Raw genomic sequence first — 72,089 nt, 5'->3', positions numbered from 1 at the left:
ACAGCGTAAAATCTTGCGGATAACGAAAACTTGACAACAAATGGAAAAAAGCATTGGCAAAGACAACAGTTCTGGCCTTTGGCAAGCAGGGGCAATGGTTTTATAGTTAAAAAAAATGTTTTTTATTGCAAACATATACTAGAAAAGTAGAAACAATTATGCTAAACATAGTGGTCATGTGGTTGCGTTAAAGATGTACCATGAAAAAATTAACTGTTGCATAAGAAAAATATTCAAGCATTGGCATTGACAATAGGTCTTGCATTTGCGAGAGTTGCAGCTATTGGCTTTGTATTGACAGTGTCTTTTACATATGTGTTTTGGTTTGGAGTGGAGTGGATGCATGTGGTGTGGAGGGTAATTATGTGGGTTGGATTGGAAGTTGTGGAATTGTGTGGTGTGGAGTGGATTTGTGTACTAGAATTATCTGGCATGGTTAATAGATAGGGGTGAGAGCTGCACAGAATAAATAGCCCATATCGGTATGTGTAGACACAAATATATACTGATGTCAAGGTATGCTGACATCAATATACACTAACATTAATGTATGCCGATGTCATCCTAGGCTGACGTCAAAATATGCCCCTATCAAGATACGCCGTTGTCAAGATATGCCGACTTCAGCATACAGCGACATCAGACTATACTGATGTGAACGCCTGAAAAGGTTGTATTACTAGTGCATGCATAGGACCTGTCTTGAATCCCCTTTAGGTACATATTTCTATTTACATATTATACACCTTTATGGCAAATAGATGGACGGACAGTCATGGGTTTTGGAAAGACAGTGGGTGGGTAAATGGACAGACGGATGTAGATGGTTGCTGGACGGACAGTGCCTGGGTGGGCCAATGGAGAGAGTTGGGGGGATCGTCTTCTAGTGGCGAGTCCCTAGACAAAATGTGCACTCTGTTAAGGATGCCATCCATGCACTACATCAACCATGCTATGCATTCACTGAGTGAGGAAGAAGGCTAAAACAAGGGGCACATGAGGGATGGAAGAAACGAAGTTGGCAGCCTTCATCCCTGTGAACAGATTATAGGAGCTGTAACACTAAAATACCACAGAATGCCTCCAACATGTAAGCATGGTGGTGACTTTCTTGAGATTACTGAATGGATCACTTTTAGTGTCCAGCCAGATCATAGACTTCTACTGACTGTCATTATATCAGCATAAAGTTCAGCTCAATAATCTACTCAGGCATGCAGACCTCAAAGCACGAGTAAAGCATTAACTATTAATATTTTATTTGAAAAGTTTTATAAAGCACAAACAATACCCAGAACGGATATCAGAGCACTGTACAAAGAGAAAAAATAATGTTGACGTGAAGAAACAGGAAAAGTACAATACAAAAAGGCAACATAAGAAGAACGACACAATACAATTCAAATTCAAAGTGAAAAATTATTGCCAAGTACATATTTTAAAACATAAAGAGACAATTAATGTCAGGCATACATTTCAATACACAGAGTAAGAATGATTGTAAAACACTAGAGGGAAGTGAATATCAAATGACATAGAAGCTATTGCTGCTGAAGTTCTTCCAAAAGTAGCCAATTGACCTCTTTCTTGAAGGAAGCAGTTGAGGAGTTGGCTCTGATTTCCGTCGGTAGGGCATTCCAGATTCTTTGGCCTGAGAAGGTGCGATTGTAAGTTCTTTTTTTGGTGAATTTTGGTGGTTTCAGGAGTAAAGTAAGTTTCCACTGGAACCAGAGAGCTCGAGTTTCTTTGCCTGGTAAACTGGGCTGTCAGACAAGCTATCTTGAAGCAGATCCTTGCTTCAATGGGCTGCCAGTTAAGTTGAATTAGGTCAGGTGTAATATGATCATGCATTCTGGAGCCTGTGATTAGTCTGGCAGAGGCATTCAGAGTAGCTCGGAGCTAACCTGGATTTTGGAAGCACTTCTAGGGTCACCAAGCGATATTCTACTCGCAAGATCACAAGCGATTGGACTGCTGACTGTCCTCAGGAGGTAAGAAAGGTTTGAGTTTCCTAAGAGTGTTGAGCTGATGATTGGCACTCCTAGTGGTGGCACTGATATATCCTTGCATGAACTATGTTTCTATGACTGTAGTTGTATCACAAAGGAAATGTCTCATTAAAAAGCCCATAGGTCTTATCAAAAGGTGCAGCCCTTACATGGATATGGACACATTCTCAAACCACCTTGTGGTAGTGCCCAACCTGTGGGAATAGGAGAGTGTGCAAGCAATTTGGTACTCTTACTAAGATGACCATAACCTTGTAAATGCAATATGTGAAGGCTTTAATTAGTCACTTGTGGGTGGACATTTCCTAGAAGTTTAGTTTGCTATGGAATATACCAAGGCTACTTGGGCAGTAGAGACAGCTGAAGTGGGTGGAAAAAGGGTGACAACTGCTTCCCATACTATGCTGCATGATCTGCAGATTTTAACCCTAGCACAAAGGAGAACAAGTTATTCAAAATGTTGCAACATGTTGCCACAGAGGACATCACTTTGCAAACATTGACTAATTATCTTTTAGTTGTTTATTGCTGAACTTGTTTGTTTAGCAACTGGTACTGCTGAGGTGAAATACTTGACCAAAGAGTATTACAGTGACTAACAAGCATTTGCATAGCCAATAGGTCTCGCCTTTGGGACCTTATACGTGTTTGGCCATGCACCAGTTGGTGTTGTTGCACTAAGGATATTGTGCTGCATTACTATATACTTATAAGGTCCCAGAAGCGAGACCTATTGGCTATGCCAATGCTTGTTAGGACTTGTGCCCTGAATGAAAAGAACTGTGTGTTTTTAAAACGTTCCACTGGGATATGTTTGAGGAGGGTTATTCCAGAGTCTTTTGGCTTTTATGGAGACTTGCAGAAGTGTGGGAGAGTGAAAAGGGGATGGTTAGGTGTACCAAAACATCAGCGCATGGCAAATTCCGGTCTGCTGTCTTGCATTTACCTGTGTGTGATGTTTGACGGTGAAGCTTTCTGCACAGGTATGTTTCATCTTAATTTGTGAGTCCTTTATACATTCCAGCTTACTCACAAAATGGCAGTGTCCCACACAAAGAGGTATATTGAAAACAATCCTATGTCCCAGCAGGATGAAATAATAAGAAGCGGAGCCATGACTCACTGATGTACATACACTTCTAAATGGTACAAAAACTCAATCTCATTCTCACGTTTGTGCGGTTCACTCGCATTTGTGAGGTACCCATTAGGGGTGGGCGTAACCTGCGTAATATATTGTAGTGTAATCATCTGGCATTTCCTCTGGATTAAATCCGCTTTAAACTAGCAAAATTGTGTGCTCATCACAGAAAACAATAGTGCCATGGAGATTCTTCCTGGATGAACTGGACTCAGCTGTGTGCGCCTCAGAGAAGTTTCATTGACAAAGTCACAAAACAATAAATAAAGTGCGCCTCACAGAAAACATTACCTAGAGCAATTGTCAGTATGGAGTTAATTAAATAAAATGGAAAGAGATCCGCAGTTTCTTGTTCGGCCAGCAGGGGTCTCTCTTCCACAATAGACAAATGTTGGACCTATCATACATGAGGGGAAGGAAAAACTTACTTTGTTTGGCACTTTCATGAACAAGCACGTGAGTGGTACATGCGAGCTGCGTGGTGCGCGTGCCCGGGAGAGAGCACCAGGCCACATCTGTTTTGCATTATTGCACAGGCGTCAGGGCACGATAATTCAAAACAGATGTCGCCCGTGCGGGTTATCGCAAGCAATAGGTCACACACGCACGATCATGTGGTGAGCTTTTGAAAGCCCCTTAATATGAGCCTCGCCAGAGCAGTGCATGCGTGCTGCTACAGGCTCGACCTAGAAATGACAAAATAATGAAGTAGTACAATAACAAAATGTGCTGCATTATGCCACATGATTTGCCTTTTCTTGCTCCATAATTTAGCACCTCTGCCGCATAATTCCAGTGCACCTGTTTTTGTGTGATATTCCAGCATTGCCTCCTTCCTCAGGAAGGCGCCTCATTCATTTCCCAGATCAAGTATGACAGACGGTGCTCTACTTGGTATGCATTCATGGATCTGCCTTCTGCACAACAATAGGATTTCAACAAAACACAGCACAATCTTTGTACAGAAAAAGAGTGAGGAAATAACTTCCATTTGTTATTTAGTATGCAAGCTGTAGATCAGGGAACAGAAATAATGGTGATATATATTTTCGTAGTCATCACCTCATTTCCACGCTATACTCACGATACGCCTGGGTATCATTTCGCACATGCACAACAATGTGCTACATTAATTTTCTTTTTCACTTCACCTTTTTTGTCGTACACTTCCCATGTGGACTCACCTGAGACACTTTATTTATAATTTTGGACTGCTGCCTAAGTCCGTTTTCCCTTTCTTTGCCTTTTTCTGCATTCTAAGTCTGTTTCAATACTCACCAATCACCTTAGTTACATACTGTAATATGTGTTACAGCCTTGATGAGTCACGGGCACTGCCCTGTTGATGAAACGCGTGTCGGCTGGCGTATGTAAAAACAGAAAAAGAAATAAAGACCAATATAAAGCATTACAGACTGTCTTCACTTCACCAACGGCGTCCATTGTTCTTTTTGTCTAGAACTACTGTACTACCAATACTGTCTTTATCAAACGTGTGTGTGTAAACAAAAGTATACACATTAGTTACTAGCGTATTCAAATGCAAGTTTCGTATCTACAGAAAACATGGTACAACTGCTTTCAAGTACATAATAGGTTTTAATACTTTGAAGTTTTTCATAAAAAAATCACTTGATAAAATTGCAATGTTGCATTGGTATACATGATTTCACACTTTAAAAAAAAAAAATTTAATTTTTTTTTTTTGGGATGGTTTCCTGTCGACGCGTTTCGACATGTGAGCTGTGTCTTCTTCAGGACCGTACCATCAGTAGGCTGTAAAATGACATTTATAAACATATTTGTACTGTTTGTTCTTATTTACATTGAAGCAGTGTCATTGCTTATTTGGATAACGCTAGTAGATTTTACATTCATGGTGTACCGCTTATTGTCTATTATTTATGCTCAAAAACTAGACAGTAGTCATATATGCTTCTATAACATATGTTTTTGTCTCATATCACAGATATCTCATGAGTCATTGCAAAAACATTATATTGTATTATACAGTATTATTTTTCGTTTCTTACTTTTCATAAATATCAATTCTTATGCAAAATTTTCGCTTGAGTAGGAGATATTCATTTTGGTCTAACAAGGGAGACTCAGAGAAAAAAAAAAAATCTTTACTTTTCAAACAAAGGTGACCTTAGCATATCCGATGCTGTATGGTAGTCTGGGTTCGTGCTGGGAGAACAGGGAGATAGGTTCCTAAGGCCATAGCTACATCTCGGTCCTATGTTAGTTTATTGGGCTATATGTGGGTTTATTTTGCTTTGAAAAGGTTTACTACTACATCAAAAGAACTAGCCACTGATATAAAAAAAGAAATAGAAGATCTAGAGGAAAAAATAAAAAAATCTAGTACAATTGAAGATGCAGATAACCAGCTAGAAGCCCTAAAAAAAGACATTGCCTCGTTCGCTGACTATCTTTCAAAAAGAAAAAGGGACAAATTCACCAAAGATAAAAGGTTCTTTACGTTAGAACGTACCTACCCCTACCTGGGTGAAAACTACTATAACACCGACCATTCACAACGAGGAGCCCACTATAAACCACCAAGAATAAATACCTTCTCAGATTCATCAGACCCTGACTCAGATATAGATTCCAACTATCAGGAAGAAGGCCCATTTAACCCACAAAGTGGACGTAATAGAAACACACGGCAGCCTTTTTTAGGCAATCGTGGGGCCAGACGGGGACGACAACGAGTACGGTTCCAACCGCAATCCCGAGGCCACTATCAGACACACCCACATCCCCCGGAACATCAGAATTACCTAGAAACACGCAACAAACAATATCAAAAACAATGGATTTAATACCTATCTTTAATCTCTCAAACTATAATCTGAAAACATCAGACACATCCTTATTAACAACAGGACTAACATTTGTCCCTCACGTTAATGTGGATATTTTTGAACTTCATCAAGATCTACATGCCTTTTTCAGGAAGATAAGACTGAAAAAGTTCTTCCAGGATCAACCAGACACAAACCAAAACACTGAAAATAACAATATTGTGGCCCTTCCTTCCACTTTCACTCCAACCATAGACCAACTAGGACCGGAAATGGCCATTTTTGAGAAGGTGGTCATAACAAAACTCGAACAAGCTCTAAAATACATACCCAAACCTAAGTATAATATCTCTAAGGATGAACATAACTCCCTAAATAATCTAAAAAACAACAAATCTGTCACAATTAAGAGTAGTGACAAGGGTGGAGGCATCGTCCTCATAGACTCTAGCAAGTATGAAACCAACATGTTGAATATGTTGAATGATCCCTTATTTTATAAAAAAAGTCACAAGCAACCCCACAACCAGAGTCATCAGTAAAATTCGACAAATTACCACAACAGCTCTAGAGGAAAAAATACTAAATAAAAAGGAATATGAATTCCTAAACAAATCACAAAATAAGATAGCATGCATCTATGGGGTGCCAAAGATGCACAAAAACCAACAAGACCCACCCTATCGGCCAAATGTTTCCACCATTGGCACGCCTACCGAGGCCCTATCTAAGTACCTAGATAACATCTTAAGACCATATATAGCACTGTCTCCTTCGTACATTAAAGACACTGGAGCCATCATTACGAAAGTGGAGCATCTACCCTTCAACAGCAACAATGACCTTATGGTTACGCTTGATGTTGAAGCACTATACAGCAACATCCCCCAGACTGGAGCAGTAGAGGCCACCATGTGGTTTATAGATTTACATAACATACCGTGCAATAAACCATTCATCCTTGAATGTCTGACTCTGGTGCTAAAGGAGAATGTTTTCCAGTTTGGGGACCATATGTACCAGCAAACCAAGGGCGTGAGCATGGGGGCAGCCGTGGCTCCGTCCATAGCGAATATATATAGGGCCCTTTTTGAGGCCCATCATATATATAACGAAATGGCCCCTTTCTTTGAGTCTGTCTCCCACTGGTACCGATTTATAGATGACATCTTTTTTATCTGGACCAGTGGGGAACAGACTCTACATGAATTTTTGGAGTGGATCAACATGGCAGATAGGAACCTACGTTTCACTGCGCATGTTCATGCAACACAGGTAGAATTCCTGGATGTATATATTAGGAGTCAATCAGACAAACTAGAGGTGGACCTATACACTAAGCCCACAGCGAGGAACACCCTCCTCCACTTCTCGAGCTACCATCCTAGAAGTCAAAAAGATGGAATTCCCTTCTCTCAGTTCCTGCGCGTCAGGAGGAATTGTACTAACATCAAAGACTATGACCATCAATCGATAACAATGAAGCAAAAATTCCTTGACAGAGGCTACCCTTGCCGCCTTGTGCGAGAAGCATACAAGAGGGCTCGGTTTTACGATCGAGACAGTCTCCTCAACTAGAATAAACCCACTCAGGAACCCAAATTGGTATGTATTACCAAGCATTCGACACTAAATGCCGTGATCAGACAAACGATTAACGCGAATTGGCACCTACTAAATACAGATGCATCAAAACCTTAACTTGCCAAACCAATGTATGCGCACCGATGAAATAAAAACTTAAAGGATCTAGTTGTTAGATCACGGTTTGTTAGTACTATGGCAAGAAATCCATTTATACAGAAATCAATCACAGGCTCGGATGCCTACAAAGGCACTTCCCGATGTGGCACATGCCAATCATGTGAAGGCATAATCCCAGGAGACACCCTAATACACAATAACTTCAGGATAACAGCAAGGGAACTCTGGACATGCAACTCAAGCAATGTCGTTTATCTTATCCTATGTCCCTGTAACAAGGGCTACGTCGGTGAAACTGCGCGCAAGATAAAAACCCGTCTAACAGAACACAAGTCAGCCATCAAGACCCAAAAATTAACATCTCCTCTAGTGACTCACTTCCTGGAACATCGCCATGCTCCAACTGACATTAGGTGGCGCATCCTGGAAAAAATCCACACACCTAATACCAACGGTGGGGAAAAAATAAGGAAAAGGAGAGAAGTTTACTGGATCTTTTCTCTTAAAACATTCACCCACGGTTTAAATAACAACTTGCCATGGATCAATGCCATTTTGTAATACAAATATAGACCGGCAATAAACTGGTATAAATAATTCATTCCAGCAAAGAGCGTAATTTCATAAGTCCTCTACATAACTTTACTCTAATAAATTAGCAATGTAGGCCAATCCACACATGTAACTTCCTCATCCTGAGTGACATTTAATATATAAAATGCACATTAGCACAATATATTGCTTAACCGAGCACATGTAGGTTTAGGGGAAATAAATGTCAACCTCCAATCAGCAACTCATGCAGTATTAATACTGGTTCCCTTTAAGAGAAACGCACATCAAACGGAGCCAATAAGCAGACCTCTGATATAAAAGCCCGGCCATCGACATGCTCACCCCCTTTACAAAACTAACGAAGACGTCGCACGCAGCCCACGCAGGAGGAAGCCCTGTTTGCCGGTAAGAAGGCAGACAGATATCAAACTAGCCTTACTAGAAAGGGAAAATAAACTTAGAATATCGGGTATATAATTCCCCTTCTTTCCCCCACTTCCTTTAATACAGATACATGAACACTGTTGGGTGCCATTTGGAATATCCACAAGCTGTACTAAATCCACACAGCGAACCAGGTTGCTACATTCCTTAAATAAGATCTATTGAAACCTTTAATCCACACGGGATAATAGAGAAAAAAACACACATTTCTAACAGCCCTTCCCCTAATTACAGGCAGCCTTCGCACGCAGTTCACCGTAAGGATCCAATGAAACTACACCTCCCAGAACACCCTTAGCCTGCAATTTTTCTGTTGGCGTTGTTTTTAACAAGCAACACTGCTTAGAAAGCGTCATACATCGACTGCTATCTAACATCGATACGAAGGTAACACATACCACTGCAGTCACAAACTGTGCTCTTATCACTTATATTACCAACAGTCAATTCATATTTACAATATGGCACCCGTTGTTTTGATCTTTAGGTATTGGCTATCTCTATATGTTTCCCGGCTAGAACAGAACACAACCGCTGCCATTTTGATATATCAGAGGAACTACAAGCCTAAGTACCAACACCATATAGAAAGCGCTATATTGTGAGGGTTTCTCACCACCTAAATCAAGGTAACCAAAACCGTGGCTTAGAACTGTAACCTTGCCATTTAGACTAATAATGGCTAGTCTATACCTGTACCATGACACATGACGTTTATATCTTTAGGCAACGGCTATCCCTCCATCCTGCGCACTGCGCGTTCCCCTTTTTCAAACAACATCATCTCCGTTGAAACCACTGTTTATCAGGTGAGACATAGGAAAATAAAATGAAGATAGTGATAATACTGCAGCATGGTTATGTTACATAAATGGACGCTTGCCATCTAGCATAAAACATAACATAAGGTGGCGATCGATGTCTGTTCCCTCGTTGGTAGTAGTAAACCTTTTCAAAGCAAAATAAACCCACATATAGCCCAATAAACTAACATAGGACCGAGATGTAGCTATGGCCTTAGGAACCTATCTCCCTGTTCTCCCAGCACGAACCCAGACTACCATACAGCATCGGATATGCTAAGGTCACCTTTGTTTGAAAAGTAAAGAATTTTTTTTTTTCTCTGAGTCTCCCTTGTTAGACCAAAATGAATATCTCCTACTCAAGCGAAAATTTTGCATAAGAATTGATATTTATGAAAAGTAAGAAACGAAAAATAATACTGTATAATACAATATAATGTTTTTGCAATGACTCATGAGATATCTGTGATATGAGACAAAAACATATGTTATAGAAGCATATATGACTACTGTCTAGATTTTGAGCATAAATAATAGACAATAAGCGGTACACCATGAATGTAAAATCTACTAGCGTTATCCAAATAAGCAATGACACTGCTTCAATGTAAATAATAACAAACAGTAAAAATATGTTTATAAATGTCATTTTACAGCCTACTGATGGTACGGTCCTGAAGAAGACACAGCTCACGTGTCGAAACGCGTCGACAGGAAACCATCCCAAAAAAAAAAAAAATTTAAAGTGTGAAATCATGTATACCAATGCAACATTGCAATTTTATCAAGTGATTTTTTTATGAAAAACTTCAAAGTATTAAAACCTATTATGTACTTGAAAGCAGTTGTACCATGTTTTCTGTAGATACGAAACTTGCATTTGAATACGCTAGTAACTAATGTGTATGCCTGGGTACTTTTGTTTACACACATTCCTCACCCTGACCCAGGATCGCTATTAGCACCAGGGGGTCCTTGTTCTTTCACACATTTATCAAACGTGTGCACAGTACCTGCTGTATATTTTGTATAGTGTTCAGGCATCCTGTGCCCGACCACTTTTGAGAGGCTTTAGGGTTTTCCTCTATATTGGTAGCACCGTCCAAACGTTTTTTGCAATCTGTCCATCACTACTCACTACATATCTCACTGTGTGAGCGCACAATACTGTACAACTGAAACCCTTAGCCGAACCCTCAGAAATAATGGTGTGCACTATAGTTAAAGAAAGCCGATTAAAGCCAATGATACTCCAGCATGAAATCTTCCTTCATGCGCTACTCAGTGGCATGTTTCTGAGCCACTGTAGCACTCCAAACCCACAAGGGTCCAACGTAAAGCTGGATCTCACCACCAAACACAAAGTTTGCCCACCCTACAAAAATTGCTACAACATCAATCTTGAATAACAGCCAGAGGGAAATTTTGTCTGGCACTACAGCAAACACTGGATGTAAGCTTGAAGCACTGCAATAATAGGCAAGATGTGGCATCTGGGCGGGGGGGGAAGTCTCGGGGAAGTAAGCTGGGTTCAACCCTACACTACTCTACCTAAGGTCATATCCTGGCTGCAAGATGCAACATATTGCCAGGAACAACTGGCCACCTATTGAGAATTGATGGCCCCAATAGCCTGATCCAAAGACATCTGGAAGCCATTTCTAAAGTATTTGAGACTGTGAGACTTTTCCCCCACCTCAAGCACACGTGGACTAACACCTACAACTGACTATCACACCCCGGACAACATGGGGAAAGGCCTTGTATAAGGAATACGACACAGCGCTGCACTGCCTATTCCTCACCCACATTAATACAGTCCTGCGAGGCCTGCTCTAAGTGACAGCCACTGCAGCAAAGCATATGCAGGTCAAGTCAACCGTCAGAGCAAGATTTAGTGACTGTTGTGTTGTAATTAGAGGAGGAAGCCCTTACACCCCAAGCTTCTTACCAGCAGATGGCACAGAATACTTTCTTCCAAGGTGGTAGTAGGGGGGTCGTTCAATAAATACAAAGCATTAAAAACAACAGCGCTCCACGGGAAGCTGTGGAACAAACTTACTGCGGAGGTACAAGCACCCAAGCTTTGGCGCAGAGTTGGCAGCCAATGCCTCAAGGTCAGGTGAAATGCTGTCCTATCTTCCTTAATGGAGATGATAGTATTCTCATATATGAAGTGACCCTGAGCTCAAAAATCTACAAAGCAGCAATAGAAATTTCCAACTTGTTGCATTGTATTACGTGCAAACAATGTTTCGACTTTGAGTGATCCTCTCTAAAACTCCCCATCTCATTTAGGATCAAACTATTCTCTTCTAACTTTCATTGTAAGAGATTTAAAAATATCTTAACATACTTCTTGGCCTAGTTGACAGCTTGACTAACTAATCTATGGTGTTAAAATGGGACAAATCTTTTTGTGTAGGGTTTAAGCACAGACACTTCGTAGATCCTGGAACAAACAGTTTTAGTAACTCAACAGAAGAACAGGCATTAGATGAAAGCCCACCAGTCTGTACTTGACGTAATAATTACTGCTAGGAAAGTGTCTGAGCCAACTACTCCACTTAACTTTAACTGGCAAACCAATGGATAATAAGAATTTGAGAGAAGTGACCAACCAATCATAAACATTTCCTGACGTTTTGAGAGGTCATGTCTTCTGGCATTACAGGCCAGCATTTATAATACGAAGTGTGTTTCCTTTCAATAATTAAATGTTCCTATCTAATTTGGAAGACTTTATAAGTCCAGCTAATGCATTTTCTGGCCCAGAAATCTACATGATGAGGATAGATTTGGAATAGAATCTGTTCTACCTGTTCTTAAACCTAGTTGTGCAATGACGGAAGCGTTCACTTACTAAGGGTACAACTTAGTCTTGAACTGATCGTAGGTTATGCACGAATCTAATATACAGGCACCAACGATCACTAATGTTGTATTTTATATTTTTGAAATCAGCAACCAACACAAAGTCCCATACTGGAAATAAAATATGGTTGATTTGGCTAAGTAAGTTGATGCATAAATCAAAATATTTGTGCAACCGGAGAATCTGTCTGATTCGGCTCATTCAAACACTGCAAGCCTTAAGCGGCATGCAGCTTAAACAATTCAGAAGACTTCCTGAAAATATTACATGTCCAGAAATGATATGATGGAGCTGTACAAGAGGACTAAAGTTCCTCTTGGGGTCTGTCTACCACCTAAGCATGGGCGAATTTTGCGAATTCGCGATCCGCGAATTTGCGGATTTGCGAATTCGCGTTCCGCAAAATTCGCGAATTTGTGCGAATTTGCGGATTTTTTAATTTATGCGTGTTCGCGGGGCTTTTTGCGTGTTCGCGGGGCGCTTGGCGTGTTCGCGGGGCGCTTTGCGTGTTCGCGGGTTTTTTTTTGCGAGACCGCGATGCGCCCTCTGGTTCATCATGGCCACCCTCTCGTTTTTTGTGCCCTTCAGCCCTCTGCCCCACTCGTTTTTGTGCCCTTCTGCCCTCTGCCCCACTTGTTTTTGTGCCATTCTGCCCTCTGCCCCACTCTGTGACCTTCTGCCCTCCGCCCCACTCCTGTTTTATTTGAGAATGGCGCCGGCAAGCTGCCAGCGCCATTCTAAAATAGTAACTAAGTTAGCTTCATCAGGAAGCACTCATAGATAAAATAAAGCAGGTGCTCGAGCACCTGCATTTTATCTATTAGTGCTTCCTGTTGAAGCTAACTTAGTAACTATTTTAGAATGATGCTAGCAGCTTGCCGGCGCCGTTCTAAAATAGTTACAAGCTTGAAGCTTGAACTTTTGCCCCCCGGATCCGTTCCGCTCGCGGATTCGCGGATTTTCAGCAAATTCGCGGGAATTCGCGGATCGCGAATTTGCCGAAAATCCGCAAAATCCGCGAGCGGAACGGATTTTGCACCCATGCTTACTACCAACAGTGAGTTTAATCTTAAAATCAACAGCTATAAATATAATTGCATTTGGATAATATATGGCTAATGCAGATGTCCTTTTGTAGTTTTATACAATATTTGGCCATTCAGCCAAATTCTCAGTAGAGATGTACACATTTGTTAAAATTAATACAGTTTTGATTACTGCAATTGCATGTATATCTCAATTTTACTAGTTAGGATCCAGCTACACACAGTATCTATTTACTATACATTATGTGCCACGTTTGTTGAGTAAAAAGTTAGAGGACTTCCAAAGGGATGGCCAACATTATTTTGTGATGATTCTAAAAAAACACATGCAAAACCTAAGATTGAGGGCGGCTCCCAGAACCAAGTCTACTAAAAACAGAGAAATCAGATTAAGTCAATCCGTGCTAAACAGAAGACCTGCCTTTATCATCTTATTGTCGTCCAGACCAGGAGCCAACTGATCCGTGATGAGCCATCATATTAGGAGGCATTGCCGGGAAAAGACGCATCAAGGGAGTAATTTACAGATTTGTTCAGGTGAGCAAAATGGGGTGGGTGCAATGGCAAAATATTGAAATGTGGTTGGAAAGAAGTTTCCAAAAGGAGCTTTAAGCTCGAGTTCTACTTTAGTAGTGGGTGTCAATACGATTTCTTACTTACAATCTCATCTCAAGGTAGTAAGTTTATTCCTAATAAGGCTAATTAACTACTTTATCTCAATGAAATGAGGTTGGAAGGAAGGTTCCCAAAGGGGCTTTAAACTTGAGTGCTAATATCGTACTCACAATCTCATCTCAAGGTAGTAGGATTATTCCTAGTATGGCTAATTTCCCTTTCTTTCAAAATAAAACTTTTTGATAAGTTGATGAAAAGATATAATTTCATGAATTCTCTCCTCTTTTTGTTGTTCGTAGAACCTATCAATTTGAATCAGCCAAAGACATATCTTTTAATAAAGGAATTTGAATACACTGCTTTAGCACCCCATTCCCCTTTAAACCCACAACCCGCTACGGAATTAAATTACGCAAATATTAAATTACATAGCATTCATTACTTAAAAAAATTAAACAAACATTAGAAAAATAATACATCATTTTAACACATATACTACCATACATAACACTAAAAGAAATTCAATATTATGGGAATCTATATTATAAAATTCGATATTGTGGGAATCTATATTATAAAATTCAAAATTGTGGAATTCGATATTTCCTACCCTAATTTCGATATTCTGTCCTATCTATATTTTGAGAATTCGATATTCTGTCCATTCAATATTTTTGATTCAATATTCTGTCCATTCGATATTTTGGAATAGATATTTAGGGTGTTCACTGCCTGAAACACAGGACACTTTTAAGTAGAGTTGTGAATCATCAGCCTACTGGTGAATCTCGATGCTGTTATCTGTGAGTAGAACATTCTACTGGCTCCATGTGGAATTCCAAGAATTCTGCGTCTGACCTCTCACCTGTACCCTTCACATTACCAACTTTGTTCTCCTGGGGTATTCCACTCTACCTACTTTATGTCCCCCTGGGATCTTCCACCTGCACACTGCTCTGTTGCTCACCGCTAGGCTGTCTACACACATTAGAGTGTGTAGGTATTCAAGAAAGCATTCACTGTGTCACTGTGTACCATCGGACTATATATACCCATGTAATATGTGCAAAATCGATTGGTATCTTTTGCCCTACTACACTGCCCATTAAGTTGCAAAACATCATAATTTTATGATAATACATAACAAAACTGCCTATAGATTCCCTCAGGTTTTCCATCCCAAATCCATTTATTATTTTTATGATCCAGTCCCCATCTAATTCATTCCCAATCTGGTGTACCAGGCTAATTCAATAATCATTCCATCCCATTCAGTTTCCTCTCCACCCTCACACCACCAACACACTGAAAGTAAGGCATTTTACTCTCAGTCATTTCGGGCATGTCATTTCTCTAAATTAGCTAGTAAGGTCATCACTGTAAGAAAAGGCTTCTTGTGCATGGTCAACCCCATTATTTTGGAATTATGCTGTTTGTTTTTAGACTCTGTACATTGGAACCCTGCACAACCAGGCCCAAGTGCATATGCTTTGACCCTTACAACCTTGCAAATTGGTTAAAAATCCCTGATTGGCACATTTAACTTTCCGATACATCCATATTATATGGTACCCTGTCTATCCAGGGCCTGTAAGTTAAATGTCACTAGTGGACTGCAGCACCTATTGTGCGCCCACTAACTTGACAATACTTTTATTTATTTATTTTCAAAGTTTTATATAGCGCTGGCTTGACCCGTAGGTATCAGAGCGCTTTACATACACACTGTAAAAACATAAGGAACTTGCATTACATAGTAGGGAGGCAGTAAGGAAGCAAACCAGAGATAAAAAATTCAGCATGAAAAATAAGTAAACAGTTCAGCGGAGGGGGAGAGAACAAAAAAAAGGTGGTTAACACAGTCCGGTCACCAACTATCCTTGAATGTCAAGAGAGAGAGGAGTCAACTCGGATATTGATGTCTAGGTTAGTTGACGTTGGTCAGGAAAGTATTTGTTAAGGAGATGGAGTTGTAGGTCCCTTTTGAAACAGGAGAAGGAGGGGTTGCATATGAGGACTCTGAGGAGAGCGTTCCACATCCTGAGAGCGTTGCCAGAAAACGATCGGTATTGGGTGGTTTTCTTTTTCAGTTTCGGAGGAATAAGGAGTGAGTTGGAGCTCCTCAGTATTCTGGATTGACCTGCTCTTACCAGTTTGTTGTTCAGGTAGTTGGGGGCCGTAGAGTGGAGGGTTTTGTGTGTGATGCAGGCCAGCTTGTAAATACACCTCCCTTCCATGGGAAGCCAGTTGAGGGAGTTGAGAACTGGAGTGATGTGTTCAATTTTTTTTACTCCAGATATGAGTCGAGCTGCCTTGTTCAGCACTGCCCTTAGTGGGAATAGGAGAGCTTTTGGAGTCTCTGTTAGCATGGCGTTCGCGTAGTTGATTTTAGAGAGAAGTAGGGATTGAACTACTGTCTTGAGGTCACCCTGGGGAAGAAAAGGTTTAAATTTCTTGAGGTGTTTTAGAGAGAAAAGAACATTTTTTGCAGAGTTTTTGATGTGGGCCTCCATTGATAAGTTCTTGTCAAGGCTGATGCCTTGAGACTTAACTGAGTCGGATAGGACGAGGGGGCAGTTTAGGGCAACCAGATTCTTGAGCTACTCTTGGATTGGTCAATGGTTGCTTTTTGGGGTGAATAGGATTAATTCCGTTTTATCTGGGTTGAGCTTTAAATGGTTAGCGTTGAACCAAGTTTGGATCTCGGTTAGAGTGACATTAAGGTGTCGGATGTCGCTGGGAGACTTGATTTTGAAATAGATTTGTGTGTCATCAGCGTAAAGGTGGTATCTCACTCCAGCTTTTTTCAAGCTGATTGTGAGGGGCTCCGTGAAAAGATATTGAAGAGGGACGGGAAGAGGATCGAGCCTTGCGGGACCCTAAGTGTGAGTTTTGTTGGCTTCGAGAGACAGCGGTGTTGAAGGAAGGATGTGGTAAATAAAATATTACCCTGGCAGAATTTCTAGGCATTAACCAAATATCATGCATCAAATGAGAGACAGGATCCGTGGTGTCCAAGTTAAAATGGGCTTTATTCCAATAACTCGAGTCAAAGGGAGAATATGTTCCATCACCACTGAGGTTCAGGAAGAGTAATCTAACATTTAATAACAATGAACAGCATATATACATTTTTACTCCTTGTACATAGGGAGGAGCGCTCCAGTCAGAGCAAGAAAGAAAGAGATAAGAGCATGTGGGCGTACACTTGATGAGTCATAGGTAGATGATAGGTAGATGTCATAGGTGGGTGGGTAGTTAGGGGAGGAGTTTGCATGACCAGCTGGAACTCTGCCCTAATTGTGCAACTTTGAGCATGGCGTGCAACTGACGTGTAACTGGGAAGAGAGCTGACTTTCGGCCTAGCAGAGACATCTCTTGTGTCAGGGCGAAAAGCACATCTTGTACAATCTGATATGATAGGGGATGTATTGTCTGAAGCAAAAGGTTGTTCACCACTAAGAATCAGAAAAGCATATATTTCTCCGTTCATTGCATGGGGGCTGAGACAGAGAGCTAGGCCTTATCTGTCGCGAACGGGTTCTGTTTACATTTCCTCACCGGGCAGGGATGCCACTCTGTACAGCAAAACAGATAACTGTTATTCATAACACTGTCTTGGCAGAAGTTCAGAAAGTGGTTCAACCACAATAAAATAAAGGGCTCAGTACGATATTTATTTAAAATGCACAATGCAGAATGCAAAATACATGGGCCTTTATTTTAGCTTAACGTTTGGGAGACTTTGATGACTTGACTTGCAGGACATGTTTGCAGAGGCCTAGTGATTCAGGCCACTACGAGAAATATGCATGGGTGCCATGCACATGAATGTAACATAGGGTGTATGTAGTGGACATTTTTTTTGGTCAGGCAAAATATCATTTTCCTCATTCCCTCCTTGTCAACTACATAACCCTTCAGGATACATCTATATTCATGAGACCGTATAGCTGATCATACAGAATCATTTCGCCAGGCCACACTGCAGACAGTGATAGTATCATGGCAAACTGCTCGTGGATCAAGTCGCCAGGGCAGATGCAGTCACATTCACTACTGCTTCAAGGGTTCTTGTTAATTTGCGTAGCAGTTTACTATTTTGGACGGGGCCAACAAAGAAAAAGAAACCTTTGTTGAAATCTGTATATTGCTCCCACGCTGTTTCTGTCTGCTATATAACATGTTCCACCCTAGTCTAAGGGCAGATGTACATAAGCTGTCTGACCGCAAATGAAATAGGTATGGCGTGACGTTTTGAAAGAAGAAAGAAGAAGAAGAAGAATGTCCTTCTGAGAGTGAAGTTCCTTGTAAATAGCTCCTTGTAAATATGGTTTATGAAGAGCATGTCATTATTATAACTTGCTGAGTTACTTGTAAATATGGCTTGTGAATAGCGCCATGTGGTCATGGTTTGTGCAGAGTATGTTGTCATTACGTTAGGCAGGAGAGAGCTGGATCTCTTACAAGTGCTTGGAGGTAACGTTTTGAAGATGTTTTGTTTTAACATGCTGCTTAACAAGGTGTTGAGGGATTTTGGCGTTGTTTGGCGTTTTCGGGGGGGCGTGTTTTTGAGCGGAAATTCGTACCCGTTCCAGTGGAGGGATTCGGCTGCGTTTTGGTGAGGATGTAGGGCATCGCTTGGACTACTGTGATGCCAAATTTGAAAAGGATCTGAGCTGTGGAAGTGGAGGAAAAAGCATGTCTTGTGCGGAGGTGCGATTTGCCATGTTATCCAATGGGCATGTTTTCCTAAGAATCTTTTTTTGTTTTTTTTAGAATCTATTTCGGCAGAACTCCCTTTGTTTTCTGATAAGGGGGTAGTTGGCCACATACCAAGCACTCAGTTGCATTGCTGGTCACGTATGCATACTGGATGAATGTATATGTGAGGAAATGAAAAAGAAAACATGTAGCAATAAACTAACACCGATTATAACAATGCACAGAATCAAATAATAATCAAGGTAACAATCCATCTGCTGCGTAATGTCTTGCAGTATCTGCAGTGTCTTGCAATCTCTCATCTTGCTATTCTCATATGTGATCTTATACATGTCAGAAACTGGTCTAACCGATTCACCACCGGGTGGGCTTAAACAATTAAACTACGTCTGACTTACTAGATCTAAGCTTGGACCTATACTCTTGCTGAGGGGTCTTTTCAAGCAAAGGCGGCACAAAGTCTGTTGTGTCATTAAAGTCAATGTTCTTTTCGAATGTTCCACATTGTCCAAAATAGCGCTTAACGTGATGGGCATGGATCCAGCCCTTGCGTCCCTCCACTTTCAGTGCGGTCCTCGTGGTAAGAAGAACCATCTTCTGGGTCTTCCAGCGCGGCTCGAGGGGGCTGGAACGATCAAAATTCCGGATGCACACAAAGTCCCCTGGGACTGTGGCGTGTTCCTTGACCTGGGTGTTGTCAGGGAAGGCGGCAGCAACCTGTGAACGACAAGAGAGTAGTGCAGACATCAAGGAAGCCAGGTAATCTGTCAGCATGTTACTGTCAACATCAGTTATCTTTCTGGGCATAGGCGTACCCCACATATTTGGCGGTCTACCGAAAACCACTTCATACGGAGATAGGCCTGTTCTGGAATGTGCTACCATACGCATGTAAAAGAGGGCAACCGGCAGGGCTACCATCCAATCCACGCCTTTCTCTGCACAGACCTTTGCTAATTTTGTCTTGAGGGTTTGATTATGTCTCTCTACAAGGCCTGCTGCTTCCGGGTGTCTGACACAATGGAACTTCCATGTGTAACCTAACAGAAGGGCACTTGTTTCATTAATTCAGAGGAGAATGGCTGGCCATTATCTGAATAGACCACCCGAGGTAATCCATACCTGGGGAAATACTCGCGCACTAACTGTCTGGCTGTTGTTACAGCAGTATAATCTGGAACTGGATAAGCTTCTGTCCATCTAGATAGTGCACACACTACCACCAAGACATACTTGTAACCTCTACATCTGTCCATTTGGATATAATCCATCTGGAGAACCTCAAAAGGGTGGTCAGGAGGATGAAATCCGCCTTGTTCCACCGGGATGCCTTTACCTGGATTGAACTGACAACAGATCATACATGTTCGTACTTTCTGCTTCGCTGCGGCACGCATGTGCTTGTTAAACCAGATGTTCTGTAAGCTGTCTAACATTGCTTTTTCTCCCAAGTGTGCTGGACTGTGTGCTGTGTTGATGATTACTTGTACCATAGAATCTGGTAGAAACCATGTGCCTTTTCCCTTAGTCATCCAACCTTGGTCAGTCTGGACCCCTCCTTGTTCAGTCCATTTCTTTATCTCATCTGCAGTGGCATGTGTCTGTATTTCGAGCACGTCTTGAGTGGGATCCCTGACTGTCATACATGTTGTCAGTAATGGTACCTCTGTCCTTGTCGTGTCTGTTGGTGTCTGGGCTGTAAGTCTAGCTGTTCGATCTGCCAGGTCATTACCCTGGGAAATGGTGTCTGTAACTTTGGTGTGAGCTTTGCACTTCAGGATAGAAATGGCTGTAGGTAAATGTATGGCTTCTAACAGGGCTTGAATAAGCTGGCCATGCTGAATCTTGGTCCCATGGGAGGTCAGGAAACCTCTCTCCCTCCATAGTACCCCGAAATCATGAACAACGCCAAAGGCATATTGCGAATCAGTATAAATGTTTACTTTCAAGTGCTTAGCTCTTATGCAGGCTTGTGTCAGAGCGATGAGCTCTGCTGCTTGTGCTGACAATGTGTCTATTTTCTGTGTCTCTATGACTTCTTTATCAGTGGTCACAGCATAGGCCGCTACTAACTCTCCTGCACTCGTTCTCATGCATGATCCATCTACATAGAGCGTTAAGTCTGGGTCTGAAAGTGCCATATCTGTCAGGTCTTGTCTTGGTTTCGTCACTATATTCATTAGTTCCACACAGTAATGTGATGGTGCATTTACTGTACTTGAGGGCAAAAGTGTTGCAGGATTCAGAATATTACAACGTCTGATCTCTATGTGTGATTGAAATAATGTCAGTTCATATCCTGTCAGTCTTGCTACAGTCAAGTGTTGTGTTTGTGTTCTGTTTAAGAGTACCTCCACTGCATGTGGGACCTGTACTGTCAGAGGGTGACCCAGCACTATGGAGTCACTTTGTCTTATGGCTAGGGCTGTTGCTGCAACTGATTTCAGGCATGCAGGCAGAGCCTGGGCCACTGGGTCTAGTGTGCTAGAAAAATAAGCACAAGGCTTGTGTTTTCCTGCTTGATCTTGTGTGAGAACAGATAACGCTGTTCCTTCTCTTTCAGTTACAAAAAGCATGAAAGGTTTGCTGTAACATGGAGTCGCTAACACTGGCGCTTGACATAAAGCTCTTTTTAATTCCTCAAATGCCAAGGTGTGTTCTTGTGTCCAAGGGAGGACAGTCCCCCCTGCCTCCTGTGTAGTTAACTGTATGAGTGGTTTGGCTAGAAAGGCATACTGGGGAATCCATTGCCTACAGTATGAAGTGAGGCCAATAAAGGCACGTACTTCCTTTTGTGTCTTGGGCTGTGAAAGGTTAGCAATGAGCTGTATGCGTGCTTGTGTTAGCTGTCTCCCCTCTTTGGAAAGCAAGTGTCCTAGGTACACTACTTGCTTTTCACAGAATTGCAACTTCGAAGGGGACACCTTGTGCCCCTTGTCAGCCAGAAAATGTAAGACTGTCAGTGATGCATTTTCATATTTTTTTCTGAACGTGCCGTAATCAGGATATCGTCCACATACTGTAGTAACGCAGTGTTGGAAGGCATGTGAATGCTGTCTAGCTGTCTTTTTAGTGCCTGACTGTAAATACTAGGGCTTTCTGTAAATCCTTGAGGAGCTCGTGTAAAGACAAAGCTATGACCTCTTAATGAAAATCCAAACAGGTACTGGCTGTCTGGGTGAATGGGAACACTAAAGAAAGCGTTCTTCAAGTCGATAACAGTAAAGTAAGTAGCCTCTGAATCAATAGCAGTCAACAATGAAGAAATGTCTGGCACCACTGGATATTGCGGTACTACACACTTGTTCAGTTCTCGCAGGTCAATAATCAATCGGTACACTGGCAGTACACTAGGATCAGATCTTTTAAGGATAGGAATGACAGGCGAGTTACATACATTTGAGACTGTCTCTACCACTACCCCCCGTGCAATAAATTCGTCAACTATTTTCAGTAATGCTGTTTCGGCGTCAGGTGGTAACTTGTATTGTCTAATACGTGGAAGTACTACTCCTGCTTTGAGTGTGACATGGTGAGGCGTAATGTCCATGTAACCTACGTCAGTCGGTCCTTGTGCCCACAGGATCTGTGGTACGTTCTTGAGTCTGTGGTCAAAATCAGTCAGTACATAATGTCCCTTAAAATCACGTAAGAACAGGCGTACTCCCTCTGGAGAACAGCAGATAACTGCTCCTAGATCTTTTAATGTCTTCATACCAAGTAAGTTTTCTGGACATGACTTAGTAAGTAGCAAGTCAGTGGTACGTGACAGTGGACCAACCCCTAGGGAGACTGGTTTTGATACTTCATTAACAATAGGCTTTCCTGAAAATCCCAGGGAAACATTCTGTGAGCCTGAGAGAGGTGCCCCTGGAACCTCGTCATGACTGATGGTAGTTCTGCTCGCCCCTGTGTCAATCAGAAACTTTCGATCCTGACCTAGAACACGACTATGTACATACGGACCCTCTTGATCTACAGGAACCTCAATAAGGGGCAAGCCTACTTCCCTCTCGAGGCTGTTTCATGAGAACTGTTGATATTCTGGATAGTCAGACTGTGTGTGCTGATACATTTGTGGTGTGGCATGAACAGGCGGTGGTGGAGGATAATTCGCTACTGTCTGTTGCGTGTTCTGTTGCGTGTTATTCTGTCTAGGAGTGTACTGTCGCTCTTTTGTCTTGCCTGTAGCAATGTTGTGTTTCAGAACAGTGCAGTCCTTTACAAAGTGACCCGTTTTTGCAGAAGTAAAGCAGCACCTCCATTGACCACGAGGAATTGCCAGGGACCGAGGGAATAGTATAACGCAGCCTGGACCCGCCCGCCTGTCTCCAGCCGCCGACCGCCTGTGAGCCAACGAAGAGCGGGGCCGCTGGAGGAGACCGGCGAGGGGCAGAAAACTACATCACCCAGCAGCCCTCACTGGGGTCCAGCGTCACCACAGAGCGCCAAGCGGCGCTTTAAAACCACATCAACCCGGTCGAGTGGGCGACCCGTTTTTGCAGAAGTAAAGCAGCACCTCCATTGACCACGAGGAATTGCCAGGGACCGAGGGAATAGTATAACGCAGCCTGGACCCGCCCGCCTGTCTCCAGCCGCCGACCGCCTGTGAGCCAACGAAGAGCGGGGCCGCCTGGAGGAGACCGGCGAGGGGCAGAAAACTACATCCCCCAGCAGCCCTCACTGGGGTCCAGCGTCACCACAGAGCGCCAAGCGGCGCTTTAAAACCACATCAACCCGGTCGAGTGGGCGACCCGTTTTTGCAGAAGTAAAGCAGCACCTCCATTGACCACGAGGAATTGCCAGGGACCGAGGGAATAGTATAACGCAGCCTGGACCCGCCCGCCTGTCTCCAGCCGCCGACCGCCTGTGAGCCAACGAAGAGCGGGGCCGCTGGAGGAGACCGGCGAGGGGCAGAAAACTACATCACCCAGCAGCCCTCACTGGGGTCCAGCGTCACCACAGAGCGCCAAGCGGCGCTTTAAAACCACATCAACCCGGTCGAGTGGGCGACCCGTTTTTGCAGAAGTAAAGCAGCACCTCCATTGACCACGAGGAATTGCCAGGGACCGAGGGAATAGTATAACGCAGCCTGGACCCGCCCGCCTGTCTCCAGCCGCCGACCGCCTGTGAGTCAACGAAGAGCGGGGCCGCCTGGAGGAGACCGGCGAGGGGCAGAAAACTACATCCCCCAGCAGCCCTCACTGGGGTCCAGCGTCACCACAGAGCGCCAAGCGGCGCTTTAAAACCACATCAACCCGGTCGAGTGGGCGACCCGTTTTTGCAGAAGTAAAGCAGCACCTCCATTGACCACGAGGAATTGCCAGGGACCGAGGGAATAGTATAACGCAGCCTGGACCCGCCCGCCTGTCTCCAGCCGCCGACCGCCTGTGAGCCAACTAAGAGCGGGGCCGCCTGGAGGAGACCGGCGAGGGGCAGAAAACTACATCACCCAGCAGCCCTCACTGGGGTCCAGCGTCACCACAGAGCGCCAAGCGGCGCTTTAAAACCACATCAACCCGGTCGAGTGGGCGACCCGTTTTTGCAGAAGTAAAGCAGCACCTCCATTGACCACGAGGAATTGCCAGGGACCGAGGGAATAGTATAACGCAGCCTGGACCCGCCCGCCTGTCTCCAGCCGCCGACCGCCTGTGAGCCAACGAAGAGCGGGGCCGCCTGGAGGAGACCGGCAAGGGGCAGAAAACTACATCACCCAGCAGCCCTCACTGGGGTCCAGCGTCACCACAGAGCGCCAAGCGGCGCTTTAAAACCACATCAACCCCGTCTCGCGGGACGCCCGGAGCGAAGCCCGGGCAAAGGGCGGGCCCTCTGTGGCCCTCCGGGGACCGAGGAGGCCGGGACGGGGCCATCCCCCTGAGATCCTGCCTAGCTGTTATCTACCAAGGTAAACGCCCAATGCTATTTTCACCCTCTGCACTTGCAAGCTATTAGTTCTTCCATCAGCAATATTGCCTATAGCTTAAAATAACTTTGCGAGGATGAATAAATGCCGAAATACTCCCGTGACTACAAGATCTGCTACCAGATTGAAAGACGTCACCAATAGCCCTCTTCCCACAATAACCGCCATAGACTTAATGCTACAAAAAACGATCAATGTCGTGGCGGATGCTATTCAGGACTCCGAAAGACGCCTCTCACTTACCCCAGATCTATGTTTCCCGGACCTCTCTTTACACACCACTGGCAACATTAACATTCTGGATAACACTATAAACTCTGAGGAGTCCATCCTAACGTTGTCATTCACAGGGCTTCCTAGCCCTCAAACAAGAGACAACACACAAACAGCCTTGCCTATATCATCTACAGGCAACAGTAGGAACAACAGCCTTGCGCTAACTGGTGAAAACGGCAGTAGCACCCATCTGTCACCTATAGCCCACCTACAATCAGTAGCCCCCTCTCCGGGTGGTTTAACATCTACAACGACGAAACCTGTTACCAAAGTCAGTCGCTTGATAAAGAGCAAAATTAGGCCTATTGGCACACGAGGTAAACTTAAGTCATCCATAGCCAAAAAACAAAAATCTCACCTCAAGGCTAAACATCTTAGCTTAGCTAAAGACATCTGGTCTACCTTTAGACTGGCCAAACCTGCTCCAGAAACAGCGACCTTATGTCCTTTCATAAGCAGTCAAGACTCAGATCTGATCTTGAATAAAGAGACGACAGTACCCACAAATACGCTTACACACACCACAGCTAGGGCTGATCACACAACGATAAACACAAAATCACTTCTGAGTGACCTTGAAAGCCTAATTAAGTCCCTTCTGTTACCCATCAGTGAGAGAGTCCTTAATATCGAGAGCGCCTTAGGGAAGTTTGAAAGGGCTCAAAATGACGCAACATCTACCTTGCTTAAAACACTGAAGGTATCACAACCAATTTCTACCTTCACACCAGCCAGTAATTCCCTCGCTTTGACTATTAATAAAAACCCTAGGGCAAAAAAAGCCATAGCTACCCCTACCTCTGCTAGTAAGCGAAACCTGTTAACATGCCAGGAAAAGACTCCTCTAACTATCCCTGCGATAATTCAAGATAGAGGTACTAACATATCCCATCCAGCGGCTGCCATACCAAGTAGCTCTCAAACTTCACCTGACGCTGAGATGGAAGATTGTGAATGGGCCGCCGAAAGCTCCCCGATCAAAATAGTAACTACCCAGGTAGAACAAACGAGACCAACTAAAAATCTCAAACAGGGCATACCTTTAAAACAATTAGGTGTTACCCTGACAAAACCGGTGGTAGCTAAGAGACCACTTCATGTTAACCTCCCGCCTGAATCTGGCCCGTACACCATTGTAATGATTGGTGTACCTAAATTGGTGGGGGACAGGGTAGAATCCCATGGGGACCTAAAAAACAAGGTGAGCCATTGGCTCACAACTCATAGACCGATCCCTAAACATATTAATGGTCATATTGCACAGGTAAGAAGAGTAGATTGGGTGGGAAACAGATTTAAATCGACCGAGGGTGACTGTATCGTGGTAACCCTTGGGGACAGTCGTGCTGCTAGTTTCATAAGTAGCTGGAAAAGTGGTGTGACAAACAGCTTGATTCGTACCATGGCCTTAAGTTACTTTTACCCAAATAACCTTGGTCATTGTCCCACACAAGTACAGCCAACCTACGGACAGGAGGGGTTGCTTGAGCCAATAGTTGATAACCAACCTGGGGCCTATACACTGCCTATTGGTCCACATACCCGAATAAACCTCACTGACTATAGGCATGAACAGCCATGGCAGAGTAGGCCTAGCAACCATCCCAGTAGATATCAGGAGAGAAGTGAGCTTTTTACTCGCCCTCAGCAGCAGCTCTATTCATACCCCCATTACTTAGACACACAATATGGGGTACCCATTTCTAATAGATTTGATGCCCTTTACAACACCGATTATTTAGACGAGATCGATTGACAAATCGTATCTCCATCCTCCTACTCTATCTCTACTGAGCCCCCAACTAAGGTAGCTCCCCTTTACAGAGTACCAAGCATCTGTCTAGAATGTATAAATGTTTCCTTCCCAGAGGCCAGTGAAGCGCCTATGGCAGCCCCCTCAGTACAATCCCACGAAAATACATTGAATGTGAATGGGTGTAGTCACTCATGTCCCTCAAACCAAACTCAACGCATAGTGCCCAGTGGAGTAAAGAACTCTCTAACCACTAGCAATGTAACGCAAGCACACTTAATAACGGATCATGGGGTCCAAGTAATCTCTCTTTCTGCAGATAAGGCCCAGATAGCAGGCTTGGGCCTCATTGAACAACGTCCCATACATCTTTTATCCTGGAACATAGCCGGTCTAGCCGTTAAGGTTAATGATCCAGCGTGGTTAGCCTATGTAAAAAATTACACAATCTTATGCTTTCAAGAAACCTGGTTAGTAGATGAAAATATACACATTGAGGGCTTTCAAAGCTTCTTCTTACCAGCAGCCCCATCAAATAGTGGAAGATCCAAAGGGGGCCTGGCAACTTACATAAGCCTTGCACTTAGCTGCCAGGTCTCAAACAGAGCATTGGACAATAAACATATTCAAATTTTAGTGCTCAGGAATGGTAAAAAGGCACTAACCCTTATTAATTTCTACAACGCTGTGTCTTCAAATAAGGAGTGTAACATTCTAAATTTACAAAACCTTTTACAAGCAAAAGCGGATAGTCTACCTCGAAATATCATCATCGCCGGAGACTTTAATGCTTACCCCTGTGGCAACCCTGAAACGACACCTATTGGCCTCTTAGGCTGCAACAATAGGTCTGGCTTTCATTTCGATCATTCGCCTCGAGGCACTTGTATCAATAACTTAATTGATGGTAGGAATCTAACCGTCGCAATGACCACGCTGGAGGACTCACACATATTTAATGTCCCCACGTACAAAGGCCACGGTAAAGGCTCCTACATAGACCACATGTTCCTTTCAAGAGATCTAGTTGATTTAGCCACTGACTTTGAAATTCAAACAAGCATCTTCAGTGACCATAATCCTTTGTCGATCAGGATTGGAGGAGACCTTTTCGAACATAGGAAGCCTCGACCTGATCATGGTGTCCTAAAACCCATCAACGGAAATCGTCGTCTGAAGTGGTCAAAGGTTAACAGTGACTCCTTGTACGGTTCAATCATCACTAGCTGTGGTAGTGACCTAGACCTTTGTGTTTCTCCATCCACTTTGCCCGAAGCGACTTTGATTGCCTTTGCCGCTGTTGTTGACAAAATTGGCCAATTGTTATCTGTACCAATAAAGGGTCATCATGAACACCAACCAGGGTGGTTTGATCAAGCTTGTTCAAAGGCCGGACGAGACTTAAAAAAAGCACTTAAGGCTATCCCAAGAGACCCTGTCCTTATAAAGTCTCTACGAACTAATTACAAGACAGTCCTGGCAGCCCGGAAAAAAGAAGTAAAAGCTGGTGTTTGGGAGAAGCTATGCGACCCTGCAATTATGGGCAATAGCTCCAAGTTCTGGAGTATTGTAAACAAACCTATGTTTGATGTCCCCATTAACTCTATGGTTGGGACTAACATACCTGAGGAAGAGTGGATGTCACACTACAGTACAATTTTTAAAAGTGATAAATCACAAGCAGACTCTGTTTTTAAATCCTCTGATGAAAATGTGTTGTGCTTCACAGTGGGGGAGGTAGAGAAGGGGATACAAGGATTAACCTGCAACAAAGCACCTGGCCCTGATGGTATACCACCCGACCTATTTAAATCAAACATCCTTTTATGGGCACCAGTTATTACCGCAGTTGTAAATGCCGGAATTTTGGCTGGTTGCCCAAAAGCTTGGGGGTCTTCGACCATCGTCCCTGTTTTCAAGAAGGGTGATCGTGGTATGTCACATGCTATAGACCCATATCCCTGATCAATTCAGTTACAAAGGTGGTGGGGGGTATCATCCTAAATAGATTAACAGCCTGGGCCAACGATAATAATATACTGTCACCAATACAATATGGGTTTAGACCAGGCCACTCTACGATAACCCAATGTCTGAATCTATATTTAATAAACAGCAAATACACCTTAGCAAGAAAAGGGACGATCCATATGGCCTTTATGGATTTATCGTCCGCGTTTGACTGTGTAGACAGAGGCAGGCTTTGGGAGGTCCTGCTAAAAATGGGGGTGGAACAAAACCTGGTCAACCTTCTTGTTGACCTCCACTCGGACACAAGAGCAAATGTCCGGTACACCCATGACATGAAGGTAACAAGAGATTTTAGTATAACTCGAGGTGTCAGACAAGGGTGCATCCTCGCCCCTTTTCTTTTTAATCTTTACATTAATGAGTTGGAGGAGCACTTATTAAAAACTGGTACAGACTTTCCTTATATTGGCAAGAAGGGCATACCTGTACTATTATACGCGGACGACGCCGTTTTAATATCCAGAACGGCGCTCGGACTTCAAATCTTGTTAGATTCTTTTAATAACTTCATGAATTCCCGTGGCCTGAGTATTAATAACTCGAAATCCTTTACAATGATGACAGGTGTAACTCCAAAAAAAATATACCCTCACTTTGTAAATGGAGACAAAATACCCACCACCAAGACCTTCTCGTACCTTGGGGTCCTTTTCGATCATAAACTAACCTGGGCACCAGCAATACAAAAGAAAAAGGGTGAGGTAGTGCGGGCTAATGCAGCAATACTGGACTTCTCAAGAAAAATGGGCAATAGTCCGGTGGCTGCTGTCTTGAAGTTATATCAAGCCAAAAGCATCGCAATCGCACGTTATGGAAGTGAAATATGGGGATCAGAATCACTAGGCGCCCTTGAAGTTACTGAGAATAACTTCCTAAAACAGGTCCTAAGGCTACCCAGGGGCACAGCCAACTTCCCAGTACATGAGGAACTTGGCATCCCATACCTAAGTGATAAGCTGGCCGTGAATCCTTTGTTATGCTGGCTGAATAGCTGGCTAAACACAGCCATACCTCTTACCAGAAACATTCTTCAAGAGGCACTACAGTGGGATGGTAGACTCAAGATCCCATGGTTAAAATATGTAAGAATGTGGCTTTTTGAACTAGGCCGACCAGATTTATTTCTATCCCCCGAAACAATAACCAAAACTGATGTAACCTTTGTTAGGAACACTTTTATGCTGTCCAGGTGCATGACACGGGAGGAAAATGAATACAAGAAAAGCAGTGTGAGACAGTATGTTTTAACCAAAACCTGTTTATACATGGAACCTTACCTGACTTGGCCCATGTCCGGTTTATTAACAAGGTTCCGATTTAACATGTTCCATCTTTTATTAGCTGTACCAAGTGGAGCACATAGAGGACAAGTGTTGCCAGCTTGCGGCTGCGATGATAAGTCTCCGCAAGATCTGGCACACTTTTTATTTTTTTGTCAGTTTTATATACTCCCCCGTAATCTGTTTTTAAAACCTTTACTTAAACACCTGAATTTTGTACAACTCAGACCTGCACTTTGTCACCTCCAAATGCTAAATAGTGAATGTACTATGTTTGTATGTAGTTTTTTAAAACTTGCAGTTAAACATAGAAAAAGCATGGAAGGGTAACTAATTTTGCTGCTGATCGTACTTCCATCACCACTGTATTTTTACCCTTTTTAACTATAACATCGTGTTTATGCTTGTGAATGTCTTGTTGTAAACACCACTTTTCCTATTTTTATTATTACTGTATGGATTAACTTTTATGAAATGCTCTTTTATGATTGTTATATGTAAACAATCGAATAAAGATATTCTATTCTATTCTAAGTGACCTGGTTGTTTGCAATAATTACAGTTCCCTTTGACAGGTGTCGTGCTATGTTTGTTTGAAGTCGCCGGTACCGTCTGGGCAACCAGCACCTTCATTTTTGTCTCTTTCATGCGTCTCTTTTCATGATCCTGCTCTTCTCTAATCCTATTCTGATGATACTGTAGCATCTGTAACATTTGTGAAGGGCTGTTTGCTTGCCAAGTAGTCTCAACCTTCAGTACTCTATTCTTGATCTGGGGTAAGGAATTCTCTACTAATTTGCTCACAAAAAGATGTGGAAATGACTCGCTACCAGGCTTAAGGCCACTATTAATAGTAAAACATTTCTCAAATCTAGAATAGAAATCACTAGTGTCCTCGTCTTGCTTTTGTTTACATGCTGAAATAGCATCCCAATCTTCCTTTTTAGTAATCAATAATCTTTGCAAAACTTGTATCAGGAATTCAGGTTGTTCTCTAGCTCTATCTCCAAGACCAACTCCTGAGAGCCTGCCCTTCTCTTCTGTTTCCAATGCATCCCAACTTAACTTTTTCTCACCCACTTCCCAGTCTTTTTCCTTAAGTTTTTCATAAATCCCTGCAGGTAACAGTACTTTTAATAGCTTCAGAATGTCAGCGTATGTATAATCTCCTATGCGGAGGATGTCTTTTAATTCACGGTGAAATCCCCCTGGGTCTTTATCATGACAAGGCAACATCTTTTTCATTTCAAGAATCTCTAATTTCGTTAAGGGGGTGTAAACATACACTCGTTGTAACTCATTGGCCGCATTCTTAACGGGATGAACCTCTCGTAGGGGGTTCAGTCTGTCTATGTGTACGTTATGTCTGTCATGGTGTAAGACTGGAGGCATGTATGTAGTCAGAGAATCTATGTACTTATGTCGTTGATCCAGGATTACATTAATTAATTCAGTACCTAAACCTGTCCATCTATCTAGTAAAATGTCGTCAAGTATTTAATGCAAGTGACCAGGATCAGAATGCTGACTTTTATACAACGTTATCAAGTGTTGAACCATGTAAATACCAGCCAAACGCTGTTCGTTCGGTGGAAGGCTTAAGAAAGTCTGAGCCACTATATCACTGCTATATATATTGGCATTGGACACCCACTGGGTGGCTGACCGGGCCAACTCTATTTCGTGTTGTGTGGGAGGTCTCTCACTCCCTATCCATTGTTTCAGTGCTTTTTCAGTAGCCTGGAATAATGCTTCAAGGGAATACCTTTCTTTTATAGCTGGCCCCTGTTTACGGTAATCAAGGCACTTGGGTCTGTCAAACTGTCGCGCTTTTCCTACATAATTAATCTTGTCTTTTGGTTCATCTACTTCTTCTGTTGATAACTCACCATTTTCCTCAGACTCTTTTCTGTGCCTTTCTATTATTTCCTTTCGTATTTTCTTGTACATGGCATCTATCTGTCCCTGTTTCTCATGTCTACCGGCATCTATGTGATCACTCCATTCTATCAATCCTGCTTTTACATCTCCGTCCCCTTCGTCCTGTTCCCTGATCAGGCAGTTAATAATAAAACGTAAGACATGGTTCTTAACCCCTACTTTTCTCTGTGCCATGGCTTGTGCTATACTATCTGGTCCCTCCCCCGTTTTAATAAAACGATACATGCTATCTAGGTGATCTTTCATGTCTGGTAATGTCTCTAGATATGCAACAGCTTGTCTTAGTCTACGTGAAATCACGACCATTGAACCCTTTCCTGGTTCTGTATCATATACACAAAATGGAATGGCTGCATCTACAGTAGGCACCCCTCCCACTGCCCCGGGACCTACGTCATCTTTTGCTAGCTGCTGCTGAAGTTGCTGGAGCTGATCTGCTGCTGGGGGTGGAGGAAAACCTGCATTAACGTAGTCTGGAAGGGACTCGTCTAGATACGAGGAAATGAATGCTTCAGATGCTGTCGGCTTTATTCTATGTACTCTATATGGTACAGGTGGTGGCGTTCGAGACCTACTGGATCTTTCTGAGGTGGTCACTTTAGCTAGTTCTTCTGACAGAACGGGATAAATACCATTAACAACGGCGTTTCTTTCCCTATCAGTCTGTTCTGTTTTGACACGTTCCCCCTCCTCCCGCAGTTCCTTTTCTCTGGCTTTCTCCCCAGCTTGTCTAGTTCTATCTGCTTTATTCAATTCTTTCTCTGTTCTCCTATGTGACTCTTTGCGCCACAATTCGATGGCATCTTTCTGAGAGGGTCTTGACTTCTTTTTCCATAGTGCTTCCTCCACCCTCATAATACATTCAGGATCCCATGTACCCGAGATTGGCCATCTATACTTTTCCTCCAGGTCCTTGGTGTAGTCTACCCATAAATCTAAAAACAAAATGGCGTCTAGCCCATGCTTATTATACATATAATGACCAGGTGTGTCTCTAGGCGGGATGTTAACTGGTTCTTCTAGTATACCTTTTCTGGTCCCTATCTGACGTAACTTTGAAAACAGTGGCATGTTTGAAACCAATATTCACAAAAATAGACTGAAACAATCAACAATCATTCACACGCAAACAAATATTAAACACTAAAACAGTTACAACCTAAACTGATACAGAGAGCTAAACGTGTACTTGAAAAACTTTATGCACTGAAATACAGTACAACCATACCGGTCTCAAAAAATGAGACACGTCTTGACCGCGCCCACGTTTACCATGGGCACGTCTTTACCGGTCTCACGTGAATGAGACACGTCTTTACCGCACCCACGTTTACCATGGGCACGTCTTTAATCTTGATGCATTCCCCATAGTGGTACTCACCGGGAAGCAGAATCTTGAAACTTGAAGGCCTCGGACTTCTACGCATGCGCCTTGGAACAGGTGGACCTCTGGAGACCTCGGACCTTGCTCTCTCACGGGCTGGGCTCTGGGTTGAGACAATCCGCTTTCCTCACCGCCTCACATGGATGCCTGGTCGCAGTCCGTCCTCCTCCTGGGCCTGAGGGAGCAGCGGGGAATCCCAATGGCGTGTACACTTTAAAGTCCGTCACGGCTGTGGAAGGGGGCAAAGACTAGACCTACAAACTCCGGCGAGTGGGGAAAGGGACATGTTCCTATTCGGGCGCCAATTAATGTGGTAAATAAAATATTACCCTGGCAGAATTTCTAGGCATTAACCAAATATCATGCATCAAATGAGAGACAGGATCCGTGGTGTCCAAGTTAAAATGGGCTTTATTCCAATAACTCGAGTCAAAGGGAGAATATGTTCCATCACCACTGAGGTTCAGGAAGAGTAATCTAACATTTAATAACAATGAACAGCATATATACATTTTTACTCCTTGTACATAGGGAGGAGCGCTCCAGTCAGAGCAAGAAAGAAAGAGATAAGAGCATGTGGGCGTACACTTGATGAGTCATAGGTAGATGATAGGTAGATGTCATAGGTGGGTGGGTACTTAGGGGAGGAGTTTGCATGACCAGCTGGAACTCTGCCCTAATTGTGCAACTTTGAGCATGGCGTGCAACTGACGTGTAACTGGGAAGAGAGCTGACTTTCGGCCTAGCAGAGACATCTCTTGTGTCAGGGCGAAAAGCACATCTTGTACAATCTGATATGATAGGGGATGTATTGTCTGAAGCAAAAGGTTGTTCACCACTAAGAATCAGAAAAGCATATATTTCTCCGTTCATTGCATGGGGGCTGAGACAGAGAGCTAGGCCTTATCTGTCGCGAACGGGTTCTGTTTACATTTCCTCACCGGGCAGGGATGCCACTCTGTACAGCAAAACAGATAACTGTTATTCATAACACTGTCTTGGCAGAAGTTCAGAAAGTGGTTCAACCACAATAAAATAAAGGGCTCAGTACGATATTTATTTAAAATGCACAATGCAGAATGCAAAATACATGGGCCTTTATTTTAGCTTAACGTTTGGGAGACTTTGATGACTTGACTTGCAGGACATGTTTGCAGAGGCCTAGTGATTCAGGCCACTACGAGAAATATGCATGGGTGCCATGCACATGAATGTAACATAGGGTGTATGTAGTGGACATTTTTTTTGGTCAGGCAAAATATCATTTTCCTCAAGGAGGTGAACCATTTTAGTACTGTGCCATTAATGCCGGAGTGCTTCGACAAGGTCTCCAGAAGAGCTGGATGATTTACTGTGTCAAATGCCGCAGACAGATCAATAAGGATGAGAAGGCAGGCATCACCTTCATCTAAAGCCTTGTGAATATCGTCAGAGACGTTGAGCATAGCTGTTTCCGTGCTACAGCCTTTCCTGAATCCTGATTTAAAGGTTTTGAGGAGGTTGAACTCATCAATGTGTTTGTTGAGTTGGTGGAGAATGCATTTCTCCAATGTTTTTGCAAGGAATGGGAGGTTGGAGATCGGTCTGAGGTTGTTAAGATCATTAGGGTCGGCCCCTGGTTTCTTGACAATGGGTGTGATTTGTTCTAGTTGAAGGGAGTCTGGGACACAGCCTGAGGTGAGAGACGCGTTGGTGATTTTTGCCCAGAAAGGGGAAATGGTTTAGTTGAGTTCTTTTATAATTGTGGATGGTAGGGGGTCCATAGTGTGAGAGGAAGATTTTAGGTTAGTGATTATACTGAAGACCTCGTTTTCTGATATTAGCTCAAAGTCAGACCAACGCACATTGTTTTTTAGCTGGAAGCAGACCTGATTGTCCTTGGTAAGAACTATTTCTGATTGGTCAAGGGTGGTTAAAGGGGGCTGGTTAAGAGGGAAGGAGGGTTAGCGGTTTGGATGAAGGATTGATCAATTTTTGAGAATTTATTAGTGAAGAAGGTGGCAATTTCTTCACTTCGCTCTTTGGTGGCTTTGATTTCTTGAGAGGGAGTGCAGTTTGTTTGGCTTTTGACAATGTTGAAGACTTCTCTCAGTCTGTTTTTCGCCAGATCAAGTTGGCTGCAGAAGAAAGACACCTTTCACTGAAAATGTGTTTTTTGTATGCCTGCCGAGCAGATCTAAGTTGCGCTAGGTGCAAGGTCGAGGGGTTTAGTCTCCAAGGCCTTTCCTTTGTCTGAGTTGACACCTTTCATCATTCAGATCCACGTTAAACCAGGGTTTAAATTTGGTTCGCCTCAATTGTCTCAGTTTGAGTGGAGCTACTTGGTCTAAAACCTTTGTCATTTTTGAGTTAAAGTGTGTAGTGAGGTCATCGGCCGTCCATGAAGGGTTGGAGTTGAAGATGGGCACGAATCCTAGATTCAAGTTCGGATAAAGGGACTTCTTTGATGTTTCTGGTTCAGTTTTTAGGTTTGTCATCATGAATAGGTTGGTGGCGGACAAGTGCGTCAATTTTGAACAGAATGAGGTGGTGGTCGGACTAGTCAATGGTAGAAATCGCTCTCATAGAGACCCCTTCATTGTTGGTAATGATCGCATCCAGTGTTGCACCTTTGATGTGAGTTGGTTTATTGCAGAGTTGTTTGAGGTTATATATTTCAAGTAGGTTGGATAGGTTCTGGACAGTGGAGTCTTCTGGGTCGTTCCAGTGGATATTGAGGTCACCCAGGACCACGTCTTTAGTGTCTGTCATGGAGAACCGTGTTATTAGGTCTGTTAATTCTTCGGAGAAAAGGGTACGCTCTCCAGGAGCATGGTAGATGGTGTGGAATTTGATGGGTGAGGTGCCCTTGGCAGTGAGTTCGACACCCTGGTATTCAAACAAAAGGTATTCTGCAGGTTTAAGTTTGGTAATCTGTATTCCAGCTTTTTGAATGATGGCTAGTCCCGCCCCAGTTTTGATCGACCTGTCTTGTCTGATGATGTTGTACCCTGGAGGGGTGAGAATGTCAAGAATGGGGGTGGAGTGGACATTGAGCCAGGATTCTGTGAGGAAAGCGATGTCAATTTCTTCAGTGAGTAGAGCTTCAGCAATGTCTGTGACGTGTTGTTCAGCTGATCTGCAGTTTAGGAGCATGCAAGAGAGAGAGCGGGGAGCCTCGGTGATAGGGGAAGTTAGGTGGATAGAGGAGTATTGGGCAGGAGGTCTAGGCGAGTGGACAGTTTTAGGGATTCTGTTTGTGCCAATAATAACAGGGATGGGGAAAGGGGCTGACTTCTGGCTCAAAACGAGGTAAGAGTTGTTGATCTCATCAGGTTTCGGTACTGAAAAGGGTTGGAGATCCTGGTTGGGTCGAATGTGCCTGACTCGCTGATGGACTGGAGGGTCAAGGGGTGCTCTGTGGGGCCATGGAAGAGGTATTGAGTGGGGTAGGAGCAAATCTACCCGGGGAGAGGGAGCACGTGGCTTGGTCCTGTTGAGAAGGCCTTGTTGTAAGTATAGGAAATCGGCAGCAAGGAAGTTAAATTTCCGCTCCATTCTGTTCAGTTGCTGTGCTATTGAGCTGAAAAAGTTGAAGGTTTTTGCAGGGGCCGAGAATGACTTGGGCCTATGGAGGGAGAGTGAACAGGGGTCAGGGATTGGATGGACTCCTTGGGATTAGGAGAGGGGAGAGGTTGGACGCGGGGAGCCGGATTTGTAATGTTCCCATGCAAGGAGTTCAGAGGAGGAGAAGTGGGACTAATGTCCAAGTGAGGAGGGAGAGAAATTCTAGGTAGGAAGTCAGAGTTCCGGGGAATGTCAGTGAGATTAGCGGTGGAGGTAGGTTGTATATGTGGGTGTGCGATGGCGGAAGGGGAGTGGACAGTGATAATAGGGGGAGATTGACCGCTGGATTGGAGATGATGTTGGACCAGCGGGAAGTAAGGGTCGGAGGAACAGGGTCTGTGTAGGAGGAAGGGGTAGATTGTGAAGGAGGGTTCATATTATCTGGGGTAGAGAGGAGAGTGCCTGTGGGGATTTCAGTCACAGGAGGGCTAAGGTTAGAGTCCAAGCTGTCAAGATCTGCCTTGTGGTGTTTGTTAATTGTGAGTATGTTATTCCTGGTGTGATCAGTTGATGTGATAATGGTGGGTGTTCGGTGACAGAGAATAATGATAGGGGTAGTGTGATTGTAGTGAGTGATGGTGGATGCCAATGAGTTGAGGAAAGGTTCTTCAGGGCAGGGATATTGGCTCAGTTCCACGTTATTAGTGAGGGTGGTGGGGGATAGGGGTGATAGGGTTTGATGGCTCCGTTGAGTTAACGAGGAGAGAAGTGTGGGGAAGTGGCGGTCAAAAGTGGTGAGGTGCGGGTCGGTGGCCTGTATGAGAATGGTTCAAGTTCTGTAGATGGAAATGGTGAGTTCCCCTTTGAAGGTCGGGGATATGGTAGTGGAGATTTTTTCATTATAAGGAATGATTACTGACTTGGCGACTTAAAGGTGAAGAGAGAAGGTGTTTTTCCATTTAGTCGGGCAATTAGTGTAAAAAATTAAGGTATTGTTCTTGTTGCTGTTGGTCGCTGAGTGATAGTTATCTACAATGAGTGTTTCCACGTGTTGTTTTAGAGTACTGTGCTTGAAGTTGTTTTTTGCATTACTGGTCATTTTGTCTGGGTAGTTAATGGACCAGGAGTTAGGTCCATAACACACGAGATTAGAGTTCCGGGTGGGGTTAGGCAGGCGCATGGTTGAATAGTAGAAATGCTGAGTCGTAATCAGGAATCAAGCAGTAGGCTGGGGTGGTACTTATCATTTGCAGCATATACAATAAACTCTAAAGTGCCATATTAACTGCAGCATAAAATATTTATATCAGTGTAAGCTCTAGACTCAAAAGAGATCAGGGTCCCACCAAGCATGCTTTTACAGTAAACATCATCAAAGATGGTGCCTGTGCAGTAACTTAACAGCGGAGCTCTGCCGCACCGGGAGGTGAAACAGCAGTTCCTGGAGCAGCAGCAACTCCAACTTTGCAACACCTGGCGCTGAAGGTGGGTGGATCCACCCGGTGACATTTGCTGATCTTTACAGCGCCTGCTGTGGCCGGCAGCGTCCTGGTAGACGGAGGGTGACCGGTCAGTAACTTCACAAAATGGCACTGAAGTGAACAGGAGCTCCAGACATTTGGCACAGCTATGAGAAGTGGTGCGGAGCTGCCTTGAGACATACCTCAAGTTCGGTGGTGTGTCCTGCGGCCGCGCCGAGTGCGCTCGATTAAACGCAACTGGCTGCCTGTCTAGGAAATGGCGCTGAGGTGAAGTCAGCAGGACATTAAAGGACGGCAAGACGAACTCCAAGCGTGGCCTCCCCGGGCTCCTGGCATAACAGAAGGGAGATAGCGGTGGCGAGCTGCCTTGGAAAAGACTGTCGGTACAGAAGGGGGTGGTGATGGACGGAGCATCTGAACCAATCAAACACTCACACCCAGTCAAAAGATCTGGGTTTAATCCATCACCGTTCTTTAGCCCACTCTGCCACCCCAGTTCAGACATGGCCATATGCAAATCAGTCTGACCCTGTGCCTCATGGGAACAGTCCAGCCCGAACTGCCAAGCCATGCCTTCCCTGGACCGGAAACAAGCTTCCGAGGACCGGTTTCTGGCATTACAGCCGTCTTCAGCCCGGCTTGCTTGAATCCAGTGGCAAAGTGAGCAAGGGACTCACGTCAGAGCATATTGGAAAAGACTGTCAGCGGCAGCAAAATAAAACAACCCCAGCTCCTCCGCCTTGCTTCTCATGCATTGGCCCATATTGCGGTGGGTGCATGCTGCATGCAGACAACATCCCTGACGCAAGCACACTTACTGGAAAGAGGTTCGGCCCAGGAGGGCTTCATCTGCGATCAACTAGGAGGCAGGGGAGGGCAGTAATAATAATTTGGGCTGCCTGGTCACCCGGGCCACGCTGGGTTATTGTAATTCAGTTGTGCTCTCACAATTTAGCAGTGCTCTCGCTAAACTCTGGGATTGACGCCCGACCCCAAAATGGCGCCCGCAGTCAGGCAGCCACGGGAGGCTTAGCGGTACACTCTGAGGGGTACCCCATGCACAATACATCTCAGCTCACTTTAATTTACTCCCTGCAAAGACTTGTTGGTTGAAGGCACAGTAAGTCGCTGCTCACCTTCGTGCAGCACATCCATGAATTCGATCCTGTCCTCCAGGGAAAGATGAAGTCCCGCTACATCTACCTCACGCGTTTCTCCAACAGCCTGCATCTGGGCCATCTGTGGCCTCACACGAGCAGGACTTCATTGTGGTGGAGACCAACTAACGCATCTATACCTACACAGGGATCTACATACCCCGGTCATGATGTGCCACATCCTGCCAGCTATGGCTCTGCATGAGGGTGCAGGCAGCTGCGCACCTGGAATATGCACCCTGGCCAAGGGTGCCTGGCTGCTCACACCTCCTACTGTGGTTACTGAAAACCTAAGCCGGTAGCAACATATAGAAAACCTACCCTGAAATAAAAAAGCGACAAAGACTCCCATCTACCCAGTGGATATTGCAGCGTGATAACAACCATTGCAACTGCCTGCGCATAGCAGTCAATGCAGAGCCCCTGCAGGGCGCACTGGTAGGAGACCTCTGATGTTGGTAGTTGGGGACTCCCACTGACGCCGAGGGCCCCCCTGACATTGAGAGTGTGTGCCTCGGAAGATACCCTGACTCTGGGGGATTCAGCTCGAGCCGACCAGATCCCAGCTGCCTGACCCTAAGATGGCGGCCATAATACCCAGGGTTCATTGTGCCCAGCTACCTTTGGACTTGCCTGACTCTAAAATGGTGCCCAGACTTCAATTTATGACTATGAGAGCCCATCTAAGCGTGGGGACCGTTTACTCTACCGTCTTGGTCCCCCATGAGGTTTTTTCTCTCCCACTGCTGATCTGCCAGATCTGACCCCCTCCCTCTTTCCTCTCCTGGGGACTTATTTCTTCTGCCCTAGAATTTTGCAACTCTAACTATTATAACCATGTGCCCTTTACCAAAGCACCACTTCTTCCCTTGTTGGGGAGGGATCCAATATTTATACCCTGGAGTCTCAGAGCCCCCTCTGTGAGAGTCCACAGCGGCAAGGGAGCCATACTCAGCGAAGGTGTGGGAATGGCATCCTTTGTGTTTGCTTGTGCGTGTCTGTGCATGTGATGGTGTTTGCGTGTCCATGTACTTGGGTGTTTTTGTACTAGAGCATGGGATTTTATGTGAACTTGTGTTTTTGGATGTTTCTGTCTATATGCTTGTGGGTGTGCGTATATGAGAGTGTGTGCCCACATTTGTATGTGCTTGTGCATGTCTGTGCGTGTGATGGTGTGTGCACACTGGATTTGTTATTCTCTGGCACCCACTGTCCTGGAAATTGACTCTAACTGCCAGATGCCTGACCTTAAGATGGCCACCAGTGTGCAGTACAGTCCCCTGTCTGACCCCAAAATGGCTTCCATGGTGGTCCCCTCCACGTTGTTTTACTTCCCGGGACAACAATTGGACATTGACCAGACCTTGAACCTATCCCCTAATCTGCTTACACTTCAGGACTTGGAACCTGTGGAACTTACCCCAGACTGTAGAGACCAAGTGATTTGGCTGATTCCTGGTGGAGCTACCATATAGCTAAAGAGGAGATGAGTTGTGGACTCCCCCCCCCTGCCATCACCTACCCAGCTGGACCTTGGGCAGATTTTCCCCTCGTCTCTATGTCCTATCTTCCTCCTACCACTTTACCCTATGCCCTTACCCTTCCTTGCGCCATTCACCTTGTCCCCTATGTTCTTTAAATGCTTTTCTTGATACTTATGTAAATTGCAACATTATTGTTCCTCATGTAAAGTGCTCTGTTTCCTTTGGGTCTAGCCAGCGCTATATAATAATTAATTTAAATAATTAATTTAAATGTGTTCCCATTTAGTACTCTTTCTCTCTTTGTCTACTTCCCTAGCTCCTATCCCCTCTACCCTGAATCTCTCACCTTGCCTGCTAGTCTGCCTAGCCCCCTGTCCTTTGTGCCCTATGACTAAGCACTCCTTCTCCCCTTGTTGGGGAAAGATCCAATATTTATACTCTGGAGTCTCAGCAAACCTGCTGAGAGAGTCCACTGCGCAAAGGGAGCCACTCACAGCTGAGGTTTGGGATGGCACCCCTTGCCAAAGCACTCCCTCTCCCCTTTTTGGGGAAGGATCCGTTATGTAGGCCTTGGAGTCTCAGAGACCCCTCTGAGAGAGTCTACTGTGTAAAGGGAACCTCCCGCAACAGATATAGAGAAGTGATACCACTTCCCCTGGGATCACAGCTTATTGGACTTTGGACTTTGCTTTGGCTCGTCTACCGGTTTGTGTCCCCGTCACCCTTCGCCTCCTCTTTCCATGCTGTGTCTGTCACCCTACTCTTCTCTTTCCCACCTCATTACCCCTCCCCTGAATCTCTCCCCTTGCCTGCTTTTCCCCTTATGTATTTGTGCTTATTGTTTTATCTCAACCTTACAAGTAATTATGTTGCCATACTCTAATAACTGTGTAACCTTTGTAATGGTGTAACCTGTAACTATGATCTGATGCTCATGTAAAGCACCCTGATACCTCCGGGTCTAGCCAGCGCTATATAAAACCTTTAAAATAAAATGTAGCCCAATCCAGGAGGACACTCCAAATGCATGGGGTGTATCAGCACTTTTCAATGTCTGTCATATTGGGAGGAGACTGTGTCCACAAGCCAACTCCAGTAAAATTCCCATAAGCAGGGGGTGTAGGCAGTCAGCCCTTATCAGATTCTATGGTCTGAGCAGGAAGGCCGTTTCATACAAAAATCGTCAGAGGGTAGTCAGTTCAGGCAGGCCGTTTCATACAAGGCCATATAGGAAATATTCACCACCCACAATGTGGAAAAGGGGCAAACAAAGCAGGCCATGAGTGTAATATATAGGAAGAACACACTCCAAGACTGCCATATAGGAAATATTCACCACCCACAATACGGAAATGGGGAAAAAAAAGCAGGCCATGAGTGTAATATATAGGAAGAACACACTCAAAGATGGCCACCAATGCTGGGAAGGAACCAGTCACTCTCTCTCTTTCCATGCCCAGCAATACACAGCAAGCCCATTTCTTTTTCCATGACTGGCATTACCTAGTGCTTATGGAGGGTGACGCCCTTCATCAGCTCCCATGGGAGAAGGTCAAAATGAATGCCAAACCTCCACCAAAAAATGATTAGAGGCTGACAGAATGGGTGCCCGTTATTTAAACCACTACATTGAAGGGCCATCTAGCGACCCAGGACAGCCCCCCTGGGAGAATTCAGGCCAAATCTGGCTCGCATGTTAGAACAGCACTGCCCTTTTGAAAATATCTACAGTACAAATGTCCGTTATTCACCAAACTTATTACTGACCAGATGATGGGGCCGAGGGGGGGTCATATGGGGCCGCTGGAGGACAGTCCCAAAGTACGCATCCCGCACAGCCTTCACCAGAACTCAATGGGATATCTCTTCTCTCTCCCGAGCCAAGCTTGGAACCGCGAGACTCTCTGGGATCACAACAAGCACAGGACAGTTTCACCACCTCTCCAGGCAGTCTGCTGCCCAACACTCCTGTGCCCCCAAAACAAATAGGAGCACAGACAGGTCCGAACGCCCAATCCAAGCCAACACAGGAAGTCAGCAAGGCTCAAGAGCCGGAATCCATCAAGCCGCCACTATAAAAGTTCAAGTGCCCTCAGGGCAGATGCGCAGTGAAGCACTCAATGCTGATAGGGGAGGGGCACGGCACTACAAAAACAATGGCGGCCCCAAAGCCTAACAGGTCCCAAGACCCCCAGGTTGCAGATAGCCCTGAAGTCAGGTATACGATGGGGGGTTTTAATAACGATACTCCTCAACCTCCACAGGGTCCCAGAAATCCAGACTCCTGCCCCCGCAGCTCACCTTCAATCATGCGCGTACCGGCGCCCACCCGGTACCACGCCACCTCCACCTCCCAGCTCCGTCGGCAAACAATAAGCGGGGGACACCTCCAGAGCCCCGGTCCGTCTTCCTCCTCCACTCGCCACTAGCGCCGAAAGCAGAGCGCTGCCCTGCGCCCGCAGGCCCCGACAGCAGCAGCAGAGGTTTAGAGCAGAGGCTCCGGACGCCCTCCTGGTCAGCACGTCCTCGCTATCCCGGTCTGGAGTCTCAAAGTAATTGCGAGGGGCAGAGCTGGTGAATCGCAGCAATCTTCAGATCGGGTGAATCCTTGGATCAACAGGTTCCCAGGTCGTGGAGTTATACGAGCCAGTCGAATATTTTACCAGCCGGAGTTTCACACCATTCCAACTTGTCATCGTATCCGAGAGGTAAGCCACACTAATATCACAGTCCGGTGATAAATGGTTGGATTGATACAAAGAACGTCTTCAGGTCCGCCCCTGCAGCCTGAGTTTGCAGTTTTAAAACTTCAAATTATAACTGCCAAAGAAAATCTTTTGCCAGGTCTAAACATGTATTTTTAATACTTATTGGTCACCCACAAGTTAAGTCCTAAATGCCTATAGGGTAGGATCCATGGTTTTCAAAACATAGGACATTTGTGCTTGAGTTTTACATGTCCCGGCAGTGAAAAATCTCCAAATTAGGTTTTCGCTGTGGCTGTGCTGGTTTCCCCATAGAAAAGTACTGGGCCACATTATGACACCTTATAATGCGTAACTTCAGTTTTAATGATAATGACGCTCAAAAACATTGTGGGACCTTTGCCCTGAGGTTGTGTTTGCTTGCCCCTGTCTTCTGCCCTGCTGCTGTGCCCTACGAGTCCTCCCGCTGCCGCTTTTGCCTTTCTTGCGGTCGCCGAGCGGAGGACTCGCTATTCCATCACCCTCAGCGGCGGCGCAGCCAGGAACTCATCATCTATGCGCCTGGAGGCGCTACAAATCCAGCGAGACCCCCGCCTCGCGTGAGCGAGCGCGGAGCGAGCCGGGCGAAGCCCGGGCAAAGGGCGGGCCCTCTTAGGCCCTCAGAGGCCAGAGGAGACTGGACTGGGCCACACCCCTTGGCCGCGGAACTATTTGGAAGTAAGTTGTGATATTCTTCTGTTGCCTGCCATTTCCGCCAATGTCTATTATGGTGCACAGTTCTCCATCTGTCATTGCCCCTGATAAAGCAGGGGGTTTGGTAAATGGCACACTCGACAACTATTTCTCCAAAGCCACCCTTGAGGGAGTAAAAGACTCTTCATTAGCAGAACGCCGGGCGGACCGCCGCCGTTCTATTGAACGTATCAAGAATAGAGCACTCTTTGAGCCTATTCCTGATGTTACAGCATATAATGATTTGAGCGCCGACATTATGGACGCTACACTAACGGGGGATAGCGTGCCCTTACTGTTAAGGGAGTGCCTAGCACCTTCTATTGGTTCAACGCAATCCAATTCAGCTAACATCGCTCATGATCCCTCTGGCACCCCTAATGCATTGAAGATCATAATTTCACCGACACCCAGGCAAGGGAAGGTAGTAAGAGGGAAAATAATGAGGCCCTTGCCATACAAAATACATGGTCCCCCACCTACTAAGAAGAGACGCCACAGACTGGACCCAACCAAGCCAAAGTTGAGTCACTCAGAGTTTGGGAAGAAGTCAAATAATATCTGCACCGAAGCTACAGGAATCGTAGATAACAGGGAAGCTGCAGAAACAGCGTTAAACCTTCCAGCACCCCTACTACCAACTCCCCATTTGGCCACTGAGTGTAACATTGAACATGCTTCAAATGTAGAAGGGTCCTCATCTACCCCCACTAGTAACCTACTAGACAATATAGAACTCATCGTTAGGAGTTATACGCTAGCCATAGTCGAAAGATTAAAAAGAGTAGAGCTAAGACTGGGGAAAATCGAGGCAGACCTGGCCACACAAAGCATCTCCTCTAGGACCATAGGAATCAAAGGTCCAACAACAGCAACAATCCCCAGCCAAGCATCCACATCGGCGCATATTTTTTCATCTCACGTCGCTGTGGTAACATCTTCTAATACCACCCCGTGTAATACTTTGAAAACAGCCGTACCACCCGCAACCAAAAACAAGCCTTTAAGTTCTTTATCTGTACCTAAACATCACCCTAATCCCAAAACAAACCAGACTAAAACACCAACTTCAACACTAGCTATAACTTTGAATCGTACATCGGATACTGTTGTTGATAATAATCCAGTAAGGGAATTAGGTAACACATTTAATGGACTGTCAAGATTGGAAGCGGACGAAGCCAGTCATATAAGAGGAGCCCAAGGCAGGAGACCACCTACAGAACTCCCGCCAGAAGCTGTACCTTATGTGGTGGTACTTACTGGGGTACCAGAACTATCCAGACACAAGCGGGAAGGTTTCTTCCAGCTCAAGAATAAAATCACGCACTGGCTATCTTCATACAGACCAAAAGCCGGTAACATTAATGGTGAGATAGTCCATGTACGGCGCTTGCCCTGGTTAGGCGGAAGACCAAAGGACATTGGGGGTGACGTGGTTGTGGTGAATTTTAGAGACAAAAATGCAGTTCAATTCATACTGTCTTGGCCCCATGGCAATGAGAATAATTGTATTATTCCGCGACCTCTTACCTATTTTTATCCAAGATCCATAGTATTCCCCCACCAACTGGCAACTAGCAAAGCCCTTTTTGATAACTATTTTTCTAACATGGAGCATGCTAGAAACCCTGTTCACATGTACCAACCAGTCCCAACCTCTGTTTCATCTGGGTGGAACACTATACCCCCGAGTCACATCACAGGTGAACACAGAAGTATGTCTCACTTACTACCATTCACGCCACTGGAGATATCGAATAGGTTTGATGTATTCAGTGGTCTGGATGAATGTGATTGAAGTTTAATGAACAGGGAGGGAGATGGTGGAGGTGTAAACAATTGTAGTACCAATGGATCCAAGGAGGAAGTAGAATGTATATTTTTGAAGGTAGAAAACTGTGTTACTGGTATTGGGGCTGGGGTCAACAGCAGCCCGCTTTCACCTATATTAGGGGGTAATCGTGGGTCAAACGATACATTAGTTAAACTAGTTTCATGGAATGTAGCGGGGGTGCTTGCAAAAATATGTGATCCCGACTGGAATAATTACGTGAACACTTTTGACATTTGTATGTTACAGGAGACATGGGCTACGATCCATAGAGTGGGATACAAAACATATCAAATAGAGGCTGTGCCCTCAACAAGAGGACGAGCCTCAGGAGGCCTACTGATATGGATCAGTGTGTCCATTAATATCGGTATAAAAATTCTCAATGGCAATTCTTTAGACATACTTGGTCTGGAAATTACTACTGAGGACAAAAGGGTGATTAACCTTATAAATGTGTATAACAGTCCTCATCCATCTTATAAGGTGTCGCCATGTATTGAAAAATTGGAGATCTTCATGGACACCCTAGAGCCAGATGCAAGTGTTATCCTATGTGGGGACATGAATTGTAATTTTGAACCGATTACGGGCATGGTTAACTTGTATGAAGATGAGGATATGGCCAACAACATACCCCTCCTGACTGATAATGGAACTGTAGCCGGGACTACACTAGCCCTGCAGATCACTAGGCTGTTAACTAGCCATGGTCTGAGGGCATGCAATGGGCGTATGCCATCTGATAGCCCAAAAGCACCCACCTTCAAGAGGCGAGATTACAAAAGTAATCTAGATTATGTTATTATTTCCTTTGATCTGTGGCCATACACAACTGATTTAAAAGTCAAGGAGAGATATGACAGTGATCATTGTCCCCTTGAAACTAGTTTTCTTACAAGCTTATTAAAGAGGGTGGGCATCACTGAGGGAGGTGACATACAAGTTCAGTTACCAACACCAGATAACATCATAGTAAGTAATAATCGAAGGGCAGTCAAATGGGCATATATACTGGAAAGAGAGGATCTCTTATCCAATATATATTACACTTTTGCCAATACATTTGAATCGTATTGTCCACTTAGATGTGAACCTGGGGCATTTATTGAATTACACAAGCTCTTCTTTAGTCAATTGTCAGACCTCCTAACAAAAAGACCAAAAAAGGGGACTGGTATAGCAAATGCAAAACCAGTCGGGAAACCCCGGTACAAGAAGGAATGCCGCGTTGCTAAAACAGCTTTGATTGAGGCAATCAAAAGAAAAAGTCCCAAGGAAATTAAAGACAAAAGGAAATTTTATAATCTTTGACCAAATTAATATGGAACTACTGGGATGGGGGGGAGAGATTATTGTGTTAGGAGATTTTAATTGCATAATGAACTATAAATTGGATATCACAAGAAAAAATGCTTTTCAAAGGATGAGGAAAACTAGAGCTGCAATTGTGGATTTGGCAGCAATTCATCTTTTAAAAGATGTATGGAGATCTTTAAATCCCGATATAGCTGGATACACTTTTTATTCTGCTGCACATAAGGTATGCTCACGCATTGATATGATATGGGCCTCCGGCTTGATTCTTGATAAATGCAAATGTTCAATGGATATATATCCAAGGGTGACGTCTGATCATAACCCGATCTCTATAACATTTACACTTACAACTGAGGAAAAAACTACTCGCTCCTTCTCTTTTCCTCGTTACTTATTTTCTGACGCCATGTTTATAAATCAGCTCAAAGAGCATATAAAAGAATTCATTGATATTAACAGACAATCGAGCTTACCATGGATAGTCTGGGATTCATGTAAAGCTAGCGTACGGGGATTTACCCAACAATACATTTGGCGACAAAACAAAGAACTTCGAACTATAAATCAACAAAGGTTAAACGAAATCAGGGATATTGAACTCCAGATATCTGATGCTATCTGTAACAATGTTTTAAACTTAGAAGATTTAAACTTCAAACTAATTGAGCTTAAAGCAGCAACTAAAAACCTTTTGAGGGACAAAAGCATTAATAAACTTAAAAAATATCATTTAGAACAGTATGAAAATGGAGATAAAAGTGGGAAATTACTGGCTTACAAAGTTGCGGAAGATCGCTCCATTAATATGGTTAAAGAAATTAAAGGGGACAATAATCAATTATTCTGTGATCCAAAATCGATTCTACAACAGTTTGCTTCCTTCTATCAAACTCTTTATACACCGGAAGATGCTATCTTAGATGACTGTATTAATAATTATATTGATGTTAATAAAGTCAATAACTTAGATCCAGATCAATCGGCTCAATTAGAGGCCGAGATCACCCCTTTAGAAATTAGGGGCGCAATTAAATCTCTTGCAATGGGTAAAGCTGTTGGGGAAGATCTTATTCCTTTGGAATTGTATAAATATTGCACTGAAGAAGTATTACCACTATTTATTGATGTGATTAGTGCTATTGGTAAAGGGCAACAAGCACCCAGATCATGGAATCTAACTCAAATTATTTTCTTTTTGAAAAAAGGTAAAGCACCACAAGAGAGGGGATCTTACAGGCCTATCTCTCTTATTAACAGCGATGCAAAAATCTTTGCCAAAATACTGGCTACTAGATTAGCTCCATATATGTCCCAACTTGTCTCTCCCCAACAACATGGTTTCATCCCTAAGCGTGACACCACAGCACATATTAACATGGCTATATCAGCTTTCGATGCAGCACGGATTAAACACACCCCACTCGGTATGATTTTATTAGACGCTGAAAAAGCATTTGACCGGGTGGGGTGGGGTTTTCTGTGGGCCGCACTACAGGCATTTGGTATTAAAGGAAAACATCTACGATGGATTCAATCTTTATATGATAATCCTATGGGTAAGATTTCATATATGGGAAAATGCTCTTCTTTGTTTTCCATTAAAAGAGGGACAAGGCAAGGGTGCCCTTTATCACCATTACTTTTTGCTCTTGCAATAGAGCCTTTTTTAATTGCTTTACAACGTCAAACACTAATCTGCCCTTTTTTTAATGGATTAGACAAATTAGATATAACTGTATATGCTGACGATATCGCAGTTTTTTCCCCAGATGTCGCTAAAACTATGAAAGGTATTTTAATAGAAGCTGGCATCTATGGCTCAGTTTCTGGTTACAAACTTAATACCACCAAAACTCAAATCGTCATGAATTACCAATCTACCACTCCTGTCCCTGGAATTAGCAATGTAGCCACCTACTTAGGTGTCAAAATATGCTCAGATATTGATTCCATCATAGGACTAAATTACGAACCTTTATTAAAAGAAACTGCCATGCAACTTAAGAAATGGCATAAACTTCCTATCAATATGATTGGTCGAATAAATTTAATAAAAATGAAAATTCTGCCTAAATTCTTGTATTTGTTTCGAACAATCCCTTTGCGGGTCAATAATTCCTTCTTCACCAGACTAGAAGGTATCATTGGCGGTTTTGTATGGGGATATAAAAAAGCCCGGCGTGCTGTATCACTGCTTAAACTTCCCTTTAGTCAAGGAGGACTGCCTTTTCCGGACTTTAAATTTTACTACTGGTCAGCATTTATGACTCGGATTTGCAGTTTGGCAGTTCTGGATAAATGTTTATATTTTCACAAGTTTCTACTAGGATTAGATGTCAATATGTTTTTGTATAGGATGAATGACCCCAACTATTTTAAAAGGGTTAAATTTAAGACCATAAGGGACACTGTGAGTATCTGGCGATCTATTATGGCTAAGTGCAATACATCTCTTTTTCACAGTCAAACACCTTTATGGGGCAATCCCGGCTTTCCTACTATTTTTCATGACACAGCCTGTCAAATGTTTTTAAACTCTGGTATTAGACTTCTGGGGGATTTATATGATCATCTTGGCTTTATGGCATTTGATAGAATGAAACTTTGCTACAACCTACCAGAAATAGCTAGGTTTAAATACTATCAGATTAGAGATTACTTAGTGAAAAAAATAGAACTCACTACAGTCTCAGAATCTGAGATATTTATTTATTTATTTATTTGATGGTTTTTGTAGAGCGCGTAGTAACTCCGAAGAGCATCCCAGCGCTAGACTGCTACTCCAGGGGTTTTGGCCAGCTAGTAGGGATTATATTTGCGGGAAGAGGAAGGTCTTTAAGGTCTTTCTGAACTGAAGATAGTTCGATTCTGTCCTAAGTTTTCGGGGTAGCTGGTTCCATCGTTTCGCCGTGTGAACCGAGAAGCGACGGCCACCGGTCTTGGCTTTTCTCACTCTAGGGACAGAAATGAGGTTTTCTGCATTGGACCGGAGGTCCCTCTCTGCTTTGTATGGGATTAAAAGTTCTTTCAGGAGAGGGGGACCGTTGTTGTTGAGTGTTTTATGAGCCAGACAGAGGGCTTTAAACAAGACCCTTTCTCTGACTGGGAGCCAGTGGAGAGATTTAAGGGCCGGCCTGGCGGAGGATCTTCCAGGTGTGCCCGTGAGTAGACGGGCTGCAGCATTTTGGACTTTCTGCAGTGAGTTCAAGGTGGCTTCGGGGTATATAGCGTTACAGTAGTCTAATCTTGCCAGGATTAGACCCTGGATGAGGAGCCTCCTTGCAGTCTCTGGGAGCAGGGGAAAGATCTTCCTGCAGGCTCTGAGTAGTCCAAAGCATGTCCCTGCGGTTCTCTTTGCCTGGATTTTAAAACTCAAGTCTTTCTCAATCCACACACCAAGGCTCTTGACCTCTTCCTTGGGTGCGGGAGGGTCCCCTAGGCACCTGGGCCAAAGGTGAGATGGTAAGGAGGATGGTAAGGAGGGCCCATTGTGGCCCATCAGGACCATGGGACTGTATCTATAGGGATGCTGATAAATCTATTATAAGTCTGGGTTATAAGCTCTTTTCTGATCTCAAGACCGGTGATGCTACTATTTTAACAGAGAAATGGAATAGGAAACTGGCAATGAGTATTCCTACAGATTTAATTGTCACATCATTTAAAAGCAAAAAATACATCAGTTCAATCTTCCAGCTTAAAATTGCAGATGTTTAAAACAATCTGTCAATTATATTATACGCCTGAAAGGATACTTAAATGGGCAACGAACAACATTCATTCAGATAAAACGAAATGCCCTAAATGTGATTTGAGTGGTGCGGACATTGTCCACATGTTCTTTACTTGCCCTCACCTCAAGGAATACTGGGAAGGAATAACTAAGGCTATCACTGAGAGGTTGGAGCAATCTTTCTTATTATCAAATATTGATGTTTGCGTAGGCGTCAATGGGGGTGAAAGGTTTAAAGATCTGTTGAATATCCTAATCACTTGTGGAAGGTTAATTGTTGCCAGAGCATGGATTCAAAAGAACCCACCAATAGTTTTAGAATGGTGGAGTTTAGTAAAGGAGATCCATAGTATGGAAGCCGCTATTGCAGATTCTAGGGGAGTGCAGGCCAGACGAAAAATCGACAGAATATGGGGGTTATTCATGTCTTAGCAAATATTTTTCAAAACACATGTTTATCGACTCTTAATTTTATGTTTCGCACTGTTCAAATTATGCTATATATTTATCTAAATGCAATTATGGAATTCTGTCATATTTTTGTTTCTTTTTTCTTTCGTGAAAAAATGAATTGTTTATTGCCTATGTGATCCTTTGATGCAAATAAAAATATTTAAAAAAAAAAAAAAAAAAGGAAATTTTACAATAGAATATTGGTAAAAGCAAAATCTTCATGGGACGAGGAAATATGGTCCAGCATGCTACAAGCAGCTAAAACCAAGGACCAGAGGTATTTCTGGGAACTAGTGGCTAAGGGGAATAAACGAGAGAAGGGCTCCAGAGAGGTTTTTTTAGATGAGGACACATGGGTAAAACATTTTACAATGTTGTACGCAGCCAAAACCTCTGAGGTTACTTCGCTTTGTGAACTGATTTTAATCCAGTCAGTGAATCAATACCCACTGGTAGTCTTTGACCTACACGAAACCGAGCAAGCACTTGCTTTAGTCAAACAAGGGAAGGCACCCGGACTTGATAAAGTCCCAGGTGATCTTTATTTGCACAACACTGATGTTTGGGCTCCATACTTAAACCACTTATTCAATGCTATTGCAGCTGGTGACCACATCCCAGACACCTGGGAAGGAGCAGAAATGATCACTATTTTTAAAAAGGGTGATAGAGGCGATCCAGCCAACTATCGCCCTATAAGTCTTTTAGACATAACTCAAAATATATATGCCAGGCATATATTAAATCGCATAAACACGTGGTTAGAAGAAGAAACAGTTTTATCAAAATACCAGGCGGGGTTTAGGGAAAAAACCGGGACCATAGACCAGGTATTAAGGTTATGCTGCTTGTATTGGAAATATGTCATCATCCGCAAAGGCCACTTGTATGTGACCTTTGTGGATTTACGAGCAGCATTTGACCTAATACCTCGTGACCTACTTTGGAAATCTTTGGAAAGGCAGGGTCTTCCAGGGGAACTCCTAAAATTGGTGATAGGCCTGCACCAGGAGAATTACGCTAAGGTTAGGTGGGGCCCAAATGGGGAACTTACAGACCAAATCCCAATAAAAAGAGGAGTACGCCAGGGATGCGTACTGGCTCCCACACTTTTTTCCCTTTTCGTAAATGATATTGCGGCTTATATGGAGAATTGTGACAATGATTCGCCACGACTGGGAGGGGAACGTGTACCGTCCCTCCTTTTTGCAGACGACACGATTCTCATATCACAAACCCCTCGGGGCCTTCAGATTTTACTAGACAGGTTCCAACAATATTGTATTTCAAAAGGGTTAGAAATTAACATAACAAAAACCAAATACATGGCACTAAACCCGCACAAAAGTTTTAAGAAAAATCTAATGTTAAATGTTTATAAGCTCGACTACGAACAGAGCTTTACATATTTAGGGGTATTATTAGACTCTTCAATGGGATGGAGACCACAGCTAGAAAAATCAAAAATAGTGTTCAAACAAAATTGTCTTCCAATATTAAAAAGATATGATAAATGTGTGAACAAGGCAGTTACTCCAGCATTAGAGATTTTTAGATACAAAGTCCAATCAGCTGTTCTGTATGGTGCTGAACTATGGGGACCAGTATGTAGGAAAACCTTTGAAACACTGGAGAATAAGTTTATTAGGGGATTATTAAAAGTACCCACTAATACCCCATTGGTACCATTATTTTTAGATCTGAACATCAAGCACACTGACCATCATGTTATGTTGAGACCATTATTATTATGGGTTAGACTATGGACAACCCCTGAATTAACTGATTACAAAAACGGGTTGAAAGAAGTACTAGACCTGGATAGTGGTAACCAAATCTATTGGTTTAAACACGTAAGAGGTTGGTTATCTAATCTAGGCCTAACCCCCTTCTGGAGTGAGCCGGAGTCCTTAACAACGGCCTCTAAGAAAATTGTTAAATTGTCCTTTTGGTCTTATGTGAGCCATGACTCTGCGTATGTTAGAACGCACGGCCCTTTGACTGAAAAATTTCTGATGGTAAAAAATGTGGCTTGTTTTGAACCATTCCTCGATGAGGTTCAGCCGCCATTGGCCAAAACTTTGTTTTTAAAATATAGATACGGAACACTGAGAACTAAGGTAATAGAGAAAAGCTGGGGGAAGACAAATAGTGATTACTGCACTTTATGTTCTAACAATATGAGGGAAGATGTTTCACACATATTATTTTTTTGTCCAAGCTATGGTAAAGCCAGGAAAAAATGGATAGTGCCCTTATGTCGCATTATTGGCCTTAGATCGTATAAGGAAGCTGGTATAATCTTAGAAATGGATACCAGCCAAGTAACTGTGTTTGGAATTAGTAGATTTTTTCTAGCTGTATATTTCATCAGACTGAAAATGTGCCTTCCATTTTAAATAGTATACCATGTGTTCTTGATCAAATGATTGATTAGGTTTCTTTTATTTTTTCGCTGATTTTAAATTCTATGCCTTGGCTGTTATAAATCTATTTAATGCTTTTTTAACTTGTAATAACGTATTTTTAACTATTTATCAAATTTGTGATAATTCCAAATTATAATAGATTGCTCCAAAGTGATGATGCGTAGCATTGATTATTGGTTCTTTGTATAATGTTTTTATGACTGTATTATTGTACATCTTTTATGTTGCAAAAGCAACGAAATAAAGATTTTTTGGCTTTGAAAATCCAACTTAATGGTTGTCAGATTTTAGATTACTATTTTTAAAATGGCAAAGTTGACATTTTCCTGACTGAGACAAATGTGTCCAACTCTGCCAGTGTTCAGTGTCTTCTGTCTGTTGATGGCTTCCCTGTGGTGAAATGTGTATTGCTCCCAGACAGTTCACAAAGGGCTTGGGTGTGGTAGATGTTTTTCACCCCGACAGGATGGCTATCTGGGCTGTGCCCAGGAATTTAACTAAATCTCAAAAGGTACCTACACTGTTACAGACAGATGGGGCTCACACCTAGACCTGCCCCTTTCACTATCCTGCTAGCCAACTGTAAAGAAGTCCAAAGGAGGATTGTGGGTAAAATAAGTATTTATTATGATATAGGATCCCATCCACAGGATAAGCAGTTGCCAGTAGTAAGGTCCAAGATCAACTGCCTGGATACTCTAAACATTACAACCACAGAATCTGTACAGAGTATTCTAATGCATGTGGCAACCTGGCAACAAGCTGCATGACCAGGATGCTACACATCTCCCTCCTTATAACAAATAAGAATAAACAGAAAACATTATTTTACAAAGTCATCAAAACGAATAGGTATACGTGTAATTCTTGAAGATTTCCTCGTAATGACAGGACCAACCACTGCCCGATGAGATGAAGTAGCTGTTAAAGGTTTCCTTGAGATGAGAGGACCAATCACAGGGGGATGAGATGATGTACCTGTAGGTGAAGAACTTGACACAGGAGATTTGGAATTGTCAACAAAGTCTTTCTTGATCACAACAACCCTGTTCAAGTTCCAAATGCGATGATCAGTTGTTTTAACAGCATTGCCTAAAACCTTGATGACCTGAATAGGCTTCAAAAATGAAGTAGATAACATCTTGTTCTTTTTACATGGATTTTTTATGAGAACCCAATCACCCACATGCACCACCGTGTGTTCTACAGAATTTCTTAAATCATGAATCCTTTTCCTAGCTTGTATTCTTTTTTTTTAGCTGCTTTCCACTCCCCATTGTCAGTTGAACCCTTCAGATGTAAATCATTAACCCAAGGCGGGGTAACCAAAGTGTTGGGACACCTACATCTGAAGAGCTCAAAGGGTGTTTTCCCTGTAGTGGCATGTGGTGATAACCTGTAAAGCTTAAATTTTTCAAAAACATCTGCTCTCCAATCCGAACCTGCAGATTTAGACATTCTAATTGTCTCCTTGAGCACACGGTTAAATCTCTCCACGGTGCCATTCGTCTCTGGGTGGTACAGAGAAGATTTTTTATGTTTCACACCATGTTTAGACAAGAACAATTCCATCTCTTTAGAGACAAGTTGACTTCCATTGTCTGTCAAAATAATGCTGGGAATACCCTCCCTAGCAAAAAGTTTTTCTAAAAAAAGTATCACATGTTTGGATTCTATGCCACGAGTGATGGCAATCTCTGGCCACCTAGAAAAGAAATCTACCAAAACTAGAACATACCATTCAGACCCCGCAGAGTATATAGGCCCAAGGATGTCCAGGCCAACTTCTTCCCAAGGGCTGTTTGGAAGTGTTCTAATAATCATGGGCTGGATTTTTGGTTTCGCTACTTTCTCACTCAATGCACACTCCATGCAGTCTCTGACTTTTCTCTCGATTTCCAAATCCATGCTGGGCCACCAGTACGACATCCTCAGATTCTCCTTTGTCTTTGAAATACCCATATGCCCACTATGAGCCAGTGAAATGAGCTCACTCCTAATAGATGTTGGAGGAACCAACCTAGTACCTCTTACCAGTAAACTGTCATGTTCAGATAATTGATCCTTAACATGCCAACATTTTTCCAAAATGTCACCATCTTTTGGTTTGACCTTCCATCCAATCTTGATCAATCTCAAAATTTCCATAAGAGCCAAATCTTCTCGTAAAGCCTCCAACCACTTGTACTTATCAATGACACTCTCACCAACTGAACAAACCATTTCATCTTCACCTTCCAAATCATCTTCCAGATCTAAATCTTCCTGAGAGACAAGACAAGATAAGGCATCAGCTACCTTATTTTCAATACCTGGTAGATATTTAACCTCAAAGTTATAATCTTGTAAACCTACAACCCATCTTGTGATTCTACTGGAAACAGCATCAATCCCTTTGGTTTTTAAGATCTGACATAACGGTTTGTGGTCAGTCCTCACTTCAAAAGTACTACCCCACAAAAAGTTTTTCAATTTCTTTATGGCCCAAAAGACCGCTAGCGCTTCACGCTCTACCACAGAATATCTTAGTTCTGGACCCCTCAAACTTCTTGACAAAAACAAAATGACTACTTCACTCCCTACAATCTTCTGTGTTAAGACTGCCCCTAACCCTTTTAGACTTGCATCTGTTATTAGAACAGATTTCCTCTCAGGGTCAAAACTATTCAACTTGGGGCATTGTTCAATTTTCCTTTAAGTGCAATGAATTCTTTTTCACATTTATTACTCCATACAAAGTCAGATCCTTTTTTCAATAACGATCTCATGCTAACACACAACGAAGCAAAACCACATATAAACTTGTTATAGTACTCCGCCATACCTAGAAAGCTAATCAATTCCTCCTTGTTCTTAGGGGAAGACATCTTCATCATGGTGTTAATCAGACCAGCTTTTGGTGAGATACCACCCTCTGAGATTGTGTGCCCCAGATAATCTATGGAGCTTTCCTTAAATTTGCACTTTTCCAATTTTACTGTTAGACCAGATTCACACAAACGTTGCAAAACACCAATCAGTCTCAGATCATGCTCCTTATCACAACTTCCATAAATCAAGATGTCATCCTGATACACTCTCACACCTTCCAAACCCTTCAAGACACCCTCCAAGGCTCTTTGAAAAACTGAGGCAGCTGATACTAGCCCAAAAGGAAGCCTCACAAAGCGAAAAGTGCCAAATGGTGTTATAAATGCAGTTAGATCTTTGGAGTCTTCATCAAGTCTTATTTGGTGGTAGGCAGATTTCAAATCCACCGTGCTAAAGACCTTCGCCCCTTTCAATAACATTAACATGTCTGCAATTTTAGGTAAAGGGTAGTGATCTACCACCACATTTTTATTCAACTCTCTAAGATCTATGCATAAACGAAGAGAGCCATCCGATTTCTTGGCGGCTACAATTGGAGCGACCCATTGGGTAGCTTCAACTTCTTCTATGATACCTTCTTTTATCAATTTCTCCAACTCCATTTTAACTTGATCCCTAACAGTAATGGGAACACTACGTACTTTACTACAAACAGGTACGGCGTCTTTCTTCAACTTAATGTGATGATTATAGTTTTTCAAACAACCTAACTTTTCAGTAAAGGCGGTGGGAAAATTCTTTTTTAAGTTATCTGATAAGGACTCATCACAATTCTGGTTTATATTGATCGAATCAGCGTTAATAAAGGGCAAATCCTTCAAGATGATGGGGGGATAGGAATTCGGATCCAACATTACTCCTAAATCTTTTTGAACAAACCAACTCAAAATATTGTCCCCCTTTTGTGAAATGTAGATTTTTGAGTTGGTAAGTCTCTCTTTATAATTAATGTTTCCCAGGAAGTATCCTAAAATTTCTATAGGTTTCCTACCATATGCAAGTGGTTTTATATCTGGACGAAACATCTTAATTTTACCGTGTAAATACTTGAGATAAAATTCTTTTGCAACAATGGTGATTTTGGCACCTGAATCAAACAATACTTTAACAGGATGACCATTGACCAAAATCTCATCAATAGGACAATTCTTTGGTTGTGGACCGAAAACTACTTGAACCAAAACTTGGCCACAATCAACATTTTCATCACAATCATTTGTGTCATCAAAATCATAATAAATCTCATTAACTTTGCTTTTGTACTCCCTCCCTTTGCAAACAATGGTAAAATGTCCCTTTCTTTTGCACTTGCCACAGGTAGCTTTCCATCCAGGGCATTGTCTATCATTCGCAAAATGTCCCATTTTTCCACATCTAAAGCATTTCACTTGCGTAAAATCAAATTTCTTATCTGGTTTAGCATTGAGAGGTTTGTTAGTGGTTACATTTCTCATACTACTTCTCTGGTTAGCATTTTCTTTAGTTGTATTCGGAGTCTTGACAAGATTAACAGTATTACTGCTCTTACTTTCACCATTCTTCTTTATGACTTCTACACATTTAATAGAATGTTCAATCCTTTTGGCTATGGTAATCACATCATCTAGATCAGGTTAATCTTTTTGCCATAATGCCTCTCTAACACGTTCAATGCTACAACCTAGCATGAACTGATCCCTTATTCTTTCATCAGTAGAGGCAGCAAACTTGCAGGATGATGCTAATTTTCTTAGCGTAGTTATATATTTCTCTATGCTTTCATCTTCAAGTTGTAATCTGCGACCAAAATGATACCTTTCTAAGATAGTAGAAACTTGCGGAAGGTAATGTTTATCTAACATAGCTATACAAATCTCATATTCATTTAGATTCCTATCTTGTATCTCTGGAAGGTGATCGAATACCTCCTGGCCTTCTGTTCCTAAACAGTGTAATAACAAAGCTGTCTTCCTTTCTGCACTCAAGTTGGCCCCACAAACTTTTGCATATCTTTCAAAAACTTTGCACCACTTTTTCCACCTTATGGGAGGATCACCTGGATTTTGTAAAAAGAACGGTGGAGCAGTGACATTCTGCATTATGTGTACAGAAATAATGGTACAGAAAATATGCAAGAAAGAGAGTGTAAGTAGATTAAGAAACGTTTTCTCACAACAAAAACAATGAATTGCTTCAGCAATTTTAAACCTGGAAATAAAATGTAGAATTAAGAATATCACATTTGAGTTAGAAAATAAAATGTCTCTTTTCAATTTCTTTATGGCCCAAAAGACCGCTAGCGCTTCACGCTCTACCACAGAATATCTTAGTTCTGGACCCCTCAAACTTCTTGACAAAAACAAAATGACTACTTCACTCCCTTCAATCTTCTGTGTTAAGACTGCCCCTAACCCTTTTAGACTTGCATCTGTTATTAGAACAGATTTCCTCTCAGGGTCAAAACTATCAGCCCAAAGCAGCTTTTTATATGAAAGTGTGTCCAGTGAGTTGGACAGAATATAGGTCAAAAGGAATAAAAATTCCTTAATTCATTCAGAGTTGAAAATTTAAAATAACAGTACCTTTTATAAGTTTCAAAATGAGGTAATGGAGATATTCTTGTATCCTTGTTGAGATCCTTTCTTCTATTCTTCACAAATCCCGTTCCGTCGCCAATGTAAAGAAGTCCAAAGGAGGATTGTGGGTAAAATAAGTATTTATTATGATATAGGATCCCATCCACAGGATAAGCAGTTGCCAGTAGTAAGGTCCAAGATCAACTGCCTGGATACTCTAAACATTACAACCACAGAATCTGTACAGAGTATTCTAATGCATGTGGCAACCTGGCAACAAGCTGCATGACCAGGATGCTACACCAACCATGCACCAATCCCAGTGGGGGAGGGGCTGTCCCCAAACCCGATTTCGAGTGACCATAAGGGAGGGTTTGACTATTATCATAACCACATTACTGGGTGGACCCAGGGTGCTCTGGACAGGGAAGAAAGGTTCTGCCATGTGGGTTTAGGTAGAGAGGCGCACTGTAGGATAGTGTGTAGTAAAACAGACAGGAAGTTCTAAAAAATTGAGTAGGGGCCCCCCTTGAAACTCTTAACTGGTTGGTTGGGGAGTGACCAGGAGTCAGTTTTCCCCTCCCACAGGCTGGCACTGGGCACCCTCTGTACCCCCTTCAGAACACATATGGAGCTGTAGAAGGCAGGTGGACTGAACCTACTGCTGAAGCTGTGGAGAGGGACACCCCAAGGGCTGCACCTGCGCCCACTTGAACCCGGGACTGAAAGTGGAATCTGGTCAATTGGCTACAGGTAAACAAACTTTGAAAGAAGCCTACCTTACTGAAGAGACTAAATGACCAGTTCCTACTGGAACTACCCTGGATCTTGCTGGTGACTTCAGCTGGAGTGAGTACTGATCCCCAAATGGCCTTGGGACCCTTGGATAAGGGTCCCAAGGCCTAACCCTAAAAGCTGGGATTTAGAAACTTTTTCATGGAGGACCAGCAGAAAACCAGGGCCAACCTGCCAAGTCAATCAGACAAAGGTGCTTTGCCCCTGGGCCAAAGATTCAGGTGGCTCCCACTCAGAGCTTTTCCGCAGCAGAAATCCATTTTAAAGGGGCATCCCGGAGAAGGTAGCCAGCCTTGTGGAGCCTTGATCAGCTCCAGTTCCACTCCTTGACCTGCTTTAGGACTCTCAGTTCCAATAAGATAACGACGTATGAAGAGAGAAATCTTCAGGCCACCATAAAACGAAAGTGGGAGGGAGGAAGGCGGGGGATAGACAGAGGGGGGGGGGGGTGAGGGATGGAGAAAATAATATTTTTTTCTAAAGTACCTTGCCTTTTGCTGGCGCTGCCTCTGACGTCTGCCTCAATGCTCTCCCAATAGTCTCTGGGAAAGGCTCCCTACCCAATCTAGAAGCTGCTCTCCTGCTATGAGAGAAGCCCCAGAATTGGTCTGAGCGGGCTGGTCTGCTGCTCAGACAGTCCCTGGGAGCCTGTGACTTTTTTCCAACCCAGCTTATAGAAATGTGCATGTCTATACTGGCCGGCCGTCTACATGTGCACTTCTAAGTGCCCACCATTCTTCCCGACATGGCCCATCCCGCTCTACACCCATGGCTAAACCAGTCACAGAAAAATAAAATGATGTTGTTTTATTATCATTTCATTTTTCAATCATTGACTCTGATGAATGGGGCTACCCTCCTCCCCCATTACGGAGGAGCCGCTCCTGTCCCCACTACCATGAAGTGTGTAAGCACTCATTTCAGTCCGATTAGAAATCTGTACTCACTTACCTCACGAGTTGTCCAGGGCATCATTAACTAGCCAATCGCAAAAGTTCCTCTACTTGGGGCCGTCGACAGGGGGTGCGGGCCCTCCTCATTTCTTGATGCCGCAGTCAGGGTCAAATACTAAAACCCGAGCAAGAACAGAGGGCCTTGCACATGCCACCACAGCAGCAAGAACTCGGCAACTCCACATCCTGCCCACACTGCAGTCTGTATTTTCAAGGATCAGGGACAGATGACTGCTCCATCTAAAATACCAAAATCTGCGGTCCACGTTCATTTGTCCTGACGCAGGCCCTGACCTGACGCGGCTCTGCTATAAACTATTAAAGTATTGCGTCTCCTGGGGCGTCAGAACACATTGAAATTATGTATTTGCATTCTGGCATTGTTAACGCCTTGCCTGGCATTGGCCTTGTTTAGTCTGTGCGCACGATGGGCCTGTCAGTTAGCCGTGCTACAAATCCCTGTGTTATTTCTTATTTTTAAAACCCTAGTTTTACGGCATGAATCACCAGATGGCTAGTGGCTACATGTTAACGCTTGAAGTTATTTAGCTAAATTCAGAATATTGGTAGACATCAACTAATATCTGTCTGTTGCCCTATTTCGTGCAAAAGGGAAACCTCTTGCACACACTGTCACTGTTCCATGATAGAGTTGGTAGATGATGAATTTGAGTCCCAGCAACGCCGTCTTAACTTTCCATCCTTCACAGATGTGCAAATTCCGTAGAAGTAACCTATGTTATTTATAGTGCTTAGAAATACAGAATTCGGTATTATTTAGCGCTATACAAAACAAGTTATTATTACTCTAGAACACTTCGATTACTATATCATTTCTCTCAACTCACACATGTTGCACGTCTGTTGTAGGCGCTTTAATCAGGCTGGGCGACTGTTTTTGATTTAAACGGGAATTACCGATTGCCACACTACCCAACCACTGCGATGATCAACAACAGTCTTACCAAGACCCAGGGGGATCGTATGTCACCTCTGCTGACCACACTTGCTGCTCAACAGCAGACATTTCTGGACTGCGGCCAGGAATTTTAATGAAAGAAAACATCAAAGATTCTGAAGAAATGAGAATATTAGCCCAGGAAGATACACAGCGATGCTCCCTGATAACCTCTGGTAATTGACAGAGGAACTATGTGGGAACAGCTTAAATAAACATCTGGACACTGAGCGTAGACATTTCCACTGACACTATCCAGACAGGCCTCTTGGACCTGCAACAATAAATATTTCAACACAACCTAAATGAGCTGGTTTGAGACCCTGGTTTCAATTATTCACTTTTTATAAATTTAGCGGGGTTAATCATTATTCAAGCTAGAATTTGAAGGGACGATTTCGAAATGTGTCCTCTGCAGTACTCGTTCAGGTGTGATTTATACATATAATCCTGTTTGTTTCGTGGAACTCCTGTTAGCAATCTAGCCATGTTTTCTCTCCCTAGAAGAGCACCCTCAAAATATTTCTTGTACGTAAATGTGTTTATGTTGTTTATGAAAATCAAAGTGATTCACGAGATGGAGCCCAACATGTGTATGCATTTCATATTTAAGTAAGTGATTTAATTACGCTTATAACCATTTGATTTGAGGTGTTTGTGAAGCCTAAGCTGAGTTTCAAGAAGAAAAGAAGCAAAGTTGCAAACCGAAGGAGCCCTATGCAACGCAAGAGGTAGGCAAGAGTAGGAAGAGACCTTGTCTTTGAAGGGGATGTCTCAGGGTTATTTACATCACAGTCATGAGACAAATGACTTAAGGTAGAAAGCATTTTTTAGGGGGCTAACAGGTTGACATTGGGAGGTCAGGCACTTGTATTTCACGACATAGGGGTGCAGTAGATTGAATCAGATGAACCCCAAGGTATAATGCACATAACGTAGATGATTACATGCTACATGCATACGCTTCACCCTCATGTTTAAACACATAGCTGCGTGGTACACAAGACAGATGCTTACACATAGCTACTAGTGCTCACTGATAATTGAATATTTTTTTTACATTTTCCGTGCATGTATTCAATGTGTTTCTAATACCATGATACTTTCTATGCTTAGGAACTTTACACACACAGCTATTTGTACATATAATTTGTAAATTATGCATACTCGTTGTGTAATATAACACAGGAATACATACCATGCAAGGAATGGGAACTAATGTTTCAAGGCGTGGTTAGCCTTGACAGTTTGTGAACATGGATACATACGGGGCTAGATGGGTATTCTTTAGACTCCTTCATCTCCAACAATCTTAACCCCTTGGAAATGGCTGGAGACTCTAGCCTACGGAAGGAATAACTCCCTTCCAAGAAGCAAAAAAAGGAGGAGAAGAACCCCATCACTTGCGGTGTTGCATTTGAAGGAGTTTTTCCATGGCGGATTGGTGTCAGTACAACGCGTTGTATTACAACGCATTCCGTTACAACGCAGATTTTACAACGCGGGATCCATTACAACGGATGTCATTACAATGCATGGCATTACATCGCAGATGCTATTACAACGCATGGCATTACATCGTAAGTATAGGTAAGTTGACTTTTTTTTAAAAATGTTATTTAGTTTATTGTAATTAATTTGTTTTAAATAATTTAATTAAAAAACATTTAAAAATTGTCATTAATTTAATTTAATAAAATAATATCTATTTAATAAATGTAAATATAATAATAATTGTAATTAATTTAATTTAATTAAAAAAAGTAATTAGTTTAATGTACATATTTTTTATAATGAAATGGAATTAAATTAATAATATTAATTTATTTAATTTAATTAATTTAATTAAAAAATGTAATTAATGTAAAATAATTAATTTAATTTATTAAATATATTTCAATTAATTTTAAAATGGTAAATATAATTTAATTATCTCTAAAGCCAAACCCTGCCCTAAAACCTAAAAACACCCCTGTACCCCAAAACCCAAACCCTGCCCTAAAACCTAAAAACACCCCTGTACCCCAAAACCCAAACCCTGCCCTAAAACCTAAAAGCACCCCTGTACCCCAAAACCCAAACCCTGCCCTAAAACCTAAAAACACCCCTGTACCCCAAAACCCAAACCCTACCCTAAAACCTAAAAACACCCCTGTACCCCAAAACCCAAACCCTGCCCTAAAACCTAAAAGCACCCCTGTACCCCAAAACCCAAACCCTGCCCTAAAACCTAAAAACACCCCTGTGCCCTAAAACCTAAAAACACCCCTGTACCCCAAAACCCAAACCCTACCCTAAAACCTAAAAACACCCCTGTACCCCAAAACCCAAACCCTGCCCTAAAACCTAAAAACACCCCTGTACCCCAAAACCCAAACCCTACCCTAAAACCTAAAAGCACCCCTGTACCCCAAAACCCAAACCCTACCCTAAAACCTAAAAGCACCCCTGTACCCCAAAACCCAAACCCTGCCCTAAAACCTAAAAGCACCCCTGTACCCCAAAACCCAAACCCTGCCCTAAAACCTAAAAACACCCCTGTACCCCAAAACCCAAACCCTGTCCTAAAACCTATAAATACCCAAACACCCCAAAACATATACCTCAGTACCCCAAAACATATACTCCTATACTCATACTTATTTAAAAAATCACTATATTTAATTTATAATATTTAAAAACTAAAATAAATATTTTTTTTATAATTAATAATAATTAAATCAATTAAATAATATTAAATGAAATAAAAAAAATTAAATACTTACCAATACTTACGATGTAATAGGATGCGTTGTAATAGCATCTGCGATGTAATGCCATGCATTGTAATGACATCCGATGTAATGGATCCCGCGTTGTAAAATCTGCGTTGTAACGGAATGCTACGTAAAAGTTGCGTTGTAAGTGTAACATACCTTCCATGGCTGATGTTAGAAATTAGGTCTCTGGTTAGCAGTGGTCTGTAGGGACCACAATCCTAGTCAGGGTAAGTCAGATACACAACCTAAATTAACCTGAGCTCACCCTCTGATAGCTTGTGTTACACCCGGCATCCTTGGCATGATTTCCCCAGTCGTTTTGTCCAGTGGTTAATTTGTAAAAAACTAAGTGCTGGGGATCTCGTCAAGAGGCAGCTTGCACCAGCATATTTCTCCTGTTAATTTATTTATTTATTTGTGCGTTTTTATATAGCGCAGACTTTACCCGAAGGTGTCAGAGCGCTTCACAATAGGACCAGAACTGATACATGAGAACATTACAAGTGAACAAAATACAAAAGCAAACGTTACATTAAATGAAGCAAAAATGACAATCGTGAGCCAACAAAATACAAGAGGTAGCAAACGGTGCATTACAAAAGTGACAATCGTGAACCAACAAAATAAAAGAGGTAGCAAACGGTGCATTACAGGAGGAAAATGTGACTTGTGCAGGTTACAAAAGCGTACAAAGTAAACATAGAGGTATAATACTGCAATATATGGAGGGCACTCAAGCACAAGAACAAACGTTACGTAGGCAATGGTGGCACTTGTGCAGGTATCGCAAATAAACAAATGTAAGAGGTAGAAAACAGTGTGTTACAAGAGAAAGTGACGGGTGCATGTTACTCACGAGTACCAAACACAGGTAGAAAGATTTGTATACATAAAGATTATGGGTTTGCCGCACTTCTACAAAGTAATGCCAGTTATACAGAGAGAATCTAATAGTGTCCGCGGCAACCAAGGCCAGGGTGCTTAGAAGGTATGTGACACCTACCCACCAAAGTGTCAATTAGTCCTTGGATTCAGCCGAATCCAGGTCACATATGAAAATACAAAATACCCAAGCACACCAATATCATTATTTCCACACAGGAGGGCGTGTAGATATTACTTCAAACAGATCAATGATTTGTCAACGCCCTGTATCCAATAAATCCATAACAATCTCAGTAGAGTCAATCAAATAGTCCAGTCAAAGCTTCTGTCTTGGGGTCTGTTTTTTAATTTCCACAAGTTCACAAGAATCCAAGTAACAGCCGACGCGCGTTTCGCCCACAGGGCTTTCTCAAGGCTTGGTATTATCTCTTAACGACCTGGAAATGGTGGAGATTATTTACTTAGATACTGTGTCCCTTAGCGATATATGATACTCCAATTGTGCGCAAATGATGGGACACTTTCGTAGGTCAGTAATGACTGTTCAGGCTTCAAATCATATTCGGCAAAACATTTGTCGAAATTTTAATAAGTGGAGTCCATTCAGGCTTGATAGCCGAGCCTCATCATAATGGCAACGAATTTGATAGGATTATGATAGATCCCAAAGTCTTATATTTTATGAACTGTCCTCGGTGAATCCTTTCTCGTATCTCAATCGATTGAGATACGAGAACGGATTCACCGAGGACAGACCATGGGCAACAGTTCATAAAATATAAGACTCTGGGATCTATCATAATCCTATCAAATTCGTTGCCATTATGTTTTGCCGAATATGATTTGAAGCGTGAACAGTCATTACTGACCTACGAAAGTGTCCCATCATTTGCGCACAATTGGAGTATCATATATCGCTAAGGGACACAGTATCTAAGTAAATAATCTCCACCATTTCCAGGTCGTTAAGAGATAATACCAAGCCTTGAGAAAGCCCTGTGGGCGAAACGCGCGTCGGCTGTTACTTGGATTCTTGTGAACTTGTGGAAATTAAAAAACAGACCTCAAGACAGAAGCTTTGACTGGACTATTTGATTGACTCTACTGAGATGTTTATGGATTTATTGGATACAGGGCGTTGAAAAATCATTGATCTGTTTGAAGTAATATCTACACGACCTCCTGTGTGGAAATAATGATATTGGTGTGCTTGGGTATTTTGTATTTTCACAGGTAGAAAGATAATACTGCACTAAATGGCAGACTCTCAGACCACAAGAACACACAGGGAAGACACTTCCATAGTCATGTAAAGTAGATTTTTCTATAATGGAAGGGCTTCCTTCAGATAATAGAGAGGGCATGGATTACATTTGGATGTGTCTTTGAAGGAGGAGAACTTTGAGGTTAGTTTTGAAGGCCTGGGAGGAGGTGGTGGTCCGGGGCTGCGGCGGAAGGGAGTTCCAGATTCTCACTGCGTTGCCTGAAAAGGATTGTGCCATCGTTCTTTCCTTCTTGAAAGTGGGAGGTTCAAGCAGAAGATTTTCCGCATTACGTGATGGTCTAGAGCCTCCAGAGAGTTTCAGTTTATTCACCAGGCAGCGAGGAGAGGAGGAGTGCAAGGCTTTGTGGGTGATGCAAGCAGTCTTGTAGATAGCTCTAGCCTCGCTTGGAAGCCAGTGGAGGGTGGATAACATCGGTGTAATGTGGTCGCTTCTTTTGGCGCCATAATTGAAACGAGCTGCTGAATGGAGAACAGATTTAAGGGGGGACAGGTGGGATTTGGGAGACCAGTAAGAAGAGAATTGCAGTAGTCAAGTCTGGAGAGGACCAGCGATTGCACTAGGGTTATAAGGTCCTGCTCCGGGAAGAAGCGACGGATTCCCCAAAGAAGGCGCAGATGGTATCGAGCAGACTTTGCAACGGAATTGATGTGGGGGGGTTAGATTGAGTTTTTTGTCGAGAATGACACCCAGTGATTTTGCGCTGTCGGCAATGATGGGTTTAGTGTTAAGTAGATTCAACTGATCCATCCATGATTGCACCGGGGGAGGAGAGATTGAAGAGGAGAAGAGGAGGAATTCGGTTTTGGGATTCAGAATCAGTTGATGAGTAAACATCCAGTTATGAATGGAGTCGAGAGTAGAGCTTAGGATAGAGAGACCGTGAGTGGAGGCAACCTTGAGGTAGATTTGAGTGTCGTCAGCATAGAGATGATAGTGGATCCCGGATTTACTTAGGAGATTTCCTAGTGGTTCTAAATAGAGATTGAACAATGTGGGTGTTAGACCCGGCTTCCTGGGCGCTAGGGCACTCAGGGGTAACTGCGCTCTAATCGCATCAACTGGAGTGTTCCCTCACTGGTGTCTTGGGGCCTCAGTACTAAGGGACCCAAAACTGGATAACCAAGTACTCCTCTCCAGCACTTGACTCTCTCAGGGTAGCGAGACAGAGCAGTCCAAGGCTTACTCAAGGAGGTGAGGTGGGGTTAGACATTCAGAATACAGTGTAAACCGTACCACCAGCTGATAAACTCAATGTCCAGTCAGTGCTTTACTTTTTATAAAAGAAAAGTACTTTAATACACATAAGATAATTATTCTAGACATAAAACTAGGATAAACAGTGAAAACCAGAAGTCTCTACAACCCTCTGGGGCAGAGTTCTGACCCCAAACAGTATTATAGCGCCTAGACGCCAAGCACTATAAAAACACAGTTAACATGAAAACACACAGTAAGCATTGCATATTACAGATCATGTTACACAGGGCTGTTCTCGTTCACTAGAGCCTTGATACCAAACTTTGTATTGAAAGGATGCAGTTTCAGCATATGATGTGAAGTCAAATGTTCGTGATCAGCCCCATAACCCCCCACCCAAAGCAACAGAAGTGCCCTCCCATTGTGAGTGAGGACACCACTCTAGTGGTATCAGGGATATGATCAAAGGTGCCGGATGTCTTGGCACAGTTTACTGGAGTCCCACTAGTCCAGTAGCCACTGGCTAGCTGTAGAAGGGTAGTGGCTGGACAGAGTGCCACTTCACCCTGATACCCTCAGAGTTCACAAAAAGAAAGGTGGTGATCTGCTTCACTGGCCTCTATTCCCAGTTACTGCTTGTACAGGCTCCCACAGCGCAAGGGAGGAGCCTAGAGGGGATTTGATCTCACCTTCAAAGACTAGAACCAAGCATCCTCCTCTCTGGCTCTCGTCATGTGCTGCAAGCTTCTTTCCACCAGCCTCTGTGATGTGCTGTAAGCTTCCTTTCCACACTGGGTGATGTGCCGCAAGCTTCCTTTCCACACCTTGGGCAGCTGTCTGTAATTTCCTTGGTCCAAAGCGAACGCTCCTCCAAGCCTCACAAAAACAGCTGGTCCTTAAAGACCGCAGTGAACAGAGTCTTATCTTCTGCCTTCACACCGCTGGGTCGCGGCTGGTTACCGTCAGAGGGCTCTGGTGTGGCCGCTCGTCAGTCATAGACCAGTCTTTGAACAACAGCTGACCACTCAGGCCAGACTTTTATCACCTCTGATTCATAGGCTCATCCAATCAGAGGGTCTGCTACTTTTTGCATCCTGAATACGCCCTCCAATCACAGACCATTCACCGCGTGTTCAATGTATGGGTAAAGCATGTAGCAGGTCCTGTTCTGGTATCAGGCTGTGCAACCCTCTAGAGAGGAATTTTAATTAACTCCAGCCCAGGAGCCCCTGACCAGTGGGGGAGGATTCTCTCCACAAACTTAGTACAGCTAAACCCAGATAAGAGCAGAGTGTCTACCCCAGCCCACCAGGCCTTTCCAAGGAAATAGGGAGGGGCACGGGGGAGCTGCAATGTCCAGCAGAACAGCTCGCATTCCTCACACTGGCTCAAATCACCATTCTTCCCCTGTACACCCACGGGCTCTCAAACACACATCAGTCAGACAAAGGCAACAGGCCAACAGGCATGGCAAACTGCACAGACTTGGTCAGGAGGGTGCCTGAGGACTCACCCCTCCTGACTATAGATTTATTGCTGCCACCACTGTCAGTCTACCACAGCCTTAATAGAGAGGGCAGTAGCCGCTCTCTGAAAAATAGGGGTGCACTAGGCATGCTCCCCTCGACCTCAGAACCAAGCTCTAGGGTCTCAATCCATGTAAACAGGGAGACCCTCAGTGGGCATGTATGATTGTCATGCTCACTGAGGTAGGGATCTAGAAACTATACAGTAGCTTTGGAGCGACTTGCCTGGAGATTAGTATAAGGCAGGGGAAGCACTCTCTCCAGAGACATGCAGGAGACTTTCCGTCCCAACATATGCCCTCCCCAGATCAGAATGGCCGGTACTTACTTCCCAGTGGGAGAAGACCGATCATCTGATTGGATAAACCGGCGGGAAAGTCCATCTGCATTACCGTGCTGTAAGCCTGCTTTATGTTCCACTGTAAAATCTAGTCCCTTCAGAGATATGGACCACCTGAGCAACTTTGGGTTCTCCCCTTTCATTGCCATAAGCCACTTGAGGGGCTTGTGATCTGTCTGAACCACAAACCTTGCACCAAACAAGTAAGGCCTGAATCTTCGAAGGGTCCACACTATGGCAAAGCATTCTTTTTCCACTGCAGACCAGTTCTTCTCCCTGGGGAGTAGTCGGCGGCTGATGAAAGCCACCGGATGCTCCCTTCCCTTTTTATTGAGCTGGGCAAGAACTGCCCCAACTCCCTTGTCTGAAGCATCTGTCTGCACAATGAAGGTCTGACTGTAATCAGGGGTCTTCAACACAGGTGCATTGCATAGTGCAGCCTTCAATCCATCAAATGCCTTCTGACACTCTTCAGTCCAGATCACCTTCCTGGGCTGCTTCTTAGCAGGCAGGGTGTCCCCTGTGTCTGTGTCAAGCGCACAGCCAGGCGTCAGCCCAGAGGTAAGTGAAAAGAGACGGGACAATCTCCCCAGCAGCTCTTTACACTCCACCTGCTGTTCAGGTGTCAGTTCAGAGGCAAGCTTAACTCCCTCAAGTAAAACATCCTTCTCATCACCTTGCAATAAGTCAGGGAGGGACTCACTCTCCTCTTCCAACTCTTCAGCCATTGCAAGTAAAGAAACCGTGTCATTCCTGGGAAGACACACCACCCTCTCTAAGTGTACCTCCACAACTGGTAGGGGAACCAAGGGTGCCTTCATCGGGCCACCAGACATGCTGCTGGCGTGACAGACCAGGCAGGTATGGCAAAACTTCTCCACCTCCTGACCAACTCCTGGCCAGTAGAACAGAGGTGCTAACCTGTCCTTTGTCTTTTTGATGCCCAGGTGACCAGTTAGGGGTACATCATGGGCTAGCTGCAGCAGGAAATTACTGTGCACTTGAGGAACCACCAACCTTTTGCTGGTTCCTGGCTCTGGGTCAGGAGGCTCACTGTAAAGGAGTCCATCTTCCCAAGCCACCTTGTGCTTTCCGACTACTCCGGTGGAGACCTGCTCCTGAGCAGTCGTCCGCAGGCCAACAAGTGTAGGACACTCAGCCTGTGCTTTACAAAACTCCTCACGGGACGGTCCTCCTGCCACAAGCAGCTCCTGCCGCTCTGGCAGGGACCCAGACTCCAACACCTTATCCGCCTCTGGATGCACACCCTCCTCTCCAACAGGAGCAGGAGGTGCAGACACCAGGACAGGTGCCTTCTCAGAATCTGCCCTTAGTTCTTGTTCTGGCCTGTTCCCCTCTAGTGTCTCTTCCGCTAGAGTTGTCCCCACTTCACTAGGAAGCAGTTTTACAGTCTGTGCCCTAGTGAGCACAGCTGATGAAATCCAGGCCATATAGGCCCCAGGGCCTGGTACTAACCCGGGTTCCACAAGATCATTTCCCAGGAAGCACCCAGCACCCTGCTTCTTTCGCACCCCGACATTAACCATGGCCTTCCTGCCATTCACCTCTACCTCCACTCTAGCAAGAGGGTACTCCATGTCATCACCACTAGCTACAAGTCCATTCCCCTTGGAACCAGGAATGATCTCTTCGGGTTTGAGATATTTGCGTTCAACCATAGTCCTGTGGGCACCAGTATCCCTCATGGCAGGAACCTTCCTTCCATTGATACTTGCCACACTCATATACCCCGTTGAGTTAGGGTGAATATG

Source organism: Lissotriton helveticus, chromosome 3_2, assembly GCF_964261635.1.
Source record: "Lissotriton helveticus chromosome 3_2, aLisHel1.1, whole genome shotgun sequence".
NCBI lineage: Eukaryota > Metazoa > Chordata > Amphibia > Caudata > Salamandridae > Lissotriton > Lissotriton helveticus.
The sequence above is the reverse complement of the archived record's forward strand: the minus strand, read 5'-3'. Positions refer to the sequence as shown.